The sequence below is a fragment of the Sander vitreus genome, chromosome 13 (assembly GCF_031162955.1).
Source record: "Sander vitreus isolate 19-12246 chromosome 13, sanVit1, whole genome shotgun sequence".
In the NCBI taxonomy this organism is placed as follows: domain Eukaryota; kingdom Metazoa; phylum Chordata; class Actinopteri; order Perciformes; family Percidae; genus Sander; species Sander vitreus.
Genome location: NC_135867.1, coordinates 2,806 through 74,607, shown reverse-complemented (window position 1 = coordinate 74,607; position 71,802 = coordinate 2,806). Strand labels below are relative to the sequence as shown.

The 71,802-nt window shown below is 41.7% G+C and overlaps 3 protein-coding genes, 10 non-coding genes and 1 pseudogene across 13 annotated transcripts; 4 read left to right on the top strand and 10 right to left on the bottom strand.

Annotated features, from left to right (window-relative positions):
• The first annotated feature begins 23,708 nt into the window (after positions 1-23,708).
• LOC144528162 (odorant receptor 131-2-like) lies at positions 23,709-24,674 on the top strand. The gene has a single exon (XM_078266637.1). The coding sequence runs from the start codon at positions 23,709-23,711 to the stop codon at positions 24,672-24,674; it is 966 nt and encodes a 321-aa protein (XP_078122763.1).
• An 8,288-nt stretch (positions 24,675-32,962) lies between these two features.
• On the top strand, positions 32,963-33,937 carry LOC144528161 (odorant receptor 131-2-like). Its single transcript, XM_078266636.1, has one exon. It carries the CDS (start codon positions 32,963-32,965, stop codon positions 33,935-33,937), a length of 975 nt encoding a protein of 324 aa, XP_078122762.1.
• Positions 33,938-44,164: 10,227 nt separating this feature from the next.
• On the top strand, positions 44,165-45,151 carry LOC144528160 (odorant receptor 131-2-like). The gene has a single exon (XM_078266635.1). It carries the CDS (start codon positions 44,165-44,167, stop codon positions 45,149-45,151), a length of 987 nt encoding a protein of 328 aa, XP_078122761.1.
• Positions 45,152-49,745: 4,594 nt separating this feature from the next.
• On the bottom strand, positions 49,746-49,818 carry trnav-cac (transfer RNA valine (anticodon CAC)). The gene has a single exon. It is a non-coding gene; the product is annotated as a tRNA-Val (tRNA).
• Positions 49,819-50,344: 526 nt separating this feature from the next.
• Positions 50,345-50,417, bottom strand: trnav-aac (transfer RNA valine (anticodon AAC)). Its single transcript has one exon. It is a non-coding gene; the product is annotated as a tRNA-Val (tRNA).
• Positions 50,418-51,108: 691 nt separating this feature from the next.
• trnav-cac (transfer RNA valine (anticodon CAC)) lies at positions 51,109-51,181 on the bottom strand. The gene has a single exon. It is a non-coding gene; the product is annotated as a tRNA-Val (tRNA).
• Positions 51,182-52,174: 993 nt separating this feature from the next.
• On the top strand, positions 52,175-54,621 carry LOC144528159 (odorant receptor 131-2-like; annotated as a pseudogene).
• trnay-gua (transfer RNA tyrosine (anticodon GUA)) lies at positions 54,166-54,254 on the bottom strand. The gene is given in 2 exon segments: positions 54,166-54,201; positions 54,218-54,254. It is a non-coding gene; the product is annotated as a tRNA-Tyr (tRNA).
• A 2,663-nt stretch (positions 54,622-57,284) lies between the features above and the next one.
• Positions 57,285-57,370, bottom strand: trnay-gua (transfer RNA tyrosine (anticodon GUA)). The gene is given in 2 exon segments: positions 57,285-57,320; positions 57,334-57,370. It is a non-coding gene; the product is annotated as a tRNA-Tyr (tRNA).
• Positions 57,371-57,777: 407 nt separating this feature from the next.
• trnay-gua (transfer RNA tyrosine (anticodon GUA)) lies at positions 57,778-57,863 on the bottom strand. The gene is given in 2 exon segments: positions 57,778-57,813; positions 57,827-57,863. It is a non-coding gene; the product is annotated as a tRNA-Tyr (tRNA).
• A 3,575-nt stretch (positions 57,864-61,438) lies between these two features.
• Positions 61,439-61,524, bottom strand: trnay-gua (transfer RNA tyrosine (anticodon GUA)). The gene is given in 2 exon segments: positions 61,439-61,474; positions 61,488-61,524. It is a non-coding gene; the product is annotated as a tRNA-Tyr (tRNA).
• A 408-nt stretch (positions 61,525-61,932) lies between these two features.
• trnay-gua (transfer RNA tyrosine (anticodon GUA)) lies at positions 61,933-62,018 on the bottom strand. Its single transcript is given in 2 exon segments — positions 61,933-61,968; positions 61,982-62,018. It is a non-coding gene; the product is annotated as a tRNA-Tyr (tRNA).
• A 1,209-nt stretch (positions 62,019-63,227) lies between these two features.
• On the bottom strand, positions 63,228-63,313 carry trnay-gua (transfer RNA tyrosine (anticodon GUA)). Its single transcript is given in 2 exon segments — positions 63,228-63,263; positions 63,277-63,313. It is a non-coding gene; the product is annotated as a tRNA-Tyr (tRNA).
• A 406-nt stretch (positions 63,314-63,719) lies between these two features.
• On the bottom strand, positions 63,720-63,805 carry trnay-gua (transfer RNA tyrosine (anticodon GUA)). The gene is given in 2 exon segments: positions 63,720-63,755; positions 63,769-63,805. It is a non-coding gene; the product is annotated as a tRNA-Tyr (tRNA).
• Between the last annotated feature and the right edge of the window lie 7,997 nt (positions 63,806-71,802).

Below are 71,802 nucleotides of genomic sequence, written 5' to 3'. Positions count from 1 at the left end.
AATATAGGAAAAAGATCGTTGTTTGGATTAAACCACTCCAGAGGAATGAGCAAATTTCCTGGGCTAAAGTATTTTGTTTCGCCACGTGTTTTATGTTGACACCATGTTGTGCTATATGAGCTCATTTTCCATTGAATATTGAAGTCATGAATATGTGTTTCGGCATGGCTGGCTGAGTGGCACTACCCATGGTATTGAAAGGGAAAAACGTCCCCACCTCTGCTTTTTTCAGAAATCGCACCCTGGCTGTGAGCCTGGCCAGCAGTCTGATTATTCCAGAAACAGAAATAATGAGTCATGACATGGTGTATTAATGTTAACGTTAATGTGATTGTGTTGTACTAATAGCCTAAGTTGAACATGCCACAAATAAGTGTAATCTGGTATCATTAGTCATGTTAGCTTAGGCTATAACGTTAGCTCTAATAGATAATAAGCATGGTGAACATCGGCAAGGATTACGGACATTTTAAAAGCATCTCCCATATCCCAGCATCAGAACGGTGAGAGACACATAGCCTATATTCCTTTGTTTACGGTGTTATCTTGCGCTACATTGTTATAAAAACTGTAAAAACTGTTGTTCGGCCAGGACAACAACTCTGTGCTTCCTGAATGAAAGCTGTCAATCAATGTAAACTAAGGATGTTCCATTATTTTCCAATAGACCGAATCACTATGATGTCACGAATCAATTGTAAGGAATCTAAGAAACTTTAAAGGTGCCGTAGGTCGGATTGTGAAGGTCCAGGACTTAGCCAAAGAATTTGAACATCGACAACTTCTCAGTCCCTCCCCCCTTTCTGCTGAAGCCCAAACGGTCTCCTAAGCCCCTCCCCCCACAAGGGAGAATGAATGCGTGTGCATGAGCAGTGATTGACACTGACCCCCCCGGCCTTGAATGGAGCGGTGGATTTTTGCCAATCCCACTCCGGCTGTAGGTGGTGCCAGAGGAGCCGGATTATTTTTTCTAAATGACCTGCGTCATGTAGTTCTACTGGAACATGGGGTCAGTTTCAGCAGATATGACAGAAAGGGAGTTTTATAAGTCTTACCTACTGCACCTTTAAGTTAACTTTTGCATTTGTGTATAAAATATTTGGCGAGTATTATCAAATGATTAAACAAAAATTTTAAAATATAAATGTGTCCTCCACATTTTCAGTGTTACTATAAATTAGGGCTGGCATATCCAGATTATTAACCAAATTGTGGAAATCCTTCCAGAATGAATAAGACATTGTAATTGTTTCTATTCCTGAATTTCAGAATGTATATTCATTAAGGTCAACGTTAAACTTCCATTGCAAAAACTCCTTGCATGAATAAATATCATTCTTCTTTGAAACACTCTACTTCTTTAGTTTTAGTTTCATCATTTTTTTTAATAGTTTCTACAAACCAAGGTTTAAGGTGTATGCCGCCATGCCACCATTGTGATGTTAAAAAAAAAACAATAAAAATAAATAAAAACCTTAAAAACCAAATTACTGTGACGTCACCCTAACTCAAAAATCACTTCCAGGGAGACAGATGGCACTGGATTTGAATATTTTTTGTATATTATATTATATATAACTTGTATATTTCTTTTGTCATTTGTTACACTTTGTATATATAATTGTTAACAACTAGTTATATATATTTTATATTACTCTGTAAAGTATACCATCTGTGCTTTTGCACCTTGTTGGAAAAGAAAGAATGAAAAGGAGGTGGAGAAGAGATGTTCCTCTTTGTTGCAGCTTTACTTTGTATCTTATCAAGTGCAGCTTGAAATGGTTAAGCACAATTTTTGACAAAGAAGTTTTAGTTTCAGACACTGGAGATCAAAGTTTGTACTTTGGACTTTACTTCTTTTTGCTTGTTAAACTTTTACTTTGTCTCCACAGAGGTACACGTCATCCCCTCTCCATGATTCCTGATAAACTCCCACAGGAATCATTCATTATGTCAATATTTACTGAAAACATTAATGAGTAAGGGTTTGAATATTTAATGTGTCTAAATGAGCTACCAGGAGAGTTTCAGCAGCTGAAAAACAACGCTGCCACAACAATATTTACATTCTAGATTTAGCAAAAGGCACATGAGATTTAAGGAAACACGTCCCAAGACATAACGACCGGCGTCTCTACATTAAAAAGTTGTTGGCAGAAGTCAAATGAACTATGCACACATACATAGTTATTTTGTATTTTTAAATATAATTCAAAGGATTTTACGATTGATTAAAGTACAGTTTTCTTTGAGCCAGTATCTATTGACCATTACAGGAAATGCAGTATGAGACATTATAGAGGTCATTTCAACACTCATCTGTTAGTTGTAGATATTCTGTAAGCACATTACAGTTAATAGGTCAGGGGTCAGTGACTACTGTTACATGCACATAATATTCAGTTTTTTGCCCTTATTCCGAAAAAGACGATTTTCCGACTAAGCTGTTTACATGGCTAATGAAAGTGAATATTCTAATATTCCCGTTTACATGTAGCCGTGCAAAATAAGATTTTGTCAAAGTGTTCCAGCGGTGGAGGGCTTGTTGGAGCGTGTGAATACAGCGTCCCTCTTTCATTCCTTCAACCAGATTCTTAAAGATCGGCTCATATTCAAAAACCTGTTGATAAGGTTAAGTCTTTGATAATGTTTAAAAGTTCTTATCGGGTCTGCAGCCTTGCAAACTGTCGGCTGGTTGGTTTGTATACAGCAGCCATAGCAACGCACAGAGCTGACCAAAACCCCGTAAACAGGCAAGAGGCTGTAAACTGGACGTAAACTGCAGTAAAACCCCACATATTCCAAATGGGCTGTATACACGTCCAAAGAATGCCTCTAAAATCCGAATAATACCGGAATATCCCAAATGTCTTAATTGGAAAATGCTATATGTGGTGAAAAGGCCTTATTCTAAATATCCAACCAAGAATATGTTGTTTACATGACCTATATCAATAATAGTGGAATATTGATGTGCATGTAAACATACTCAATGTTAAGGTAGGAATCTTTTTACATTTTTTTATGAAAGTGTGCATTTATCAATGTTCATTATGACCTTGAAAAGAGTCAATCCACTATAAAGAAATTATACAAAAAGTCTCATCAATCTTGTCTTAATCTAGAGGATCACAGGTGCAAATTCAGAGTTCATTGAAGAAACAAAACCTTTTAAAATCCAACCCTTTGTGTAAGTTATGAGAGGTGGAAACAGCTTAAGTACGGGATTGCCAGGCACGGCGAAGTACGTTGGGTGGTTTAATGACTCCTGCCACTACGGTTACCATAAAGGCCAGCCTGGATGCACCCGCAAACATGCTGGCTAAGGGGGCTCTGGTAAAGCAAGGTGGACCAATCATCCGCTTAGTGGAACAAAAACAATTACAGAAACATTCATGAAAAACATACAGCAAGGTCTGGAAGTGAAAGGTATTTGCCCCAGACAAGCACCACCCTCCAACACGACCTGGGACCCACAAGGGAAAGAAAGTCTGAAGGCCCAAGAACAGCTGGAGAATGTCTGTGGAGCATAACGAAAAAAACATCATCCTGGAAAGATGCAGAGAAGACCGCCCAACACCGAACCAGCTGGAGAAAGTTCCTATGAATGACCTTTGCTCGCCAGAAGGTCAAAGAACTCTGAAAGTGATGTCAAACTTCTATGCACCACTATTGCTTTGGGGTTCTGAAATTAAGATCACACTTTTATAATTCATTAATCTCTTTCCAATGCACTTTCCTGAAAGTACGATATCAAGTCAAAACTTGTATCTCTATGTTCAGCAGAAATGAGGAGGGTCCATTGAACACATCATTTTCATTACATCAACCTTTAGCTTCTGTATGTGACGCACTGGTCATAGCAGCAGCTCTACTGTGGCGCTGTAACATTATGTAGTATTAAGAGAGACAAGAGTAGAGAGTAGTATTAAAGCTTGCACAGAGGTTCCTCAAACCTCCTCAAATTATAGTTAGATAACATATATGCTTTAGATTAACTTGGAAATAGTCAACAGAAGTACATTTCCAGGATTATTGCCCGACATCTGGCGCGTGAGTCCCTCACCTTCTGCTCTCTGTGTGTTGCCGTTTTCAAAAAAGTGCCTCGGAACACACCGAAGCGACGCACACTTGAGCGTGTAATACGTCTCCATAACAGCAAGCGGTGCTACTCTGTATTGTCGGTATTAAAACCGACAGCTGATTGGACGAACGCATCACGTGGGTCTGGCTGCTCCCGGATTTTTCAACCGGGCATAATGGCGGCTCGTTCGGAATACAATCTCATATTTTACGAAAATAGTTCACCAAAACGTGTTTCTGAAAACATTTGAAGAGAGAAATAGGCCGTGCAGTTGCTGAATCTGTCTTCATTTCAGATCAACAAAGGTCAGTTTAAAAGACTTTCATCAGATTTTGAGAGGCTTAGTCACGCTCATCCCGCTTGTCATTTCCGGGTTAGCTCTCCACCAATCAGATTGGTCATGGAGTCCGACTGCCCGCCCTCTGACGCAACAAGTCAGGTCGGCCAAAATGAAGGCCGACAGCTCCTCGGACGGACGACAGCACGGAACACACGGAACGGACTCGAGTCACTGACCTCGCCAGACTGTCCGACGGCCGATAATCGGGTTGGTGTGTCAGGGCCTTTACCCCTGAATGCATCTGTGGTGTAGCCAGACCTTACTTCACAGTGCTGTGGAGACTACTTTGGAAACTATACCTAACTATGCACTTCTGTATGTTGGCAAACAATGATGTTGGTGTCGGTTCCAGCCCCACTTTAGGCTTGGAGAACAGGTTTAACATAAAACTCCTGTCAAGAGAAGCTCAAAATGTGAAACATTATTTACACAATTTATGTTTATTTACAGCTGCATGTAACTTCAAACTTGAGTACAGACATTGAAGATTAAAGTTTGCTCCATTTACTTTGGACCTGTTAAACTTTGCCATACTTTGTCTCCACAAAAGGTACACATCATTAAGATTACTGATAAACACCCACTGGAGGTATTAATTATATCAATATTTAATGACGAGATGGGTTTGAATATTAAATGTGTATAAATGAGTTATCAGGGGATCGGGTCAGCTGTGGGGATTTCTCTCGGTGATACCTCAGAGTATTTCCCCAGACACCTAATTTGTTGGAAAGTTTAGCAGGAGTCTAATTTTTACTGCCTTGCATCTACTGCTGTTTTCTGTTTTCTTTAGGGCATTAAATGATAAAGCAGAATAATACGTTTTTACATTGATAAAACTAATGTAAACATCTTATGGGCGAGCTACAATTATATATTATATTTTTTAATACTACACATATATACAACACATGGCCATCAGATGTGGGAAGGAACAGTGATTCCACAGCCCTGTTCAATGCATTCTCATGAATGGATTCGTACGAAAACGTATGCACACCAATTCCTATGATATCCTAAAAAACAAGTCAACTGCTGGGTGGTCACGTGACAGTTACGTTTAGCGGTCTTTACAGTTCAATTTAGCCGAAAAAAAGGTTAATGGGAGCTGGCTACAGAGCACCCTGAGGTCATTTCAGAGGCCATTTTTGGGGGGGTTTTAAAAAAAGGACAGCTACCCTTGTTATTGTAAGTGCAATGATAAGTTAAAGTCCAATAAGTACTTTATCAAAGGTCAGGCCAGGTTAGGAATTTAACTAACAATGTAAAGCTCAGCAAGCCACTGACATATATGTTATGATTAACTCAATAAATAATTTTCTTAAATCCACCAGCCATTTTCATATTATACCAACATTTCAAGGTCAAGGTCAAGGTCAAGTTTATTATCCCACAAGGGGAAGTTCATGTGGTCATTCATTACACGCCCTTGTCACAACATATTCTCTAAACATATGGACACCACAGACAAGCCAATAAACATGTATAGAGAAAAGAATAACAATACTAGAGAAATGGCAATGACAATCCGACATCTGACGTTTACAAAACATTAATAATTGAGATCTACCATCCAGTTAAAGTATTAAAGGGATTAAAGTGCCTGCGATGTGCTCGGTCATTATACAGTCTGATCGCTGTAGGCACAAATGATGTATTGTACCTTTCTGTTCTAATTCTCTGTTGTAAAATTCTACCAGATGACCTGTTGCTTCTCATAAATGATGATGAGTATGATGAAGAGGGTGAGTGGGGTCATTGAGGATTTGGTCAATCTTATTTAAGATAAGCTCGTTATACAGCTGGACTGCTGACACCTGGTCAAGTCCGATGATCTTATTGGCCATCTTGATCATGCGCTGCAGTCTCCTTTGGTCCTTAACATGCATGTTACCAAACACACAGATAAGGCCAAAGGACAGAAGACTCTGGAGGTACTTTTATAAAACATTACAAGAATATGTCTGTCTAATCTAAAAGTGATTAGTTTCCTAAGGAAAAACATCCGCTGGTGCATTTTCATAGTTTTGTTCAGTGCACATTCATTAAAAGTTAGTTTAGAGTCAATTTCAACTCCCTAATATGTGTAGGTTGGGACACTCTCTACTAGTTCACCATTGATCTTAGAAGGGGGGGCTATTATTGTATTTTTACTAAAATCTATGACCATCTCTTTTGTTTTCTTCACATTGATTTCAAGAAAATGATCAGAACACCATTGAGTGAAACCCTCTGGAATCCATTCACAGAAGAAATGTCAGACTTTAAAAAGCCAACCAGTGCTGTGTCGTCAGCATATTTCAAATAAGTGTGGGCTGAAGAGGAGGCTTGACAATTATTGGTGTACAATGTGGATAGAATAGGCGACAGAACGCACTCTTGTGGTGCCCCTGTGTTTATAGTTTTTAAGGATGATATACATGAGTTAAATCTGACTTGCTGACTGCGGCCCGTCAAGACGTTATAGATCCATAAGATCAATTGGGGATTTACTCCCAAATGCACCACTTTTCTCACCAGCAGGTGGGGTTGGATTGTGTTAAAAGCATTTGCAGCATCCTGAGCCTTTTTGGTAAGGTTACTAGGAAATCTCAGCCCAGAGTAGTTTTATTCTCCCAAAAACAAGTTTCCTTTTTATTTTTAAACATTTTTTTTTTCCATTTTTACTGACTCTCACAACTTTGTAAATTCTGTCTCCAAATAAAACCTATCTTTAAATGGGATAATAAGTTATAATGACTTCCTTTTTTATGTAAATCAAAGCTACTTGAGTTTAGGTACATTAATTGAAAGCCAAAAATAGAACAGGCAGTGGATGTATTGAAAGCAGTGGAAAAAATGTCACACAGCGGTAGAGGGATTACATCATTCATTTCTAATCTAATGACCATGCTGATGTAATGATGTCCTGTAAGGGGCTTTGAGGACAAAGCATATATACCGTACACTGCAGGAAAAAACAGCACCAGATCAGCTTCGCTCTTTTGAAAATGAACATGGCCTCTAACCTCCTGACTTGACTGCTCAACATCGATGGATAATTTGGGATTCTGCACTGAAGAGGTATTTGTGGTGATGGAGAAGTTTAACTTTTTTTACATGATAGATTTTACTTTGTATGTTATGTAGCTTGCTAGTACAACTACAGCAAGCCAAAGGAGCCTTTTGTTTCTTCAGATATTCCATAATGGTGTATTTGCTGCAGGCTAAGGCCAATGTCACTGCTAGTCTGGATCCAGATCCAGGAGAATATGAGTTTGCTTCTCCACACTTTGACCCTATGATCCAACTGCCATTGGCAGAATCTGGACTCATCACTGAACATAACGTTCCTCCACATGTTCAGGTTCCACTGCACGTGTTGCATATGTTTGGCAATGGCAGAGAAGATTTGGCAAATTTTTCATGGCCGCAACCCACATACTCAGAGCTGCTGCTCATCCCACAAATGCATGTTCCTTACAAATGGGGCACCATTTGAAAGGGAACTAAACAGGATTTCCAACGGTATACAATTTATTGCCAAAAAGCATTGTTACCACAGAGAAATAATCTAACAAACACAAATTTGGTAGACAAATTAGTGTTACACAAATTTCCTTACTTTTTGTGCTAAGTTTATTTATATATTTCTCTACATTTACGCCTCCCGTCCACAGTACTCCCTCTTTTCCAAGCCTCTAAAAGGGGAGACATTTGGAAACACTGCTCCCCCCGTTTTGGTTTGAAAACTCCGGGGTTGCTTTGTAGTCTGGACAGACACAAACGGAGACCTTTAGAAACGATGACACACTTCAGTTAATCTTATCGGTTAGGTACGCCTTCATATCTTTCAGTAACATTTCCACCTTGTTGTCGGTCGAAGCAAATAATTCCTTGGTTCTACTTTTCACAGTTGTTGTTCTTTCTCCAAAGTATTTTCTGTATTTTCAACTCATAAATCTATGATTTTCAACCACAGAGTAACATCAGACAATCTGCTTCCTGTTTACACTGGCACGCACATGCCAGTGTATGTAATTTTCTCTTACCAGCGTATCGCCGTGTGTACTTCGTCCACAGCAATCTCACCAATCAGTCCCAAAACATCCCAGTAACATAGTAAATGCCGTAAACATATTCTTCCTAAATCTTCACAATTATTCCCTGAAAGAAACCAGCATGCCTGCCATGTTGCTTGATCTAAATTTTCTTCAAAACCTGCCATTTTTAGTGTGCAGCTCGCAGGCTTGAAGGTTGTTTCCCATAGCAAAGGGATTTTGAGAATGCCAACATACAGAGAGCAGAAGCTAAGGAACAAAACCTTAAATCCAGCCACACGCCGGATTACAATAGGCTAGGCTAACTCTATAGCCATGTTAGCTAAGTATAACTCTAGTATTAACATTGGGTACATCTGCAAGAATATATGAGATAACTTTACTGTTTGTCCCTGACAGTGGCCTAGCGAACCGTATGTGCCAATGGAACACAAGCGGACCGATGTAGCGAGCAGCATAAGACGCCAGGGGATCGGTTTATGCCACTGTATCACTAATGGTTTCAGGGATTACTCTGAACAAAGTAAATAAGTGGGTGGGAAGGGGCCGGGAAGGTGGTGGAAGATGAATTGTGTCGACTTTGGTTTGTAAGGATGATAGCTTGCTAGTAGTCATTCCATAAAGTTGTATTTGCTGCAGCTTAAGGCCAATGTCACAGCCTTTCTGGATCCAGGTCAAGAAGCATATGAGATTGTTATATATAATATTATATGTATATATAATTGTTATATGACTATAGAGTCAGTCAAGACATTACTATCCAAGATGGAACCCAGCTAACTTGATTACATCGGTTCTTGTACAAAAAGATGACTGAATACAGTAAATAGCCTCTCAAACATGGATGTATCACTCTGGAATTATTGTGCAAGGTCTCCGAAATGTCCCTATCTTCCCGGCCAGATTACTAAGCTTCTGGAAGGGATACAAAAACACCGAAGGACTCTATAGAAAGGGCTAGCTGTCAGCTAACGAGCTACAGCTACATCAAGACGAACATATGCAAGTTGAATTTTTGAATAATAATTATTTATTGATGCTACAATTGATCTGGAGATATTAAATAAGACTTATAAAGAACGTGTTCCTCCTGTTACAGGCTACAGCGTTGACTTAGTAGGGTTAATACGTACAATATTATATACAGTTAATACAGAATATGAATCTGTGAATAACAAAATTTTGACAATATTGACGACAAAGTCAGATAGAACCTTTCAATTTAAAGGTGACGAGATTTTTGTCTTTTAAAATATGCCAGTTGTTCTGGGAGCAAAAAATACAACATTTGATCCTTTGACAGTCAAGCTATTCATCTTTAGGGTTGGGTACTGTTTACATTGTTATCAGTATCGATACCTGTACCTGATATTTGGTTTCGGTACCCAATGGTACCTTTTTTCGGGACTTTTCAAATGTAATAACAAAAGAAATTTCAGTTGTAAAAATAATACCAGACCTATTTATCCTATTTATTTAGAAAATTTTATAAGTTACTTAGAAAATGTTATAATTTATTTAGAACCTTTTATTAGTTTCAATAAAAGAAGTGAACTCGTAGTTTAGGCCTATAATTGAATAAAACACATAATAATAATTTTCTCAATCTCATGGAGGCTCGCTGGCTCTCTATGGAGCAGGCCTTCCTGTCTCCAAGCCTGGCAGCCTTCCGGAACTTCAGCAGCCAACCAACCTTCCTGTCTCCAAGCCTGTGTGTCTTTCCGAGCCTCAGACGTGCAGCTTTCCAGAGTTCGAGCTGACGTGCAGCTTTCCAGAGTCCGAGGTGACGTGCAGCTTTCCAGAACCCCAGCTGACGTGCAGCCTTACAGAACCCCAGCTGACGTGTAGCATTCCAGAAACCCTGCTAACATGCAACTTTCCAGAAATCCCGCTGAGGTGCAGCTTTCCAGAACCCCAGCTGAAGTGCAGCGGTCCAGAACTCCAGTTGATGTGCAGCTTCCCAGAGCCTCAGTGGACCAGCCCTTCAGAGTCTCAGCGGACCCGCCTTCGAGAGCTTCAGCTGATGAACAGTCCTCCAGAGCCCTCGGTGTTGTGCAGCGGACCGGAGCTCGGTGTTGTGCAGCGAGCCACAGCCCATGCTGTCCAGCGGCCCCAAGCCCATGTTGTCCAGTGGCCCCGAGTCCATGCTGTCCAGTGGACCAGTGCCCATGCTGTCCAGTGGACCAGTGCCCGTGCTGTCCAGCAAGCCAGAGCCCGTGCTGTCCAGTGCTCCAGAGTTGACCAGTGCTCCAGAGCTGACCAGCGTTCCAGAGCAGACCAGCAGTTTAGAGTCTCAGCTGACGTCAAGTCGTCCAGAGTCTCAGCTGACAGCTCTCCCAGAGTCTTTGATGACCGATCTCCCAGAGCCTTCATTGACCGTTGTCTCAGAGACTGCACCGGAGCTCGACGCCTCAGAGACTGCCATTGTTCGGCGCCCCAGAGATTTTGCCGGCCTCCAGCTTCCCAGGGACTTTGACGGTCTCCGGCATCCCAGAGACTTTGTCAGTCTCTGGCGTTCCAGAGACTGTGCCATCCCCCAGCACCCCAATGACTTTGCCGGTCTCTGGTGCCCCAGAGGCTTTGCCGGTCTCCGGCGCCCCAGAGACTATGCCAGTCTCCGGTACCCCAGAGACTATGCCGGTGCCTGGCTTCCCAGAGACTCCAGACCCCAGTGTTTTGTTGGTGGTCCGGCCAACTCCTGCCCCCCGTGTTTTGTCGGTGGTCCAGCCGACTTCTACCCCCGTGTTTTGTCGGTGGTCCAGCCGACTTCTACCCCCCGTGTTTTGTCGGTGGTCCGGCCAACTCCTGATCCTGTTGCTTTGTTTCCTGTGACTGTTCCAGTTACCCTGTCAGCGGACTGGCCGACTCCTGATCCTGTTGCCTTGTTGGCGGACTTCAGCCCAGCTGACCCGTCGCCTGTCTTCAGCCCTGCTGACCCGTCGCCTGGCTCCAGCCCAGCTGACCCGTCGCCTGTCTTCAGCCCAGCTGACCCGTCACCTGGCTCCAGCCTGCACGGCTCTCAGAGGAGTTCAGCCTTCGCTGGCCTGCCAGGTCTCCCAAGGGATTCCGCCTTCGCCGCCAGCCTCCAGAGGGGTTTCGCCTTTGCCGCCGGCCTTCAGAGGGATTCCACCTTCGCTGTCCTGCTCGGCCTCCAGCGGATCTCCGCCTTCGCTGTCCTGCTCGGCCACCAGAGGGTTTTTGTCTTCGCCACCGACCTTCAGAGAGTCTTCGATGTCCTGCTCGGCCGCCAAAGGGGTTTCACCTTCGTCGCCGGCCTCCAGAGGGGTTTTGCCTCCGGTGCCGGCCTTCAGAGGGGTCTCGCCCTCACCGCTGGCATCCAGAGAGTCTTCGCCGACCTGCTCGGCCTCCAGAGGGGCTCTGCCTTCGCCGACCTGTGTCAAGTTTCTTTGTTTAATTGGTTTCATGTTTTCTGTTGGTTTTCCCATTTCCTGTTTTATTTTGAAGTCTCTCTATTCCTTTATGTGTTGTCTCGTTTTACTTCCTGTCTTTTGGTTTTCCAGCCCTTGTGATTGTCTGATGTGTTCCCCAGCCCTAGTGTCACCTGTCCCTTGTTATCCCTTGTGTACTTGTGTATTAAGTCCTTGTGTTTTCTGTGTCTGTTGTTGGTGGATTGTCATTTGTCTTTTTTCTTTTTTTGTCGTCGGTCCTTGTGGTTCTATTCCTGTGTGTAAGCTGTATTTCCGTGTTCCTGGATTTCTCTGTGTTTTTGTTCTCCTGGATTTTTACCCGTTTCCTTCTGAGTTCCTGTTTCTTTTGGATTTGTCTCTTGCTTACACGTTTGTAAGTTTCTTTGTGTTCAGATTAAATTATTATTATTTCTACTGCTGCCTCTCCTCGCATCTCTGCATTTGGGTCCTAGCCTACAACCCTGACACCGACAAGGTGAGAGAATTGTTACGTGAGCTTTAGCTAACATTAGTTAGATTTAGCTTTGTCTGAGGCCTTCTGTATTTACAGACTTTTCCATGCACTTAGTTTCAATAAAAGAAGTGAACTCCCAGTCTAGGCCTATAATTGAATAAAACACAGTATAATTATACTGTTGTCATATTTGTGAACAGTAGCACCGACCAAACACATCTACACTTATTAGCATGCACACTAGCTCCCATCTTTGCCATCCTAATCACAATGTGTTTCTTTTAAGTAGCTGGGAATATCATTAAAGCGTGTAGAAATGCAGTAAATTGATCCATTATGAATTAAACTGCAGGGCAGAACAATCAGACAGGCGGGAAAACACAGGAAGTAAAACTAGACAAGACAAGACAGAAAACTAGATGACCACAATAAAACAGGAAACAGAAACATGCACTACTCAGAATAATACACAATCAAAACAGGATAAACAGAAACATAAACAATCCTCAGAATGATACCAAATCGATATTCAAAACAGGAAACAGAAATACACAAACAGCCAACAGAAACATCCACAACCACAACAACATCAAATTTATATAGCACATTCCTACGTACTCAAAGTTGCTTTACAGAGCAAAATGAAAGATCACAAAAACGCTAGTTAGAAGCCTGGGTTAGTTGGCTAGGCTGTGAAAAGCAAGTTCAAATAGGTGCCAGGAGCTTTCAGTTGCTCATGGCCTCACATAAGTCAGCTTGTGAGGCCATGAGCAACTAAAAGTTGGTTTCAATAATGTCAAAGTGTTTCTGAATGCTGCGCAGAAATACTCAAACATCTTGCATAATTCGTTGCACATAGCATAAGTTTTGTCTGGTTTCTCCGACACGGTGAGAGAATTGTTACGTGAGCTTTTGCTAACATTAGCATTACCTTTGGTGGCTTGACAATCTGCAGATTTAGCTTTGTCTGAGGCCTTCTGAATTTACAGACTTTTCCATGCACTTAGTTTCAATAAAAGAAGTGAATTCGCAGTCTAAGTCTATAATTGAATAAAACAGTATAATAATAATTTTGTCACATTTGTGAAGAGCAGCACTGACCAAACACATCTACACTTATTAGCATGCACACTACCTCCCATCTTTGCCATCCTAATCACAATGTGTTGCTTTTAAGTAGCTGGGAATATCATTAAACCATGTAGAAATGCAGAAAATGTATCCATTATGAATCAAACTGCATTGGCTGTAGAGTAAAAGGACTGTTTTTAAGTTGCCTAATAAGTTCTGGTGCTACACAATTTACTGCTATCTTTGTCAAAAATTAAAGACTTATAAGTACTTCCTTTAATGTCAAACAATTGTGTGGCATGATCTAGTTATTATATCATGAATGGTCTGTAAATGTTGTCTCCACATAAATTAAAGTATTGAAAGCAGTGGAAATGTGACAGTGTTATAGAGATTACATCATTCATTTCTAATCTAATGACCATGCTGATGTAATGATGTCCTGTAAGGGGTGGCTTGAGGACAAAGCATATATACCGTACACTGTGGAAAAAACAGCACCAGATCAGCTTCGCTCTTTTGAAAATGAACATGGCCTCTAACCTCCTGACTTCACTGCTCAACAACGATGGATAATTTGGGATTCTGCACTGAAGAGGTATTTGTGGTGATGGAGAAGTTTGTCCTTTTTTGGTATGATGACCTTTACTTTGTAGTGTACTAGTACAATTACAGCAAGCCAAAAGAGCTTTTCTTCAGATATCATCTCATAATGGTGTATTTGCTGCAGCCTAAGACCAATGTCACTGAAAATCTGGATCCAGGTCAAGACATATACGAGGTAACGTTGTTGGGCTTGTTCATCGTAAGCTCAATCTGCTCATTTTTCTACATTAACTGTGTTTTGCTGTTCACCCTGAGGAGTAAGCCAGTGTTTTATGAGACATCCCGATTTATTCTGCTGTTTAATTTGCTCTTTGCAGACACTTTTCAGCAGGTACCAAACCTTCTGCTTTACATACTGGCTTGGATTAATTTGAAAATTCCATATTATGCATGTGGTTTCCTTGTTCTGATCAGTATTGTTGCAGAGTCAATCTCTCCTCTCACCCTGGCTGTGATGTCAGTTGAGAGATATGTGGCTGTATGCCTGCCTCTGAGGCATGCTACCATCTTCACTGTGAGAAGCACAGGCATGGCCATTGCTATGGTGTGGGCCCTTAGTTTTATCAATATCCTCATTCGAGTTTTTATGCTGGTACACGTGTTCACAATAATCCCCTTTAATCTGCATATGAATGAGTTTTGCTCTAAAGAAGCCTTGTTTTTTGCACCAATCTTTAATGATTTTGAAAAAGTGTATGCCAGCACTCTCTTTGTGTCAGTGGGTTTAGCAATCATCGGCTCCTATATTGGTGTAGCACTTGTAGCCACGTCTGCCTCAACAGACAAAGCATCAGCCAGAAAGGTTCTTCAAACGCTTCTGCTTCACCTGATTCAGCTATGCCTGGTTCTAACTTCTTCCATGTTCTCCACCATTATTATAGCCATTGCTAGAACAGCGGGGAGATTAACCATTTTACGTATTTACAATGTTTGTTTTGTGTTCTTGAGTATCCTTCCGAGGTGTCTGAGTGCTCTCATCTATGGACTCAGGGATCAAACCATTAGACCCGTCCTCATGCAAAATCTGTGCTGTGGGTGGAAAAGCTCAGTTTTCCCCAACAAGAGCCGGTGACAATTTGAGAAGAATGTTTTTCAATACAAACTCTACTTTTCTATCTGAAATATACAAAGAAATGTGTTATTATTTCTAAAAATATGTTTTCTGAATGAAATGAAATGTTTATTTTGAACGATTAAAAGAATATATATTAAATGTATAAATGAATAACAAAAAAGAAAATGTATGACAAAAACTAATTTTCAACATAACACATGTCCCGTTTGTAAAGCGATAGGCAGAAGCTATCGGCTTATCAGGTCCTACTCAAAACAACAGTCAAATAAGATAAATCAAACAGACCATTTTAAACAATGCAAAAATGAGGAACAAAAAAAAACAAGCAGCATTAACATCTGCGTGACTTTCACTATCCTTCCTCACCGCTCTACTTTTCAAAAATAAGTCTTTAGTACCTTTTTTAAATTGCAACATATTTACACTTTGATTGATCGTTTAGTTCAGACTATTCCACAAACCTCCCCACGAATCAAAATGCACATACTTTTGAGCGTTGTCCGACCATACTGCTGTTTTAAATTTAAATCCCCTCTTAAGACATAGCCTCTCTCTCTATATGTGAACAGTTCTATGTTTCCAGGCAGCTGTTTATGTTTTGCTTCATGGATTATTTGTGCAGTCTTAAATTTGACCAGATCTTTAAACTTTAAGGTGTGTCATTTTAAATACAGTATATTGGTGTGCTCGTGATATCCAACAGTGTTTACTATCTGAATGGCTCTTTTTCCTCATTTGGTAAAAATATGTCAATCAATCAAATATTTTCAGATTTTGAGTCGATTCATTTCTGAAATCGGCATCCATTGCACTTGTCCTATCTGAGGGTCGTCATACTTAAGACATTGAATGAGGCTTCACTGCTCAGAACAGTTTTTAAAATGAATAAATTAAAACTTTGATTTGATTTAAATAAGTTATCTTTAAACTTGAACAAAACTAAACTCATGATATTTGGAAATCGTACTATAAATACAGATGTTAAAATAGTAATTGATAACGAAACAATTGAAAGAGTCTATGAAAGTAAATTTCTGGGTGTTGAACTTAACCACAAACTGTGCTGGAAGCCCCACATTAAATATCTGTGCATGAAGATGGCCAGGAGTATTGGTATATTGAGCAAAACTAGATACATATTGAACCAAAATACATTGCATACTCTGTACTGCACACTTACTTAACATATATGTTATATTGTGTGGAAGTACGGGGAAATACCTACAAAAGCAACGTACAAAATATTTGCACATTGCAAAAAAGAGCAATCAGGATAACAAATCACACCGGGTATTATGAGCACACTAATCTTCTGTTTTTTTAATTCACATTTGCTGAAATTTATGGACATTGTTACATTGAAAACTGCACAATTTATGTTTATAGTTAAAGAAAATAATTTACCTAGTAACATACGTGCAATTTTTAATGAAAGAGATGGGGGATATCATCTAAGAGGACATTGTATGTTCAAACAACCTCTTGTGCGAACTGCTGTTAAAAGCATGTGTGCTTCAGGTTGTGGGGTGACCGTATGGAATGGACTGAACAATGACATCAAACAGCCATAATATCATTCAGTTCAAAAATAGATTAAAGAAATCATTACTTGACCAATACAGAAAATAATAGACCGAAACACAGGAATGGAATTGTAATGTAAAAGTATTGTTGTATATTGTTGTATTGTTGTAAGTTATTGTAAGACATGAACAATTGTATGCTGTATTTGCATATCTATGTACTTTGTAATAATATGATTTTGTGAAATATAGGCAGGACCAAATAAGCTATTTGCTTCCGCTTGCTCCGTCTCGAACTATTCCTTTTATATATATATATTTTTGTTTTTTTTTTGTTAAATTCTGATTGTTTGTTTTATTTTGTGTTTTTAATTTTTTTGTTTTGTTTTGCAACATTGTTGATTGTTCGAGATAAATATAATAAATTAAATTAAATCAATGAAAATGAAAGCATATGAACAAATAACAGATTTGTTCTCTTCATATATTATTAGCGACAACAAAGTGTTTAAACAGCAGTTTCTGATAATAAAGTTTGCAAAACGGTTCCATTGTGGGTTTTATTGCCCCCCTTTAATAGTGCAGTGACCCCATTCGAAAACATTCCTCACCTCAGGCTACATCTATGCTATATTTTGGTTGAAAATCAAATTTTCAAATCAATCAAAAGTTTATATATATATTTCTCTACATTTACGCCTTCCTGTCCACAGTACTCCCGTGTTTCGAAGCCTCTAAAACGGAGACATTTGGAAACACTGCTCCCCCCGTTTTGGTTTGAAAACTCCAGGGTTGCTTTGTAGTGTGGATGGACACAAACGGATTCCTTTAGAAATTATGACACACTTCAGTTAATCTTTTATCATTCATCGGTTAGGTATGCCTTCATACCTTTCAATAACAGTTCCACCTTGTAATTCCCTGGTCCTACTTTTCACAGTTGTTGTTCTTTCTCCAAAGTATGTTCTGTATTTTCAACTCATAAAGCTATGATTTTTAACCGCAGAGTAACATCAGACAATCTGCTTCCTGTTTACACTGGCACGCACATGCCAGTGTATGAAAATGGTCATGTGATACGCATTGTCAGACGTGTTAATATGGATGGAGATGAGTTCTGCTACTGGAGCTAAAACTATTGTGTGGATGGAGATCATTTTTTTTCACATTCACATCGCTTACAGGGGGGATCACGTGACCAGCCACCGCTATGGTTCCAAGAGACTAAGGCTCCCGCACTCACCTCCGTATTTCATTAAATAATAATAAGATCTGTTACTTTTTCTTCAACACGAAAGCGTTTTGTCTGTTATCACGGTGACTCAGTGAAACGCCTGCAGGCACAAAAAAGCAGGTCTTGCTGTCGCCTAAACTATCTACTTGTGCAGAGAAATTTGTTAGCATGGCGGCAGCTAATGGAACGTTAGCTAATGGAGCAACTGATGTGAACGTGTTCTCTAACATGGAGGACTTAATCGCTCGGGTCTTGGAGAAGCAGCTAAGTGTGCTTGAATCAGTGATCTACAACGCAGTGAAGGGAGTGTTGGCGTAAATGAATGTCTCGCAGCAACACATCAGGGCAGAACCTGAGATGCAGGAAATTATGGTATGTGAGCCGGAGCAATCTGACTGCATCACATTCACGATCCAGCGGCTTCGGGTGCCTGAAGGGATTCAACGCGAGCTACATGCTGAATGCAATTCGGAATTGTTTAGCCGCCTGCCTGAGCGATCCACAGAGGGAGAGAGTTCGCCTTCACTGCAGGCTGGCTGGAATTAGAAGTGGAGGACGTGCCACATGCACAGGTCACCCCGCAGTCTGTTACCGAGAGAGGAACGGGAGGGTGACGGTGGGATTTTGAGTTTGGTGTCAGCACCGGTGGACTAACGGTATTTGGACTACTGTACCGAGTTTGACTGGAGGACGCTGTGTGTAGGTTTTGGAACCAACCTTTGAAGGGACATTTCACCAGACTGTAAGAAATCATTAACGCTGGCTACTCAGTCTACAGTCTATGTTTTTGTGGACATTTAATCGGACTGAAAAAAGAAAAAAACAACAACAATAAATCCTGAGGACACGGTATGTAAGTTTCGGAGCCAAGCTTTAACCCTTGTGTTGTCCATCGTGTATCATGGCCCTTTCGTGTATCATGTCACGTCAACCGTCGTAGCAAGGCGCGCGGCAGCTCAAGCTTGTGTTTGCACATCGTGCCCACCGCTGTGAGGCGCCTCTCGTAGGAGGTGAAAAAGTTGTCGTCGAGCACCACCCGCGCCCAGATTCCTCTCAGGCGCGCCGCTCGCAGACTTGCCCATTCCACGCGTAGCTGGACGCGGCGTCGCAGGCCACCCACGACACACGTCACAGAGACCCGAAGGCCAGAGCTGCGGTAGTAGAGTAATACCATGGAATAACGTATGGGTCACAGAGACCCGAAGGCCAGAGCTGCGGTAGTAGAGTAATACTATTGAATGGGTCACAGAGACCCGAAGGCCAGAGCTGCGGTAGTAGAGTAATACCATGGAATAACATACGGGTCACAGAGACCCGAAGGCCTGGGCCGCGGTAGTAGAGAAATACCATGGAATAACGTACGGGTCACTGTGACCCGAAGACCAGTAGTAGAGAAATACCATTGAATGGGTCACAGAGACCTGAAGGCCTGGGCTGCGGTAGTAGAGAAATACCATGGCATAACATACGGGTCACAGAGACCCGAAGGCCAGAGCTGCGGTAGTAGAGTAATACCATTGAATGGGTCACAGAGACCCAAAGGCCTGGGCCGCGGTAGTACAGAAATACCATTGAATGGGTCACAGAGACCCGAAGGCCTGGGCCGCGGTAGTAGAGAAATACCATTGAATTATTATGGGCAGCTCTCTCTTCGCCCTGTTTTGGGTGTTTTTGTTCTGTTTGTCTGTGTGTCTCTGTGTGTATCTGTGCTTTTCCACCTGGAGTGCTGGAGGTGTGTTCAGAGGTCAAGGGGCATGGCCAAATCAACACTGCACAGCCATTCCTCACAGCTGCAGCTCATCTCCAAGATTCATTCCAGCAATACTTAAACCCGGGCTGATCACCTCTTCGGCGCCAGTTCGTTATCTACACCCATGTGGTAACTTGGCTCTGAGTTTTCCGTGTATTCAAAGTTGTGTCCGTGTTGTCTTGTGCACCCTAGCTTTTGTCGTTGTTCTCCTGAGCTCATACTTTCCCTGTGTTTCTGTCCAGTGTCCGCTCAGACCTGCTGCCTCCTACGCTGTGCCTACAAGCTTCCAGCCTCACCATCCAGCCTTATCCTCCACCAGTGGAAACTACTGTGAACTCTTACCTGCCTGTCCGCCTCGAGTCTCGTACAACCTGGATCCTTCCTCCTCGGCTCGCCTCAGTACTCGGACCAGTCAGGAGATTCCCCGCTCAGACAAAACCCACACTGTGTCTCTGAGTACTCTTTTGTTCATTAAAAGCTTTACAAACTGTGTTCATTGTGTGTGAAATCTCTGCGTTCTGGGTCAGAACAAGCCCCTAACATGAATGGGTCACAGAGACCCGAAGGCCAGAGCTGCGGTAGTAGAGTAATACCATGGAATAACATACGGGTCACAGTGACCCGAAGGCCTGGGCTGCGGTAGTGGAGAAATACCATGGAATAACGTACGGGTCACTGTGACCCGAAGGCAAGTAGTAGAGAAATACCATTGAATGGGTCACTGTGACCCGAAGGCCAGAGCCACGGTAGTAGAGTAATACCATTGAATAACGTATGGGTCACAGAGACCCGAAGGCCAGAGCCGCGGTAGTGGAGAAATACCATTGAATACTGGCCAGGGTCCCCGGGACCCAAAGCGCAATGCCAGGCCAACACAAACAGTCAAATAAACTGAACGGGTCCCTGTGACCCGAAGGACAATACAAGGGTTAAAGCAGTGGTGGAATCCCACCATCTTACAGATATATGGAGGATGCACAACCCTATTAGCAAGGATTACACCTTCTTTTCCACACGCCACCTCACGCACTCCCGCATTGATTATATGTTGTGCTCCAGTGAGCTTAAGACAATGTTCCACATGATAGCAATAGAGCCAGCAATTCTGTCTGATCAAAATGCGCTGATAACCATATTCCGCTGTGATATGTTAGGAGAAATATCTAGGAGATGGCAATTTAATAATTCCCTTCTCCAGAACACAGCTTTTGATACAGAATTTAGAACCAAACTGGCTGAATTTATATCAATTAATACCGACTCAGTCTCTGAACCTGCATATACATGGCAGGAAACTAAAGGATTTATTAGAGATTTTAAATCCTCCTTCGCGGTCAATTTGAAGAGGAAAAGAGAGGCAAGGATAGCGGAGTTGGAAGAACGCTGTAAATCATTAGAGCAATCTCTTAAGACTTGTTTTTCTAAATCTACACATACTCTTCTAGTCACAAGTCGAACAGAGCTGAATGATCTGCTAAAAAGGAGAGCTGAGTTCATAATGCACAGAGTGAGGCAAAATTACTATTTTAACGGCTGTAAACCAAGAAAATGGCTTGCTCTGAAATTAAAACAAAGCGAATCCAGAGCTACTATCAACAGCATTCGCACAGACCGAGGTATCTCAACAAATCGTAAAGATATCAGTGTCACTTTTCAATCCTTCTACTCAAAGTTGTAAGAGTCCTCACATATTATAAGCTTGCAAGCTCGAAGGTTGTTTCCCATAGCAAAGGGATTTTGAGAATGCCAACATACAGAGAGCGAAAGCTAAGGAGCAAAGCCTCAAATCCAGCCCCACGTCAGATTACAATAGGCTAGGCTAACTATAGCCATGTTAGCTAAGTATAACTCTAGTATTAACATTGGGTACATCTGCAAGAATATATGAAATTAATTTACTGTTTGTCCCTGACAGTGGCCTAGCGAACCGTATGTGCCAATGGAACACAAGCGGACCGATGTAGCGAGCAGCATAAGATGCCAGGGGATCGGTTTATACCACTGTATCACTAGCGGTATCAGGAATTACACTGAACAAAGTAAATAAGTGGATGGGAAGGGGGAAGGGTGGCGGAAGATGAGGCGGCTGGCTGATTGTGAATTGTGTCGATTTTGGTTTGAAAGTATGATAGGTTGCTAGTAAAACATTCCATAAAGTTGTATTTGCTGCAGCCTAAGGCCAATGTCACTGCTTATCTGGGTCCGAGGCAAGCAGCATATGAGATTGTTATATATAATATTATATGTGTATATATAACTGTTTGTCTATATAGACAAAACAAAAGACTAAACTGAAATGAATAATAATTATTTATTGATGTTGACAAAGTTACAAAGAGTCCTTACCCCAAGTGAAGGAGTTCAAGTACCTTGGGGTCTTGTTCGCGAGTGAGGGGACAATGGAGCGGGAGATTGGTCGGAGAATCAGTGCAGCGGGTGCGGTATTACATTCAATTTATCGCACCGTTGTGACGAAAAGAGAGCTGAGCCAGAAGGCAAAGCTCTCAATCTACCGGTCAGTTTTTGTTCCTACCCTCACCTATGGTCATGAAGGCTGGGTCATGACTGAAAGAACGAGATCCAGGGGTACAAGCGGCCGAGATGGGTTTCCTCAGGAGGGTAGCTGGCATCTCCCTTAGAGATAGGGTGAGAAGCTCAGTTATCCGTGAGGAGCTCGGAGTAGAGCCGCTGCTCCTTCGCGTCGAAAGGAGCCAGTTGAGGTGGTTCGGACATCTGGTAAGGATGCCCCCTGGGCGCCTCCCTAGGGAGGTGTTCCAGGCACGTCCAGCTGGGAGGAGGCCTCGGGAAGACCCAGGACTAGGTGGAGGGATTGTATCTCCAACTGGCCTGGGAACGCCTCGGGATCCCCCAGTCGGAGCTGGTTAATGTGGCTCGGGAAAGGGAAGTTTAGGGTCCCCGTGACCCGATACCGGATAAGCGGACGAAGATGGATGATGTTACAAAGTCACTGTAATTCCATGATGGATTAAAAAAGCCTCTACACTGTATTGATCTGGAGATATTAAATAAGACATATAAAGAACGTGTTTCTCCTGTTGTAGGCTACAACGTTGACTTAGTAGGGTTAATACGTACAATATTATATACAGTTAATACAGAATATGAATCTGTGAATAACTAAATTTTGACATTAGCATTAGCTTTGGTGGCTTGACAATCTGCAGATTTAGCTTTGTCGGAGGTGTAAAGCCTTCTTTATTTACTGACTTTTCCATGCACTTAGTTTCAATAAAAGAAGTGAACTCGTAGTCTAGGCCTATAATTGAATAAAACACATTATAATAATCATTTTGTCAATTTTGTGAAGAGGAGCACTGACCAAACACATCTACACTTATTAGCATGCACACTACCTCCCATCTTTCCCATCCTAATCACAATGTGTTGCTTTTAAGTAGCTGGGAATATCATTAAACCATGTAGAAATGCAGAAAATGTATCCATTATGAATCAAACTGCATTGGCTGTAGAGTAAAAGGACTGTTTTTAAGTTGCCTAGTAAGTTCTGGTGCTACACAATTTACTGCTATCTTTGTCAAAAATTAAAGACTTATAAGTACTTCCTTTAATGTCAAACAATTGTGTGGCATGATCTAGTTATTATATCATAAATGGTCTGTAAATATTGTCTCCACATAAAACGAAAATGACTTACTATTTTTAACAAAGCTACTTGAGTTAAGTTAAATTAATTAAAAAAAAAGCCAAAAGAGAGGCAATTAAAGTATGTAACAAATGTAAGAAATGTGACAGTGTTATAGAGATTACATCATTCATTTCTAATCTAATGACCATGCTGATGTAATGATGTCCTGTAAGGGGTGGCTTGAGGACAAAGCATATATACCGTACACTGCGGAAAAAACAGCACCAGATCAGCTTCGCTCTTTTGAAAATGAACATGGCCTCTAACCTCCTGACTTCACTGCTCAACAACGATGGATCATTTGGGATTCTGCACTGAAGAGGTATTTGTGGTGATGGAGAAGTTTGTCCTTTTTTGGCATGATGAACTTTACTTTGTAGTGTACTAGTACAATTACAGCAAGCCAAAAGAGCTTTTCTTCAGATATCATCCCATAATGGTGTATTTACTGCAGGCTAAGACCAATGTCACTGCTAGTCTGGATCCAGGTCAAGATGCACAAGAAATAATGTTGTTGGGCTTGTTCATCGTAAGCTCAATCTGCTCATTTTTCTACATTAACTGTGTTTTGCTGTTCACCCTGAGGAGTAAGCCAGTGTTTTGTGAGACATCCCGATTTATTCTGCTGTTTAATTTGCTCTTTGCAGACACTTTTCAGCAGGTACCAAACCTTCTGCTTTACATACTAGCTTGTTTTGAAATGAAAATTCCCTTTGATGCATGTGGTTTCCTTGTTCTGCTCTGTGTTGTCACAGAGTCAATCTCTCCTTTCACCCTGGCTGTGATGTCAGTTGAGAGATATGTGGCTGTATGCCTGCCTCTGAAGCATGCTACCATCTTCACTGTGAGAAGCACAGGCATGGCCATTGCTATGGTGTGGGCCCTTAGTTTTATCAATATCCTCATTCGAGTTTTTATGCTGGTACACGTGTTCACAATAATCCCCTTTAATCTGCATATGAATGAGTTTTGCTCTAAAGAAGCCTTGTTTTTTGCACCAATCTTTAATGATTTTGAAAAAGTGTATGCCAGCACTCTCTTTGTGTCAGTGGGTTTAGCAATCATCGGCTCCTATATTGGTGTAGCACTTGTAGCCACGTCTGCCTCAACAGACAAAGCATCAGCCAGAAAGGTTCTTCAAACGCTTCTGCTTCACCTGATTCAGCTATGCCTGGTTCTAACTTCTTCCATGTTCTCCACCATTATTATAGCCATTGCTAGAACAGCGGGGAGATTAACCATTTTACGTATTTACAATGTTTGTTTTGTGTTCTTGAGTATCCTTCCGAGGTGTCTGAGTGCTCTCATCTATGGACTCAGGGATCAAACCATTAGACCCGTCCTCATGCAAAATCTGTGCTGTGGGTGGAAAAGCTCAGTTTTCCCCAACAAGAGCCGGTGACAGTTTGAGAAGAATGTTTTTCAATACAAACTCTACTTTTCTATCTGAAATATACAAAGAAATGTGTTATTATCTCTAAAAATATGTTTTCTGAATGAAATGAAATGTTTATTTTGAACGATTAAAAGAATATATATTAAATGTATGAATGAATAACAAAAAAGAAAAGAAATAGTACAACAATAAAACAATAAATACATTTTCAACATAACACATGTCCCGTTTGTAAAGCGATAGGCAGAAGCTATCGGCTTATCAGGTCCTACTCAAAACAACAGTCAAATAAGATAAATCAAACAGACCATTTTAAACAATGCAAAAATATTACTCCAATTCACGTCTTACTTATTAAGATAGGGAACAAACAACAACAAAACTAGCAGCATTAACATCAAAGTGATTTTTACTATCCTTCCTCACCTCCTCACCTACTTTTAAAAAATAAATCTTTTGAATTTATTCCAGAAACCCCCCCCACAAATCGACTTCACTGCTCAGAACACTTTTAAGACGTTACTGTAAAATGTCTTGAAAGCCAAGAGGCTTTAAAATCTCCTTTTAATTAAAAACCAGGGGCCACACTGGAGTACCTTTAACTACTGTATGAGAGGGCTTTGGGATTTAAAAATGTGTCAGTATGAGTTGACAAGGAAGTAAGTGTATTTATTAATTTACAGCAATTTGGAGAACAGTTCATTTAATCATTGCTTTCTGATGAATTGTTTCAAGTAAATCTGGAAATATAATAATAGTAGTGAATGTTTAAACATTTAGCCTCTTCAGCATTTTTAATTTTTAATTAAGTGAAGTCAAAAATCAAATGAACTGATTACAGCTGCATGTAAACAAGTTCTGCTCAGAAATTAGTTATTATATTTACATGTTTTACAGTTTTGAATATGTCCAACATTTGTGTTTAGTATATACTTGCATATAGTTATTTGTGTTTTATGGAAAGCGTATGAACAAATTACAGATTTGGATTTCTGTTCTTTTCATATATTATTAGCGACAACAAAGAAGTGTTGATGCTGAAAACAGCAGTTTCTGATAATAAAGTTTGAACCAAGAATAAAAATGTTTCCATTCTGGGTTTTATTGCCCCCCTTTTATAGTGCAGTGCCCCGTAGGAAAGTACTGAGGGGTCTATTTGACCCCTTCTAAAACATTTTTCACCTGAGGCTACATCTACACTATGTTTTGGTTGAAAAACTAATATTTTTTTTCTACATTTACTTGCCCAGTGTTTGTGAATGGTCATGCGATATGTGTTGTCAGACGTGTTAACCCTCATGTTGTCCTCAGGTCAAATTTGACATTTTTCAAAACTCCTACATATATAAATATGGGTTTCAACCAAATTGCCCAAAAATAACATGGATGGTTCCATACTACATTCTTAAATAAATTAATTTTGGGTGTTTTATTTAATTTAATAAAAATAATGAAATGGTTTCAAAACGAACGTTTCTCTGATTTTAATTAGTCAAAATAATTTATAACTTAGTGCTTTTTTAACTCAAACATTAGGTAGAATTTCACATAAATGAGGTTCATTGACCATGAATTCCAAACATAAGTGTAAAACTAGTGGGAATAAGTTGGAATGAAGTTGGCTAGAAGGTGTAACACAGAATTGGGTGATAAGTTATGTTTTAAGCTTTACAGCGTGCATGATCGACGGGAAGACAACACAAGGGTTAATATGGACAGAGATTGGTTCTGCCACTGGAGCTAACATTCTTGTGTGGATGGCGATCATTTTTGTCTTCATTTTAGCCTCACACACACCTCTTTCAAAAATGTATGTCTTATAGAACTTAGATATTATTTTCCAGTAGAGGTAAAGGGCTGTTCCCCAATTTAATATCAATTTAGAAAATGATGATATCAAAAGTTGTAACCACGTTGTTTTACAAGTGTAGAATACGAGACTAATCCTTAGGTAAAACAATGACAACTGAAGAATCTCATCCGCTGATGACGGTGAGATGCTATTGAAAGCTTCAGAGAAGCTGGTAGCTCAACTTATTAAGCATGCACCCCATGTACCAAGGGTCAATTCTTATCCTTGGCCATTTGCTGCATGTTGCCCCCCTTCTCGACCCCCTTTCCTGTCTTCATCTCTCCTATCAAAATAAAGACCCCAAAAAATGGTGGATTTTACTCTGTCAAAACAAAAATTAACTTTCAGGGGCCAATGCAGCTTGTGAGAGTGCTGTATGACTCACAAATGTATCTATATATTGCTAGTCTCGCACTGCCAGTTTTTTTTCTCCCAATTTTCAGAACGCCAACACACAGAGAGCGAAAGAAGAGGGGCAAAGCCTGAAATCCAGCATATTAGCACATGAGAACAATTGGCTAGGTTAATTATAGCCATGTTAGCTAAGGCTAGCTCTAATATTAACGTTGGGTACATCCTCAAGGATATATGAAATTACTTTTCTATTTGTCACTGAAAGTGGCTTACCAGTTCCACCTGCTGTTAGGAACCGTATGTGGCGGTGGAACACAAGCAGTATACCACTCTGACGACCGCTGTAGTGAGAGGCATAAGCCAATAGGTGATCGGTTTATGCCACTGTGGCATACCATCAGTCACTTTTTGATCTCAGTGTCACTCTAGCTGTCGGTGATCGGAGCACAAAAGAGTTAAGGTATTAAATGTGTAGGTTTGTCTCTGAATAAATGCTGCAGCTCCTAATGACCTTAGTAAAGTTCCTGTGCCTAGCTTCTCAACAATGCTGCAAGGTTGTAAGCAGGGATAAACGGGCCCTTGCCCCTCCCAGCACGTCGGGGGTACTGATGGGATGATCGGGTGATGCTTGCCACATAAGGGTGACTTCCTGTTGCCAACAGGTGGGGCTATGACCATGACTGAAGATGGGAATGTGAATGTCTCCAGGTCTGGACTCTTAACCAGCATGTGAAGTTTCAGGCAGATTGGACAATGTAAAGTAAAGTTACAACAGCTTCTTTTTTAATGGTGAAACATGAAAATTCAACGCCATGCCACGCCCACACAGTTCGACATAACCGCAAAAGCTTTGCAACTTAGCTTTGGCAAGGTCTTTAGATTATACTGACCAATTCTGAAGTTTCATGCTCAGGCCCTAATTAAAGCTGCAAGGAGCGATGAACAGGCCCACGCACTTTGCACACGATGGGGGTACCAATGGGTCGCTGGTCGACGCAGCCATGCATTTCCATGACAGTCAGACACTGCACGCAAGAGTTAGACTTGATTCCTTCCATTGAGAGCACAGCGTTGGAAAATACATATTTCACATTTTGTACCATTATCTGTGTCCACTATGGGGCGCTAGAGAACACACATTATATGTAACGTTGCTGTATATCATGTTTACACTACACTATGTAAATGTCAGGGAACTCAGATGACCTTCATCACACAAGGCTGACTTCCCGTTTCCAGTAGGTGGCGCTATGACTATAACTCAATATTGGCTCAAAGATGTCCTTAGGACTGGTCTCTTTTGGGGCAGATTGAACAATGTACACTATTGAACAATGTACACTAGAGTTACATGGTAATTTGATACCTAGCCACACCCGCACCATTGGATAAAAGCACAAAAGCTTCGCAATTTAGCTTTGGCAAGGTCTTTATATTGTACTGACCAATGTTGAAATCGATTGGGTTACATCTGTAGGAGGAGTATGTTAAAGTAGTCTGCAAATAGTCAAAATAATCTATAATTTGCACATTCATTTTAATATAGCTGACGCCCTGTTGGGTTCAGGTTATGGCTCCAAGAGGCTTTTTTGTATGTCTGGATGTGATACATATACCTAACAAATGTCATGCATCTGTGTGAAAGTTAAAGGATGGGGCTTTAACTTTGAAAACTGTTAATAAACCCTGGGGAAAATAATTTATGTTACCACTCCAGGTATACAAACAATATATATTATCCAGACTTTTAACATATATAATAAAAACAAATATACAGTAATAATATATAAAATATGAAATGTACAATGTTAATGTGCAAATAGTGCAATAAAAAAGAGAAATGATTGTCTATGTTGAGATGATTATAGTGCAAGTTGAAGAAGAAGAAGAAGAAGAAGAAGAAGAAGAAGAAGAAGAAGAAGACGCCAACCACGACCACAGCGACTCCGACTCTGACGACGAATGCGAATCCGGCGGGTGTGCGTCAGAAGAGGACCGAGACAAACACGACGACGGAGAAAAAGATTGCTGCGACGACAACGATGATGACGACGGCCCAGACGAGGAAGTTGAACAAGGAGTAAACGCAGAACAAGAGGGTGGACAAGAAATAGGAGAAGAAGACGAAGAGGGTGAAGACGAAGAGGATGAGGAGAGGGAAACGTTCTTGTCAAGAAACGGCAAAATTGAATGGTCCTCGGAAACGAATCATCCCCGTGGCCGGCAAACTCATCGCTGCACGACGTAGTCTCCACGTTCGACCTGTTTGTCACACGGCAAATAGAAGACATCGTACTGGCCGCGACGAACCTCGAGGGCCTAAGGAAATGCGGCAACGAGTGGAAAACGCCACGGACCTGCGCGGCTACCTGGGGCTGCTGCTCCTCGCCGGCGTGTTCAGGTCCCGAAACGAGGCCGTGGAGAGCCTGTGGCACGAGGAGAACGGCAGGGCGATTTTCCGCGTCACAATGCCGCTCAAACGGTTCCACGCGTACTCGAGACTGCTGCGATTCGACGACCGCGAGACGAGAGCCGCAAGACGAGCCTCGGACAAACTGGCGGCCATACGAGACGTGTGGGACGCGTGGGAGCGGCGGCTGCCTCTCCTCTACAACCCGGGCCCCGACGTGACCGTGGACGAGCAGCTGGTTCCCTTTCGAGGGGTATTTGTCACCGCAGCTATTATCATTATCGTCGTCGTGGTAGTCGTGGTTATTATTACTATTACTATTTGTTTGTAGCCTGACAAGCTCCCCATTGGCAGGGCTCAATCCGAGGGGTCGGGATACACGGTTGTTATTCAAATTCCCTCTGCACGCAATAAATAGATAGGATAGCGCTGCAAGCAACCAGAGCAACGCTTCTTTGGTTTCAAGTAGTAGCAAGGGAGTTCACACGGAACCATGGCAACTCTACCATAATTGTGTCAAGCCTGCGCAGACGTGTGTGGGGAGTCGCGCCCGTTCTCGGTGTCCCGTCCGCTCTGAGAACTTTGGAATTGCCTGCGGCCTGACACCAAACGACAATGAGAACGACGACGAGAACGTTGCGTTTGATATGAAGTGAAATGAAGTGAAATGAACCTTGAATCTATTCTGAATAAAAAACCTTTTGGGATACTTGTGCTGTGTGAGATGTGAGATACTGTTACGCACCTCGCCCACACACACCCAGGCACGCACGCAAATACCCCCACCCAGGCAGCGTCTCGGGGACCCGTAGGACCAGGCCGCGAGGGTAGTAACCTGCATATACATGGCAGGCAACTAAAGGATTTATTAGAGATTTTAAATCCTCCTTCGCGGTCAATTTGAAGAGGAAAAGAGAGGCAAGGATAGCGGAGTTGAAAGAACGCTGTAAATCGTTAGAGCAATCTCTTAAGACTTGTTTTTCTAAATCTACACATACTCTTCTAGTCACAAGTCGAACAGAGCTGAATGATCTGCTAAGAAGGAGAGCTGAGTTCATAATGCACAGAGTGAGGCAAAATTACTATTTTAATGGCTGTAAACCAAGAAAATGGCTTGCTCTGAAATTAAAACAAAGCGAATCCAGAGCTACTATCAACAGCATTCGCACAGACCGAGGTATCTCAACAAATCGTAAAGATATCAGTGTCACTTTTCAATCCTTCTACTCAAAGTTGTAAGAGTCCTCACATATTATAAGCTTGCAAGCTCGAAGGTTGTTTCCCATAGCAAAGGGATTTTGAGAATGCCAACATACAGAGAGCGAAAGCTAAGGAGCAAAGCCTCAAATCCAGCCCCACGTCAGATTACAATAGGCTAGGCTAACTATAGCCATGTTAGCTAAGTATAACTCTAGTATTAACATTGGGTACATCTGCAAGAATATATGAAATTAATTTACTGTTTGTCCCTGACAGTGGCCTAGCGAACCGTATGTGCCAATGGAACACAAGCGGACCGATGTATCGAGCAGCATAAGATGCCAGGGGATCGGTTTATACCACTGTATCACTAGCGGTATCAGGAATTACACTGAACAAAGTAAATAAGTGGATGGGAAGGGGGAAGGGTGGCGGAAGATGAGGCGGCTGGCTGATTGTGAATTGTGTCGATTTTGGTTTGAAAGTATGATAGGTTGCTAGTAAAACATTCCATAAAGTTGTATTTGCTGCAGCCTAAGGCCAATGTCACTGCTTATCTGGGTCCGAGGCAAGCAGCATATGAGATTGTTAAATGTAATATTATATGTGTATATAACTGTTATATGACTATATAGACAAAAGAAAAGACTAAACTGAAATGAATAATTATTTATTGATGTTACAAAGAGTCCTTACCCCAAGTGAAGGAGTTCAAGTACCTTGGGGTCTTGTTCGCGAGTGAGGGGACAATGGAGCGGGAGATTGGTCGGAGAATCGGTGCAGCGGGTGCGGTATTACATTCAATTTATCGCACCGTTGTGACGAAAAGAGAGCTGAGCCAGAAGGCAAAGCTCTCAATCTACCGGTCAGTTTTTGTTCCTACCCTCACCTATGGTCATGAAGGCTGGGTCATGACTGAAAGAACGAGATCCAGGGGTACAAGCGGCCGAGATGGGTTTCCTCAGGAGGGTAGCTGGCATCTCCCTTAGAGATAGGGTGAGAAGCTCAGTTATCCGTGAGGAGCTCGGAGTAGAGCCGCTGCTCCTTTGCGTCGAAAGGAGCCAGTTGAGGTGGTTCGGACATCTGGTAAGGATGCCCCCTGGGCGCCTCCCTAGGGAGGTGTTCCAGGCACGTCCAGCTGGGAGGAGGCCTCGGGGAAGACCCAGGACTAGGTGGAGGGATTGTATCTCCAACTGGCCTGGGAACGCCTCGGGATCCCCCAGTCGGAGCTGGTTAATGTGGCTCGGGAAAGGGAAGTTTAGGGTCCCCTGCTGGAGCTGCTACCCCCGTGACCCGATACCGGATAAGCGGACGAAGATGGATGATGTTACAAAGTCACTGTAATTCCATGATGGATTAAAAAAGCCTCTACACTGTATTGATCTGGAGATATTAAATAAGACATATAAAGAACGTGTTTCTCCTGTTGTAGGCTACAACGTTGACTTAGTAGGGTTAATACGCACAATATTATATACAGTTAATACAGAATATGAATCTGTGAATACCTAAATTTTGACATTAGCATTAGCTTTGGTGGCTTGACAATCTGCAGATTTAGCTTTGTCGGAGGTGTAAAGCCTTCTTTATTTACTGACTTTTCCATGCACTTAGTTTCAATAAAAGAAGTGAACTCGTAGTCTAGGCCTATAATTGAATAAAAAACATTATAATAATAATTTTGTCAATTTTGTGAAGAGGAGCACTGACCAAACACATCTACACTACACTTATTAGCATGCACACTACCTCCCATCTTTCCCATCCTAATCACAATGTGTTGCTTTTAAGTAGCTGGGAATATCATTAAACCATGTAGAAATGCAGAAAATGTATCCATTATGAATCAAACTGCATTGGCTGTAGAGTAAAAGGACTGTTTTTAAGTTGCCTAATAAGTTCTGGTGCTACACAATTTACTGCTATCTTTGTCAAAAATTAAAGACTTATAAGTACTTCCTTTAATGTCAAACAATTGTGTGGCATGATCTAGTTATTATATCATAAATGGTCTGTAAATATTGTCTCCACATAAAACGAAAATGACTTACTATTTTTAACAAAGCTACTTGAGTTAAGTTAAATTAATGAAAAAAAAAGCCAAAAGAGAGGCAATTAAAGTATGTAACAAATGTAAGAAATGTGACAGTGTTATAGAGATTACATCATTCATTTCTAATCTAATGACCATGCTGATGTAATGATGTCCTGTAAGGGGTGGCTTGAGGACAAAGCATATATACCGTACACTGCGGAAAAAACAGCACCAGATCAGCTTCGCTCTTTTGAAAATGAACATGGCCTCTAACCTCCTGACTTCACTGCTCAACAACGATGGATCATTTGGGATTCTGCACTGAAGAGGTATTTGTGGTGATGGAGAAGTTTGTCCTTTTTTGGCATGATGAACTTTACTTTGTAGTGTACTAGTACAATTACAGCAAGCCAAAAGAGCTTTTCTTCAGATATCATCCCATAATGGTGTATTTACTGCAGGCTAAGACCAATGTCACTGCTAGTCTGGATCCAGGTCAAGATGCACAAGAAATAATGTTGTTGGGCTTGTTCATCGTAAGCTCAATCTGCTCATTTTTCTACATTAACTGTGTTTTGCTGTTCACCCTGAGGAGTAAGCCAGTGTTTTGTGAGACATCCCGATTTATTCTGCTGTTTAATTTGCTCTTTGCAGACACTTTTCAGCAGGTACCAAACCTTCTGCTTTACATACTGGCTTGTTTTGATATGAAAATTCCCTTTGATGCATGTGGTTTCCTTGTTCTGCTCTGTGTTGTCACAGAGTCAATCTCTCCTCTCACCCTGGCTGTGATGTCAGTTGAGAGATATGTGGCTGTATGCCTGCCTCTGAGGCATGCTACCATCTTCACTGTGAGAAGCACAGGCATGGCCATTGCTATGGTGTGGGCCCTTAGTTTTATCAATATCCTCATTCGAGTTTTTATGCTGGTACACGTGTTCACAATAATCCCCTTTAATCCGCATATGAATGAGTTTTGCTCTAAAGAAGCCTTGTTTTTTGCACCAATCTTTAATGATTTTGAAAAAGTGTATGCCAGCACTCTCTTTGTGTCAGTGGGTTTAGCAATCATCGGCTCCTATATTGGTGTAGCACTTGTAGCCACGTCTGCCTCAACAGACAAAGCATCAGCCAGAAAGGTTCTTCAAACGCTTCTGCTTCACCTGATTCAGCTATGCCTGGTTCTAACTTCTTCCATGTTCTCCACCATTATTATAGCCATTGCTAGAACAGCGGGGAGATTAACCATTTTACGTATTTACAATGTTTGTTTTGTGTTCTTGAGTATCCTTCCGAGGTGTCTGAGTGCTCTCATCTATGGACTCAGGGATCAAACCATTAGACCCGTCCTCATGCAAAATCTGTGCTGTGGGTGGAAAAGCTCAGTTTTCCCCCAACAAGAGCCGGTGACAGTTTGAGAAGAATGTTTTTCAATACAAACTCTACTTTTCTATCTGAAATATACAAAGAAATGTGTTATTATTTCTAAAAATATGTTTTCTGAATGAAATGAAATGTTTATTTTGAACGATTAAAAGAATATATATTAAATGTATAATGAATAACAAAAAAGAAAAGAAATAGTACAACAATAAAACAATAATACATTTTCAACATAACACATGTCCCGTTTGTAAAGCGATAGGCAGAAGCTATCGGCTTATCAGGTCCTACTCAAAACAACAGTCAAATAAGATAAATCAAACAGACCATTTTAAACAATGCAAAAATATTACTCCAATTCACGTCTTACTTATTAAGATAGGGAACAAACAACAACAAAACTAGCAGCATTAACATCAAAGTGATTTTTACTATCCTTCCTCACCTCCTCACCTACTTTTAAAAAATAAATCTTTTGAATTTATTCCAGAACCCCCCCCCCCACAAATCGACTTCACTGCTCAGAACACTTTTAAGACGTTACTGTAAAATGTCTTGAAAGCCAAGAGGCTTTAAAATCTCCTTTTAATTAAAAACCAGGGGCCACACTGGAGTACCTTTAACTACTGTATGAGAGGGCTTTGGGGTTTAAAAATGTGTCAGTATGAGTTGACAAGGAAGTAAGTGTATTTATTAATTTACAGCAATTTGGAGAACAGTTCATTTAATCATTGCTTTCTGATGAATTGTTTCAAGTAAATCTGGAAATATAATAATAGTAGTGAATGTTTAAACATTTAGCCTCTTCAGCATTTTTAATTGAAGTGAAGTCAAAAATCAAATGAACTGATTACAGCTGCATGTAAACAAGTTCTGCACAGAAATTAGTTATTATATTTACATGTTTTACAGTTTTGAATATGTCCAACATTTGTGTTTAGTATATACTTGCATATAGTTATTTGTGTTTTATGGAAAGCGTATGAACAAATTACAGATTTGGATTTCTGTTCTTTTCATATATTATTAGCGACAACAAAGAAGTGTTGATGCTGAAAACAGCAGTTTCTGATAATAAAGTTTGAACCAAGAATAAAAATGTTTCCATTCTGGGTTTTATTGCCCCCCTTTATAGTGCAGTGCCCCGTAGGAAAGTACTGAGGGGTCTATTTGACCCCTTCTAAAACATTTTTCACCTGAGGCTACATCTACACTATGTTTTGGTTGAAAAACTAATATTTTTTTTCTACATTTACTTGCCCAGTGTTTGTGAATGGTCATGCGATATGTGTTGTCAGACGTGTTAACCCTCATGTTGTCCTCAGGTCAAATTTGACATTTTTCAAAACTTCTACATATATAAATATGGGTTTCAACCAAATTGCCCAAAAATAACATGGATGGTTCCATACTACATTCTTAAATAAATTAATTTTGGGTGTTTTATTTAATTTAATAGAATCCATTTTCTTCCCAGACCACAGAGGTGATTATTTGCTGCCATTAAAAATAATGAAATGGTTTCAAAACGAACGTTTCTCTGATTTTAATTAGTCAAAATAATTTATAACTTAGTGCTTTTTTAACTCAAACATTAGGTAGAATTTCACATAAATGAGGTTCATTGACCATGAATTCCAAACATAAGTGTAAAACTAGTGGGAATAAGTTGGAATGAAGTTGGCTAGAAGGTGTAACACAGAATTGGGTGATAAGTTATGTTTTAAGCTTTACAGCGTGCATGATCGACGGGAAGACAACACAAGGGTTAATATGGACAGAGATTGGTTCTGCCACTGGAGCTAACATTCTTGTGTGGATGGCGATCATTTTTGTCTTCATTTTAGCCTCACACACACCTCTTTCAAAAAATGTATGTCTTATAGAACTTAGATATTATTTTCCAGTAGAGGTAAAGGGCTGTTCCCCAATTTAATATCAATTTAGAAAATGATGATATCAAAAGTTGTAACCACGTTGTTGTACAAGTGTAGAATACGAGACTAATCCTTAGGTAAAACAATGACAACTGAAGAATCTCATCCGCTGATGACGGTGAGATGCTATTGAAAGCTTCAGAGAAGCTGGTAGCTCAACTTATTAAGCATGCACCCCATGTACCAAGGGTCAATTCTTATCCTTGGCCATTTGCTGCATGTTGCCCCCCTTCTCGACCCCCTTTCCTGTCTTCATCTCTCCTATCAAAATAAAGACCCCAAAAAATGGTGGATTTTACTCTGTCAAAACAAAAATTAACTTTCAGGGGCCAATGCAGCTTGTGAGAGTGCTGTATGACTCACAAATGTATCTATATATTGCTAGTCTCGCACTGCCAGTCCTATATCGACAGCGCTGTGGAGTAAGGTCTGGCTACACAAAAGATGCATTCTGGGATAGAAGAAAAAATGCTCTAGATTGTTTAGCATTTCTTTAAACCAATCACAATTGCCTTTGGCGGCGCTAAGCTTCAGAAGCTGCGCCGGTGGCAGGAACTTGTTTTGGTCCCTTCAAAAAAAAGGCCAGATAAAATATGAAATTAACTTTTCACACAATACAGTAGCGTGAGCGATTTAAAATAGCTGGATACGTGTTTAAATGTAATTTGCTCTTACTAGTGTATTGCTGTGTGTACTTTGTCCACAGCAAACCCATCATTCTCAAAACGTTCCAGTTAGAGAGTAAATCCCGTAAACATATTCTTGGTAAAATGTTTAGAATTATTTCCCGGAGGAACCAAGCAGGCCTGCCTTATTGCACAATCCAAATTTTCTTTAAAACTTGCCATTTTTTAGCTTGCAGCTAGCAAGCTGCAAAGTTTTTTTTTCTCCCAATTTTCAGAACGCCAACACACAGTGAGCAAAAGAAGAGGGGCAAAGCCTGAAATCCAGCATATTAGCACATGAGAACAATTGGCTAGGTTAATTATAGCCATGTTAGCTAAGGCTAGCTCTAATATTAACGTTGGGTACATCCTCAAGGATATATGAAATTACTTTTCTATTTGTCACTGAAAGTGGCTTACCAGTTCCACCTGCTGTTAGGAACCGTATGTGGCGGTGGAACACAAGCAGTATACCACTCTGACGACCGCTGTAGTGAGAGGCATAAGCCAATAGGTGATCGGTTTATGCCACTGTGGCATACCATCAGTCACTTTTTGATCTCAGTGTCACTCTAGCTGTCGGTGATCGGAGCACAAAAGAGTTAAGGTATTAAATGTGTAGGTTTGTCTCTGAATAAATGCTGCAGCTCCTAATGACCTTAGTAAAGTTCCTGTGCCTAGCTTCTCAACAATGCTGCAAGGTTGTAAGCAGGGATAAACGGGCCCTTGCCCCTCCCAGCACGTCGGGGGTACTGATGGGATGATCGGGTGATGCTTGCCACATAAGGGTGACTTCCTGTTGCCAACAGGTGGGGCTATGACCATGACTGAAGATGGGAATGTGAATGTCTCCAGGTCTGGACTCTTAACCAGCATGTGAAGTTTCAGGCAGATTGGACAATGTAAAGTAAAGTTACAACAGCTTCTTGTTTAATGGTGAAACATGAAAATTCAACGCCATGCCACGCCCACACAGTTAGACATAACCGCAAAAGCTTTGCAACTTAGCTTTGGCAAGGTCTTTAGATTATACTGACCAATTCTGAAGTTTCATGCTCAGGCCCTAATTAAAGCTGCAAGGAGCGATGAACAGGCCCACGCACTTTGCACACGATGGGGGGTACCAATGGGTCGCCGGTCGACGCAGCCATGAGAGCACAGCGTTGGAAAATACATATTTCACATTTTGTACCATTATCTGTGTCCACTATGGGGCGCTAGAGAACACACATTATATGTAACGTTGCTGTATATCATGTTTACACTACACTATGTAAATGTCAGGGAACTCAGATGACCTTCATCACACAAGGCTGACTTCCCGTTTCCAGTAGGTGGCGCTATGACTATAACTCAATATTGGCTCAAAGATGTCCTTAGGACTGGTCTCTTTTGGGGCAGATTGAACAATGTACACTATTGAACAATGTACACTAGAGTTACATGGTAATTTGATACCTAGCCACACCCACACCATTGGATAAAACATATAACATATATAATAAAAACAAATATACAGTAATAATATATAAAATATGAAATGTACAATGTTAATGTGCAAATAGTGCAATAAAAAAGAGAAATGATTGTCTATGTTGAGATGATTATAGTGCAAGTTCAAGAAGAAGAAGAAGAAGAAGAAGAAGAAGAAGAAGAAGAATAAGACGCCAACCACGACCACAGCGACTCCGACTCTGACGACGAATGCGAATCCGGCGGGTGTGCGTCAGAAGAGGACCGAGACAAACACGACGACGGAGAAAAAGATTGCTGCGACGACAACGACGATGACGACGGCCCAGACGAGGAAGTTGAACAAGGAGTAAACGCAGAACAAGAGGGTGGACAAGAAATGGGAGAAGAAGACGAAGAGGATGAGAAGAGGGAAACGTTCTTGTCAAGAAACGGCAAAATTGAATGGTCCTCGGAAACGAATCATCCCCGTGGCCGGCAAACTCATCGCTGCACGACGTAGTCTCCACGTTCGACCTGTTTGTCACACTGCAAATAGAAGACATCGTACTAGCCGCGACGAACCTCGAGGGCCTAAGGAAATGCGGCAACGAGTGGAAAACGCCACGGACCTGCGCGGCTACCTGGGGCTGCTGCTCCTCGCCGGCGTGTTCAGGTCCCGAAACGAGGCGTCACAATGCCGCTCAAACGGTTCCACGCGTACTCGAGACTGCTGCGATTCGACGACCGCGAGACGAGAGCCGCAAGACGAGCCTCGGACAAACTGGCGGCCATACGAGACGTGTGGGACGTGTGGGACGCGTGGGAGCGGCGGCTGCCTCTCCTCTACAACCCGGGCCCCGACGTGACCGTGGACGAGCAGCTGGTTCCCTTTCGAGGGGTATTTGTCACCGCAGCTATTATCATTATCGTCGTCGTGGTAGTCGTGGTTATTATTACTATTACTATTTGTTTGTAGCCTGACAAGCTCCCCATTGGCAAGGCTCAATCCGAGGGGTCGGGATAAACGGTTGTTATTCAAATTCCCTCTGCACGCAATAAATAGATAGGATGGAGCTGCAAGCAACCAGAGCAACGCTTCTTTGGTTTCAAGTAGTAGCAAGGGAATTCACACGGAACCATGGCAACTCTACCATAATTGTGTCAAGCCTGCGCAGACGTGTGTGGGGAGTCGCGCCCGTTCTCGGTGTCCCGTCCGCTCATGGGAACTTTGGAATTGCCTGCGGCCTGACACCAAACGACAATGAGAACGACGACGAGAACGTTGCGTTTGAAATGAAGTGAAATGAAGTGAAATGAAGTGAAATGAACCTTGAATCTATTCTGAATAAAAAACCCTTTGGGATACTTGTGCTGTGTGAGATGTGAGATACTGTTACGCACCCCGCCCACACACACCCTGGCACGCACGCACATACCCCCACCCAGGCAGCATCTCGGGGACCCGTAGGACCAGGTCGCGAGGGTAGTAGCGAGAAAATGAAAGCAAACAAACGGGGGTCTCCGAGACCCAAAGGCTGCGGCCGCAGCAGTTGAAGCTGAATGAATTCACAAAGTAAGCCAGGGTCTCCGGCACCCGAAGGACGAGGCGGGAGTAGTAGAAAATATATAAGCGAGCGAAAAAATAAACCAGGGTCCCGAAGGACGAGGCCGGCGGCAGTTGACGTGAAATGATACACACGAGGGTCCCGGGAGCACAACGCGAGCGTAGTAGAAAAGTAAATAAACTAAACACAAGGGTTAAGATCACGATGTTAAGCCCGCTGCCTCTAGATAGCTACTCTGTTCTCTTCCCCTCTCTCTCTGTCTGTCCTAATTGCAGGAATGGAGTCTGGTGTGCCGGAGTCAGGTGTCCAGCTGCCTCTCATCTGCCACAATCAACCTCTGCTTCATATACCTGGTACTTCCTCCAGTCTGCGTCAGATCATAGACGTTACTGCCACAGTTAGTCTCGCTCCAGACAAAACCTTACCTGCTAGTATACATGTATGTTTGCCAATTCTGATCCTGTTTCTTGTGCCTCAAGCTGCCATTGGAACCTGACTCCTGCTACCGCTCCAATCCTGCCAGACACCGAACCGGAACCAACACCACCGGAAACCGCCACAAGCCACTTGAGTACTTTTCAATAAACCCTGTTTCATTCCCGCTCCTGGCTCTGCGTCTGCCTGCATTTGGGTTGAGATTATCATTCACAAGTAACACACAAGCGATTCCAATACTGCCTTCGCCAGGCGACATCAGTGCTCTTTCCCTAAAAAATCTGAAATTGGAGAAATTAGCAACCACGGACAATCAAGACAATACTTGAAACAACTGAAACACAGCCACAAGTCTTTAATCTGTGTTGTTCATAACTGGACTAAATAGAAGTGCTACAGTACAAGCACAAATATCTAGAAAAAATGACAAAGACAACGAAATCTGCATGTCGGGCAGGCAAAACCGAGCGCTCCCAGTGTGGTATGATGCGTGCAGGACGACGGAACAAAACCACTGCACAGCCGGAATGCAGCGCATCTGCGCCTGGTGGAATTTCAGAGTAAGTGATGAAGACAAGAAGTAAGTATGTCATGTATAGTTCTTTAGTGCACTCGAATCATTGCAATGTGAAACACAAACTAGCTGGATCAAATGTACACAATGTTACAAAAATGTGAACCTTAGTGCAGACTTTTGCAGGAGTGAAAAGGCTTTCAGTTTGTCCTGTTTTTTTTTTAAATGTTCATATTCTTTGCAAATTTTGCACTTAACCCATTCAGCCTTTTTCTTATGCAACGGTTACTTTATGTATATATTTGTTTTTCTGTATTTATTGTTACTTTGATATTAATGTTTGTTTGTTTATGTATGCACCACATACATGTACTTATTGTGGCAATAAAAACTTTTCTTATTCTGATATAAACTATAATCTATAAATGACGTCATGGCCATAGTGTAAAACATGACACCAACTAGGGAATTGGGAAATAATGGCAAAGGAGTTGCATAATTCAAAAATCCTATGAAAAATCGAGGAAGGGATGAAGTGACCCTGCCCGGAGGAAGCCCGGGGCCCCCGTCTGGAGCCAGGCCCAGATGGAGGGCTCGTCAGCGAGCGTCTGGTGGCCGGGTTTGTCACGGAGCCCGGCCGGGCACAGCCCGAAAAAGCTACGTGGCGGACATCCCTCCATCCCATGGGCCCACCACCTGTGGGAGGAACCGCTGGGGTCGGGTGCGCTGCCACATGGGTGGCAGTGAAGGTCAGGGGCCTCGACGGACCAGACCCGGGCAGCAGAGGCTGGCTCTGGGGACGTGGAATGTCACCTCTCTGTGGGGGAAGGAGCCGGAACTTGTGCGGGAGGTGGAGCGCTACCGGTTAGATCTGGTGGGGCTTACCTCTACGCACAGTCTTGGTTCTGGAACCATACTCCTGGATAGGGGTTGGACTCTTTTCTTCTCCGGAGTTGCCCAGGGTGTGAGGCACCGGGCGGGTGTGGGGATACTCACAAGCCCCCGGCTGAGCGCCGCTACGTTGGAGTTTAACCCGGTGGACGAGAGGGTCGCCTCCCTACGCCTGCGGGTTGTAGGGGGGAAAACTCTGACTGTTGTTTGTGCATATGCACCAAACAAGAGTTCAGAGTATTCGGCCTTCTTGGAGACCTTGAGTGGAGTCCTGCATGGGGCTCCAGTCGGGGACTCCATAGTTCTGCTGGGGGACTTCAACGCGCACGTGGGTAATGATGGAGACACATGGAGAGGCGTGATCTAAACCAGAGTGGTTGTTTGTTGTTGGACTTCTGTGCTAGTCATGGATTGTCTATAACGAACACCATGTTCGAACATAGGGATGCTCATAAGTGTACTTGGTACCAGAGCACCCTAAGCCAAAGGTCAATGATCGATTTTATAATCGTTTCATCTGATCTGAGGCCATATGTTTTGGACACTCAGGTGAAGAGAGGGGCGGAGCTGTCAACCGATCACCATCTGGTGGTGAGTTGGGTCAGGGGGTGGGGGAAGACTCTGGACAGACCTGGTAAGCCCAAACGGGTAGTGCGGGTAAATTGGGAACGTGTAGAGGAGGCCCCTGTCCGACAGACTTTCAACTCACACCTCTGGCGGAGCTTTTCGTGCATCCCTGTGGAGGCTGGGGGCATTGAACCCGAGTGGACAATTTTCAAAGCTTCCATTGCTGAAGCTGCGGTGAGGAGCTGTGGTCTTAGGGTCTTAGGTGCCTCAAGGGGCGGTAACCCACGAACACCGTGGTGGACACCGGTGGTCAGGGAAGCCGTCCGACTGAAAAAGGAGTCTTTCCGGGATATGTTATCCCAGACGACTCCGGAGGCAGTTGCAAGGTACCGAAGGGCCCGAAGGGCTGCAGCCTCTGCCGTGAAAGAGGCAAAGCAGCATGTGTGGAAGAAGTTCGGAGAAGACATGGAGAAGGACTTTCGGTCGGCACCAAGGTACTTCTGGAAAACCGTTCGCCACCTCAGGAGGGGGAAGCGAGGGTGTGTGCCAATTACAGGGGTATCACACTTCTCAGCCTCCCCGGTAAAGTCTACTCCAAGGTGCTGGAAAGGAGGGTTCGGTCGATAGCCGAATCTCAGGTTGAAGAGGAACAATGCGGATTCCGTCCTGGTCGTGGAACAACGGACCAGATCTTTACTCTCGCAAGGATCCTGGAGGGAGCCTGGGAGTATGCCCAACCAGTCTACATGTGTTTTGTGGATCTGGAGAAGGCATATGACCGGGTGCCCCGGGAGATACTGTGGGAGGTGCTGCGGGAGTACGGGGTGAGGGGGTCCCTTCTCAGGGCCATCCAATCTCTGTACGACCAAGCGAGAGCTGTGTCCGGGTTCTCGGCAGTAAGTCGGACTCGTTTCAGGTGAGAGTTGGCCTCCGCCAGGGCTACGCTTTGTCACCAATCCTGTTTGTAGTATTTATGGACAGGATATCGAGGCGTAGTCGGGGTGGAGAGGGGTTGCAGTTCGGTTGGCTGGGGATCTCATCGCTGCTTTTTGCAGATGATGTGGTCCTGATGGCATCATCGGCCTGTGACCTTCAGCACTCACTGGATCGGTTCGCAGCCGAGTGTGAAGCGGCTGGGATGAGGATCAGCACCTCTAAATCGGAGGCCATGGTTCTCAGCAGGAAACCGATGGAGTGCCTTCTCCAGGTAGGGAATGAGTCCTTACCCCAAGTGAAGGAGTTCAAGTACCTTGGGGTCTTGTTCGCGAGTGAGGGGACAATGGAGCGGGAGATTGGTCGGAGAATCGGCACAGCAGGTGCGGTATTACATTCAATTTATCGCACCGTTGTGACGAAAAGGGAGCTGAGCCAGAAGGCAAAGCTCTCAATCTACCGGTCAGTTTTTGTTCCTACCCTCACCTATGGTCATGAAGGCTGGGTCATGACCGAAAGAACAAGATCCAGGGTACAAGCGGCCGAAATGGGTTTCCTCAGGAGGGTAGCTGGCGTCTCCCTTAGAGATAGGGTGAGAAGCTCAGTTATCCGTGAGGAGCTCGGAGTAGAGCCGCTGCTCCTTTGCGTCGAAAGGAGCCAGTTGAGGTGGTTCGGGCATCTGGTAAGGATGCCCCCTGGGCGCCTCCCTAGGGAGGTGTTCCAGGCACGTCCAGCTGGGAGGAGGCCTCGGGAAAAACCCAGGACTAGGTGGAGGGATTATATCTCTAACCTGGCCTGGGAACGCCTCGGGATCCCCCAGTCAGAGCTGGTTAATGTGGCCCGGGAAAGGGAAGTTTGGGGTCCCCTGCTGGAGCTGCTACCCCCGCGACCCGACCCCGGATAAGCGGATGAAGATGGATGGATGGATGGAGTTGCATCACCAATTACTCATATGTTACCCATGCCTAAATGTGATGGTGTTACATGGAGAGGGTGTGAGGATGGAGATCATATACACACACTGCAGACCCATTGAAACAGACACCGCCTCTAACTCACTAACTGTCTGCACAAAATAAATGTGACCAAACCTGGCATCTCTCCTATTCCAAGGGATGGATGGATGGATCGAAGGAAAGAAACTGAACAAGAGTAAATGTGCTTTTGTGCTACAATGACATCAACAAGTTCATATTTCTGCACTGTTGTAGGAATACAAACTGAACAAGCATCCATTTGATTTTGCTGTCTGACTACATCGAGTGGTTAAAAATGTATGTCTCTTCAATGCTTCTCAAAGATGTCAAATGCAAATCTGTCTCAGACCAACAACACTGTTGGACTGGAGTATGTGGGGATACTGGGATCAATATTGTTTTCCATTGTAACTACAGTGCCGTGCTGTGTGTTTCTCTTCATTAATGGGACCATGTTATTCACCTTGAAGAGTAAAACTGTGTTTCGTGAGACATCCCGTTACATTCTTCTGTTTAACCTCCTTTTTGCAGACACTGTACAGATGGCACTGAGTCAGTTACTTTTCATGTTGGCTGTATGTAGAATAAGCCTGACATATCCTTTATGTGGTGTTCCCACCATGCTCATCAGTCTCACAAGTCAAATCTCTCCTCTCACACTGGTGGTGATGTCTCTGGAGAGATGTGTAGCTGAGTGCTACCCACTGAGGCACTCTACCATCATCACCATCAGAAACACAGAAATGGCTATCATTGTGGTTTGGGTTTTCAATTCACTAAATGTCCTCATACAAGTTATTTTACTGTTAGATTTTCCATTTGAAAACCTGGAGCGCCTGCAGATGAAAGATTTTTGTGCCATAGAAAACATGCTACTTGGCCGGATGTCTGATGATTATGACAAAGCGTTCACTTCATTTTTGTTTGTATCAGCTAGTGTGGTAAACACTTCCTCCTATATTGGTGTGATAATAGCAGCCAGGTCAGCCTCCACAGACAAAGCTTCAGCTCTAAAAGCTCGTAACACACTGCTGCTGCATCTGGTGCAGCTGGGCTTCAGTCTCTCCTCAACTATACACAACCCATTGCTTAAAGCTATCTCAAAGTTCCTAGACAAGATACTATTAGTGCACATTCAAGTGGTTCTTTATGTGTGTTTTATTATCTCCCCAAGATGTCTGAGTTCTCTGATCTATGGAATCAGAGACCAGACCATCAGACCCATACTACTAAACAATCTTGGCTGTCAAAGGAGACGCTCACGTTCCTTCTCAACGAAGGCAAAAATCAGCATGCATGTCACTTCATAGATTAATATTATTTTCAACAAAACTGTGAATGTAAATTGTGGCACTTCAAATACAGTGGCATTTTCATGGACATAAAAACGTTTATTTAATAGATGTGACTGTAGGTGGGTGAGTTACCTTTTTTTATGGAAAAACTACAGGCCTAATGTCATGAGACTTGATTGCAGGGTGTAGCTTGGGCCCATTAAATGTGGATAAAGTAAAGTAGATCCGAATCACAGAGCGGATACAAACATTTTGTTTGTCTTTTTATTATTCGTCCCCCTTCATGTTTGTAAACGGGGTGGCCAAAACATAAGAAACACCTCAATATAATGCAATCCACTTCAACACCACTGCAAACTACAACCTCATAACAGTCAGTATAATAATTAGAGATGCACCGATTACAGCTTTCTAGGCCGATTCCGATGTCATTTTTTCTAACCACTTTACAGCACACACAAATATTTATTGTCTATCTTTTCTTTAATAGAACATGTTTTGAACAGATAATGGATCACTATAAAACAGACCTATATAAATGACTCCTGGTGGGACATTCACACACATCTAAAGAGCAACGTTAGAACCATTTCCTTCTTTTCAGGTCCGATATCCAACTAAAGAAATGTGATTCTAGTTTTTGGGGTCGTCCCTCCACTTCCTACTTCCTCCTCGCAGGTGTTGCATATTGCAAACGTGTTATGTTCTGCACACACGCTGAAGAATGTCCAAACAGCTGACACGTTGCAGGTTAATTCACGAGGTTCCTACAAGAGAAAAATCAAGGAGAAAGAGACGGTGCTGTGGCGTCCGTGTGTGTGCGTGCGTCCTTGAGAACTGTAACTGGTATAACTTATGTTGTCAGTTAATTGTAGCGTTGACCAGCATGAAATCAGCATACGTCAGACTGACCTGCCGCTCGACCATGGCCGAGCACGTGAAAACCGGCCGGTCTATCGGTGCATCTCTAATAATAATACATTTCTTAGCGACTGAAAATGTTTAAATAAAATTCCCACATTTATTCTTATTCTAAGATGTGGTTGTAATTTATACAAACTTGCAATGCCAATGTTGAAATGAACAACATTGCAGACTATAAGGTTAAAGTGCAAATGTGTGCATGTTACATATTTAAACATGTTTATCTTGAATCCATTCTGTTTGCAAAGTTCTAGAAAATATATAAAAGTGCAATGTTAAAGGACAAATGTGGTTCAATAAATCTGTAAAAAGTCTGTAAATACTAAAAATCTTTTTTAGGAAGTCTGTATACTGTGATGGATATTTACAAGAGTTTTCTTTACATTTCACGTTAGTTGTCACTGACAAATATGTTTGTCTAATCTCTGGGTTTGTGTGATTGTTTAACTGCTAATGTTTTTTACCACATCAAACTTCATTTTAGTGTTGTTGCCATTAGCTTGAGTATAATTTAATTTTTGGATTGTTGTCTAGGTCACAGGTTGTCATTTGACATTTTGATTGTTTGCCAAATGCCAGAGAGACAGAGTAGGGGAAAATGAGAGGAGAGTGGCGTACTGCTAATAGTGAGGAACCTACGATTGGACCATTTGAAGGAATACGCCACTGTTTGTTGAAATATGGTTATTCACCGTCTCCTCTATATTTATATAGGTGGGCAAACACATTTTTGTCTCAGTGCATGCATTGTCTTAGTCTGGTAGCGCCGCCGCTAGCTTAACTTAGCGTAATGAATGGAATCCTATGTTGCCGGTTAGCATGTCGTGAGAAAAAAGTGACCCAACAACAACAAAAACAAAACCTAATTATTTCTTGTGGCCTGCGTATTCACAACAAGTACAAATAGCAATGCAGATTAAGACTAGACGATTTCCTAGGCAGATATTGATTTGGGACTATATTGGGTGGAAGTAGGCTACAGCCGAAGCACTGCTACTCGGGCACAGAGATATCACGCAGCACCTGAAAACCCCCAACTTCTGTCAACATACGGCGTGAATATTAGCTGGCTATTTTTCCTACAGTAGACAGTGAATGGCGATGAACATGGTGGATTTTGTGAGAGACGAAGAGGATGACTTCTCAGACAGATCCAGAAGCATACCTCTACGAACTAGAGTTTTCAGAAGAGGAGCTGCGTGCTTTGGAAATAGAACGTCAGGAGGAGGAGGTTGCGATCGCTCAACAGCCTGAGGACGTGAGGATGAGAGCCAACCACGATCTTGTGGTGTGAGTGTGGGGGAATATGCCAACATATGCCGACTGAAATGAGCATGCCTGCAGTTGTGTCACGGATTTCTCGGCATTGATCCATCCTGCAGTCCTCGACTTTTTTTTCTCTGTGTGATAAAGTCAACTGGAAAAAACGCCGAATGGACCCAATAAACAGCTGTCCACAGAGTAAGTGAGTCTGTTTTTGACAATTTGGGAGTGGTTGACATAGAACATCTACACACAGTTATTCACATGCACACATACAGTAGATGCAGGAGAAACAAGAGATGAGACTGTAATAAAATGATGATTTGAGAAACACGTTTTATTTTTAAAGAACTATACCAAAACAATCTAAAAAAATTGCAATTTTCAGTCTCCCGCAATTTCGTCACAAGAAAAATATAGAAGACATTGTAACTGTAAGCTGATCTGATGTTTTATCAAGTGTAAACAATGAAAAACTAACAACGTTCCCGACCCAACAGACTAAAAGGTTCGGGGACGCCTCGGAAATTCAGCTTTTACAGGTCACGTCTATTCTAACATTTATCACGTTCCCTGTCCAAGAAAGCATCAGGAAGCTACCTGTAAATATGAAGTTATAGCATAAATCATAGCAAAAAGCAAATAATGTTTCCACCCAGTCTTGAGCCGGGGACCTTTTGGGGCCTGTCAGGCGAACGTGATAACCACTACACAACAGAATCTCCATAAAGCACTTTTCATGTTCAAGTCCTGTATTGTTTCCATCAATATTGAGGTTTTTTAACGTTTAAATCACGGTGCTCCACGATGTTTAGACTTTTATTCAGGCATTCTTGAATTACTTTTAATCAACTTACTTTTTTTATTAATGTATGCACATGGCCCTGCAGTCTCATGCTGATAATGGGGACTGGCGGTGCGTTTTCCTGCTAATTAGGATAAAATGGCACGCATTTTGAATTTCTGAGGACAATGGGATTCATCATTATAAGAACACAGATGCGACCAATTCTGCCCCCACTTTGGACACTCAGACCACATCTTTTTGTTCCTGTATGTGGTCTACAGACAAAGACTAAAACAAACTAACCCTGACAACAAATTAAACTCTGGACCCCAGACACTAAGCGCACCCTGCAGTTTTGCTCGGAAAGACTGGGATGTGTTTCAGCCATGCTTCAGCCACTCTGGAGGACTCTTCTGTCAGCATACAGGACTATGCTGAGTCTGTGACTGGGTACATTGAGCACTTGTGTCGACAACATCGTGCCCACCATATAAGTCAGGAAGTTTCCCAACCAGAAGCGCTGGATAAACAGTCAGGTACGCCAAGTGCTGTGTGCTTGCTCTCTTGCATTTAGATCAGGCAATGAGATTGCGTACAAAGCTGTGAAATATGGACTGAAAAAGCCATCACAGTGACCAAAAGGCAGTACCGACAGAAGCTGGATAGCTTCTACTCTACTGCTGACTCTGGGTGGATGTGGCAAGGCCTGCAGCATATCACAAACTACAGGACACCCACCAGCACCATCAGCTCCACAGACAGCCGGCCGGATGACCTCAATACCTTTTACACCCGCTTTGAGACTTCCAGCCACAGCACAGAGAGGAGGCACACACACACTGGGACCACCCCTCCCCCCTCACCAACTATCTCATCAGGCCAGCTACACAAAGCCCTGAGGAAGATAACAGACAACATCCCCGGGCGGGCTCTCAGAGCATGTGCTAATGAGCTGGCTGATGGTCTCACCCACATCTTCAACCTTTCCCCCAGCTACAGCACCATTCCCTCCTGCTTCAAGGCCACAACCGTCATCCCCCTTCCCAAGAGGAGCCCACCCACCTGCCTGAATGATTACAGGCCAGTAGGCTCCCTCCCCTCCAGCAGGCTGAAACGGGCTTCCTCCCTCCCCCACCCTGGCCACATTGATACCTGGATGTGTGAAAGGGGACATGCCGAAGCTCTTATAGTAAGATAAAGTTGTGGGGAAAAAATACTGGGAACCAAGCAATTGGCCCGTTCCGAACTGGCAAGCGTTTCAAACAGGCACTGCACTAGTAACCATATAAAACCATGTAAAAAAAAAAGCTCAGACTTGCAGCTTGTAGACATAAAAGCGAAACATGCTGAGTAAAATATCTTGCTTTTTCAGTTAGGGTATTAATGGACACAAAAAACGAAAGAGAAAATGTCAATATTTTATTATGATTATGATCCCTGATCAAATAAATTAAGAGAGAAACTTTAAGTTAGATCAGATTTGATCTTTACTTAAAAATAAGTAAATAACAATAATGCTTTTACATGTCATGTCTCTTTCTAACGGACAGTTATTACTTTCTCTATCGAAGAAAAAATCAGGAAGCTACATTTAAATATGAAGTAATAACATGAATCACAGCAGACAGAAAACAATGTTTCCGCCCGGTTTCGAACCGGGGACCTTTCGCGTGTGAGGCGAACGTGATAACCACTACACTACGGAAACTGCCATTTTAAAAATTATAGACGTATTTTGATAAATATATGATTGAATTGAACATTTAGCCTCTCAGCTAACGTTAGGTTGTTAGGTTTTAGCACAGCGAGGTACAGAAGCATTTTTAGCACACAGAGGCTAAATATGGGCACTGGTCACACTGGGGGTTTAAGAGGTGGGTAAAGTATGTGGTCATGAAGTATTTGAGCCTACAAAGACTCACGAGGTGCTGCAGCGATACTACAAGCCGCCAAACAAGGAGGCCCTGTTCGTTGATGCATTTACAGTGCTATGTCTCATTTACAGTGCTACGTCTCATTTCTTTCGGATATGTATTTCCTATTTCTTTCAGACTACTAAAAACTAACGATGTTCCAGACCCTACAGTTATCTTTGCCTATAAGCCTATAAGTTTGGGGATGCATCGAAAATTCAGCTTGAAAATGACAGTTATTACTTTCTCTGTCCAAGAAAGAATCAGGAAGCTACATTTAAATATGAAGTTATAACATGAATCACAGCAAAAGGAAAATAATGTTTCCGCCCGGTCTCGAACCGGGGACCTTTCGCGTGTTAGGCGAACGTGATAACCACTACACTACGGAAACTGCCATGTAGAAAACAGATGACGTATTTCAATAAATATATGAGTAAACTGTATATATGATTAAACTGCAAAATGGTTTTAAAACAGTGCCACTTAATGCCTGATTGACTTCATATTTGGCACAGAGCCTCAGTGGAGCATGGGGGACAAGCGTGTCAAGTTTCATGTTAATCGGAATAACTGCTGCTAAGACATACCTTTCGCATGTTAGGGGAACGTGATAACCACTACACTGTGGAACCTCCATGAAGCCTAATGTGTTCAGGAACATACAGGAAGCTCCACTTTCATGGTCACGTACTGTATTGTATCCATCATAGATAGCGGATTAAGCCGGGATTTTTACAGATATCCTGGTTGAATTTAGCCTTAACTCGATTTCATGAAAGCCGTGGCACATAATTTGCAATGGAGATTTATTCTGTGGCATTCCAGGCTTGGTTAATCCTGGAGCCTTTTTTGTTCACTCAGCAGTGTTAATAGCCTGCATTCAATAGAACAGGTACAGATGGCTTTTCAGTTAAGAATTGCTATTATTTTAACATTGTGACCAATATTTGTATGACAGTCATTGTTACTCTTATATTGCCTTAATGAAGACTGCTGTTCATATTGTTATTAGATTTTTGATGAATATATTGTGGCAGCTGTTGAGATGATTGCAAGTGTTAATAAAGTAAAGTGGAAAACAATGTTTCCGCCCGGTTTCGAACCGGGGACCTTTCGCGTGTGAGGCGAACGTGATAACCACTACACTACGGAAACTGACATGTTGAAAGAAGATGACGTATTTCAATAAATATATGATTAAACTGTATATTAACATCTATATAACACAGTAGTTTTCTAGACATAATGTACCCACTTCCTCTGCGAAATGGTTTTAAAACAGTGCCACCTAGTGCCTGATTGACATCATATTTGGCAGCGCCTCAGTGGAGCAGTTGGGAACCTTGGGAACAAGTGTGTCAAGTTTTTAACAAGTGTTAATCGGTATAACTGTTACTAAGATACGCAACACTTTCTGTTTTGACTGCCACCTACAGGAGGTTGTTCCTTCATAACTTGCAAAATGCTCCTAACACACTACTGCTGTGTCTGGTGCAGCACTGTGCAATCAAATTTTCCTTCATGTGTGTATTATGATCTTCCCATGATGTCTGAGTTATCTCATCTATGGAATTAGAGACCAGACCATCAGACCCAAAATAACAAACAATCTTTGCTGTCAGACGAGACGCTCACTTTCCCTCTCAGCTGTCCCAGCGAAGGAAAAAATCTGCAAGGTTGATATAAAACAATAAATGGTAACTAAGTGGCGATCATTAGTGTTGACCTGTAATATTATCATGGCCATGTTCCTCGTGATTACTCCAAGTGTATTCCAAGTATTTGCATCTGCTTTGTAGTAGATCAGAAAATTGAGGAAGTGAAGATACAGAAATTACCCAATCACCCATTAATAATTTAACAATGCTGACGTGATTGTGTCAAGACACGTCAGGTAGGGACAGAGCTTATAAACAAGGGGAAGAGGAAAGGTAAACTCTGCAGACCAGCTCTGCTCACACAGAAACAAGCTGGGCCTCTACCCTGCTGAAAGTATGTGGATGATTTGGGGTTTTGCATGTGAACTCAGTGGCATTTTCTGCTGTAAAGATGACATCTCTGCACTGTTGTAGGAATACAAATTGAACAGCGTCCATTTAATTTTGATTTTGGGTTCAACATTTTATGTCTCTTCAATGCTTTTTAAAGATGGCAAATGCAATTCAATCTCAGACCAACATCACTGTTGGACAAGGGGTTACTGGAAAGAGCGTTATATTGTACTCTTACTACTGTGCCATGCTGTGTTTTTCTCTTCATTAATGGGACCATGTTATTCACCTTGAGGAGTAAAACTGTGTTCTGTGAGACCTCACGTTACATTCTTCTGTTTAACCTCCTTTTTGCAGACACTGTACAGCTGGCACTGAGTCAGTTACTATACATACTGGCTGCTTGTGGAATTAGGCTGATGTATCCTTTATGTGGTGTTCTCACCATGCTTTCTGATCTCACAAATGAAATCTCTCCTCTCACACTGGTGGTGATGTCTCTGGAGAGATATGTAGCTGTGTGCTACCCACTGAGGCACTCTACCATCATCACCATCAGAAACACTGAAGTGGCTATCATTGTGGTTTGGGTTTTCAATTCACTAAATGTCCTCACAAAAGTTATTTTACTGTTAGATTTTCCGTTTGAAAACCTGGAGAGCCTGCAGATGAAAGTTTTTTGTGCCAGAGAAAACATGCTACTTGGCCAGATGTCTGATATTTATGACAAAGTGTTCACCTATTTTCTGTTTGTATCAGCAGGTGTGGCAGTCACTTCCTCCTATATTGGTGTGATAATAGCAGCCAGGTCAGCCTCCACAGACAAAGCTTCAGCACAAAAGGCTCGTAATACACTGCTGCTGCATCTGGGGCAGCTGGGCCTAAGTCTCTCTTCAACTATATACACCCCATTGCTTATAGCTATGTCAAAGGTCCTACAAAAGAAAGTAATGGTGCGCATTCAGATTGTTTTTTATGTGTGTATTGTCATATTTCCCAGGTGTCTAAGTGCTCTTATCTATGGCATAAGAGACCAGACCATCAGACCCATCCTCATATGCTATCTATGTTGTCGACTGAAACTCAGTCATTGTAGTCAAGGCTGAGGTCTCAACCTAGGATACATGAAATGCACATTTCTCAAGTGTGTCTTACATTGCATGTCCATATTTACATTGTAACAGTTTTTGGTCACCTAAACTGTTTCTCCCGTCCAAAGATATCTCTTCCTAAGGGTAGTCCAATGTTAGAGTTATGTTAAATCTATTGACTGTTCATCTCACCTGTCTTAAGACCCGTAGCCATCGATCTTGTGAGTATGCAGCACAGAGACTGTGGAATGCTCTGCCTCCACCCATAACGGTCTGCTGTTTCTGTGGACCCTTTTAAAAAATCAGTTAAAGCCTTTTTAAACAGGCTTTTGGTTGACCTGTCAGCACTTTATTTATTGTATATTACTTTTACATTGTGTACTGTTTTATTATGTATCATCTTCTATTTATTTTTTATATAAAGCACGTTGGGATTTTTATCTGTGAAAAGCGCTCTGCAAATACATTTTACTTACTTACATTCTTCCATAGAAATACAATCTTAAATTTTAGATTATTTCTTTCTTATTTATTATATGGAATAAGATGTAAAAGGAATTTATTTTAAAAACATTCATGTGGGATTTGCAGCACTTCACGATGAAGTTTATAGCCTACTGTATATATTAATGTTTCTGTTAAGTAGAATAAAATAATGTGAATTACTATTGCAAATGTGCTGTTTTTTATGCAAAAACTAGAATTACTGCCTCATGTTTGTTCCCCTCCACCAACCAGTCAAGTTGCAGTTTACATTCATATCTGTCTAAACTCATATAATATATGTAGAGAAGACTTTGAAGGAATTCATTAAATTGTATTAATTGTATTTTTTGATGAAATGCAGTAGTTCCCAAATCTTTACTGCAGGGCACCCTTTTTGTAGATACAAATATTTTACATGCTGCCAAATGCGTCCTTCTGTTTGCACTGATGGGCCATTAATGCATCATCACTCTCTATAGCATCTGTATCAGTCAAAACTGATATAAAAAACGAGTCCCTTGACATCTTTCCATTGTTAATGGAAACACATTGGGCAGCAACGAAAAAAACATCCTTCGAGCCAGAATTGAACCAGCGACCTAAGGATACCTGTTATTATCATCCTACAGTCCTCCGCTCTACCAACTGAGCTATCGAAGGTGAAAGAAACACTGAAAGGGTACGATAAGTGCCAAACCTGATGCCCAAGAGCGTCCGTATCATTTTTAACTGGATGTGTAATGCCGTGGTTCCCAAACCTTTTCTGCAGAGCCCCTTTTTTGTATTTAACAATATTTTCATTTTTCATTGCTACCAAATGTGTCCTTTGTTTGTGCTGATGGGAAATTAATGCATCATCACTCTCTATAGCATATGTATCAGTCAAAACTGGTGAACTCCTAGCTGTGTAAAATGTACTATTTTTCCATTCATTTTTAGAAAAAAATATTCCTTTGAGCAGGAATTCAACCAGCAACTTAAGGAAACCTGCTATTATCAACCTACAGGCCTCCGCTCTAGCAACTGAGCTATCAAAGGAATACACGCTAACAGGGTACGATATGTGCCAAACCTGACGTCCAAGAGCGTCTGTATCGTTTTTGGCGATGATGGGCCATTAACACGTCATCACTCTCCATCTCTATAGCATTGCGTTTCCATCTCTATGGCAGCAAGGTCACACATATGCAGAATCCACAAATGACACACAATCATGTAGCTTATCCAGCAGCTTGAGTCCACACAAAACTGGTGTACTTTTAAAATGTACTATTTTACAATCTACTTTTAGAAAAGAAATATTTTCACACTGCCATCCAAACCCTTGGAGGTTCATGTGAGCCACCTGTTTAAAGGTGCACTATGAGTTTTCATTTTTGTCTCAAATCTCCTTGTCTCCTTGTTCCGCTAGCTGCCTGCCCCCCCCAACCCGAATACTGTGAAAAAGTCCGGTCTCGGGAGACAACACAGGCGTCGTAAACGTCAAACAAACACTAGAGGCACAGGCTGTGCACCAAAATACAACAAACCACTCACACCAATCACCGACAAGATGGTTGGTGTTAGTTACAGTTAGTCAATTAGTCATGACAGTTACAGAAACATGGGGGGAGGGGCGAGCTTGCTCTGTTTTGTTTGAAATTCACTTGGAAAGTCAACAGAAGTGTCCATGCAGGAACTCATAGTGCACCTTTAACACTGGTACAACGTTATTAAAGCGTAACTCTCGCTAAAATGCAAATTAGGGTCTTTTTGTGAATGTACCCGAGTCAAACTTTTGTTTAAAAGCATATTTAGGACGGAATCGCCACTTTTAAGATTTACCGTATTTTCGTTTTTCGGTCAAATTGCCTTTTGAATGGGAGTGCTAGGGGCACTTTTATGCTAGCCTTAAAATAGCTATTTTTAAATCACTAAGAAGTCCCGACACAACATGAAACTTTGCTCGAAGTATCACCAGGGTCTCTACACCTTAACGAAAGCATTGACAACATTGTTTGTGTACCCAGAGTTTACTGAAAAGAAAGGTTTTTTAGGTATTTTGAGGCTAGCATAAAAGTGCCCCTAGCACTCCCATTCAAAAGGCCATTTGACCGAAAAACGACAATACGGTAAATACGGTCTTAAAAGTGGCAATTCCGTCCTAAATATGCTTTTAAATGAAAGTTTGACTCGGGTACATTCACAAAAAGACCCTAGGTTGCATTTAGGCGAGAGTTACGCTTTAAGTCAAGTGTTCTTTTGTCCGAATAAATGAAGCAATAAAGACAACAGATCTAAAAATGAGTCCCTTGACATCTTTCCATTCTGAATGGAAACACATTGGGCAGCAACCATAATTCCATCCTTCAAGTTGGAATTAAACCAGCAACCTAAGGATATCTGATTTTACCAACCTACATTCCACCACTCTACCAACTGAACTATCGAAAGGCATACACACAGTTAGAGGGTACGATAAGTGCCAAACAGGACATCCAAGAGCGTCTGTATCGTTTTTGGCGATGATGGGCCATTAACACGTCATCACTCTCCTTCTCTATAGCATTGTGTTTCCATCACTATAGAAGAAAGGACACACATACGCAGCCTACACACACCACACACAATCATGTAGCTAATCTAACAGCTTGAGTCCAAACAAAACCCAGATAGATAGACTTTCCGACTTTCCAGAATTTTCACAAAACCATTTTTTTCATATTCAGGCTGTGAAACAAGATGTTGTAAAAAGTGTAATCATTGTCTTGCTTGATTTACTTAATTCTATGATGGCTAAGGAACTTCTTGCTGACTTTTGTAGGGCTTTATGTCGTCCGAAATGTGGCAAACGGCAACAAAAGTTGAAAAGAAACACAAATTTTGCAAAAACCAACATCACTGTGTGGCTACAGGACCGGGGCATACCTTTAATTGTCTTGCTTTAGGCTCCGATTAGTTTCTTGCTCTGTGTTTCTCTTCATTAACAAGATCATGTTCTTCACCTTGAGGAGTAAAACAGGGTTTAATGAGACCTCGCGTTCTGTTTAATTGTCATAATTATTCAGCAACTGCATTCATTCATTTTTATGGTTTAAGCCAAAAAAGACATTAGGTCAATAGTGCAAAATATACAAGGCACCAAATTCTTTAAAGAAACTCATACAAGATATTACAGGGAGAGACAAATGGCAGAAAACAGGCCAGGAAAGGGTACTTTCTTGTTACTGTGATCATCCACATTCATGCTGCTAATCTTATCACCTGTCATTGATGCACTACCTAACAAATGATTTGTGCAATGGTATCTAGATAACTAGCTACCATTCACTGTAATAAGATGTACTAGTACATTCACAACAAAGTGCTGCTAACCTTAACAATAAAGCTAATAACAGAAGATATACTCTGTATGCCAACAAACGCCAATAACTGCAATCAATCTGAGGTAAATGTAGGTCAACTAACATCTGGTTATGGTAGCGTGTGAAGTGTTGCTTAAAGCGTAACTCTCACCAAAATGCAACCTAGGGTCTTTTTGTGAATATACCCGAGTCAAACTTTCGTTTAAAAGCATAATTAGGACGGAAACGCCACTTTTCTCGCTTTCGGTCAAATGGCCTTTTGAATGGCAAGTTAACAAATTTGAACAAGTCCCTTGACATCTTTCCATTGTTAATGGAAACACATTGGGAAGCAACGAAAAAAACATCCTTCGAGCCGGAATTGAACCAGCGACCTAAGGATCCCTGTTATTAACCTACAGTCCTCCGCTCTACCAACTGAGCTATCGAAGGGTTACACACAGTAACTGGGCACAATAAGTACCAAACCTGACGTCCAAGAGCGTCTGTATCGCTTTTGGTGATGATGGGCCATTAACGCATCATCACTCTCCAACTCTATAGCAGCAAGGTCACACATATGCAGCATCCACACACACCACAGACAATCATGTAGCTTATCCAGCAAACTAAGGTGTTTTCACCTTGAGGAGTAAAACAGGGTTTAATAAGACCTCGCATTCTGTTTAATGGTCATAATTGTTCAGCAACTGCATTCGTTCATTTTTACGGTTTAAGCCAAGAAAGACATTAGGTCAATAGCTAAAGGAGAAGCAACGGAGACAACAGATCTAAAAATGAGTCCCTTGACATCTTTCCATTCTAAATGGAAACACATTGGGCAGCAACGAAAAAATACATCCTTCGAGCCGGAATTGAACCAGCGACCTAAGGATACCTATTATCAACCTACAGTCCTCCGCTCTACCAACTGAGCTATCGAAGGGTTAACACCAGTTTAATGAGAGCTTCCGTTCTGCTTAATGGTCATAATTAGTCAGCAACTGCATTTGTTTATTTTTAGACAAATGGCAGAAAACAGGCCAGGAAAGGGTACTTTCTTGTTACTGTGATCATCCACATTTATGCTGCTGATCTTATCACCTGTCATTGATGCTATTATAATTCTAGACTGCTGGAGAATTTCTCTCTTTTCATTTGTTCCTTTTATGTGCATCCTTCTCCCAGAAATGCTTGTTACTAACCTAGCTCTGGGGAGTTTACTCCCCGGAGTCCTTATGTTTCTTCTTCACCCAGAATATCGCCTTGGATTAGGGGGGCACCAAGACCTGGGTCTTGGGTGCAGCTGTCGCTAGGGACCTGCTACACCCTACTACGCCTGCGATTCCCCTACAGTGTCCGGGCTGCGTCCTGCTGCGCCCTACCGCGCCCACCCAATGCTGTGCTGTGCCACATTACACCACGTAACGCCATGCTGTGCCCTACTATGACATGAACTACTATGACTACCATTGTAGTCACTGTTCCATTATCTTTATTGTGACTATTACTACCACTGTTCATCACACCCCCAACCGGCACCGTCAGACACCGCCTACCAAGAGTCTGGGTATGTCCAAGGCTTTCTTCCCCGAAAGGGAGTTTTTCCTGCCACTATCGCAATAGCTACCGCTAATGCTTGCTCTTGAGGGAATTATTGTAATTGTTGGGGGCTTTGTAAATTATAGAGTGTGGTCTAGTCCTACTCTATCTGTAAAGTGTCTCGAGATAACTCTTGTTATGATTTGATACTATAAATAAAACTGAATTGAATTGAATTGAATTAACACATCATCACTCTCCATCTCGTTAGCATTGCATTTCCAACTCTATGGCAGCAAGGACACACATACGCAGCCTCCACACACCACACACAATCATGTAGCTTATCCAACAGCTTGAGTCCATACAAAACTGGTGTACATTTAGCAGTGTAAAATGTACTATTTTACAATACATTTTTAGAAAAGAAATATGTTCACAATGACATCCAAACCCTTGGAGGTTCTTGTGATCAACCCGTTTAACACTGGTACAAAGTTATTAAGTTGTGTTCTTTTGTCTGAATAAATGAAGCAATGGAGACAACAGATCTAAAAACGAGTCCCTTGACATCTTTCCATTCTAAATGGAAACATATTGGGCAGCAACGAAAAATACATCCTTTGAGCCAGCAACCTAAGGATACCTGTTATCAACCTACAGTCCTCCCCTTTACCAACTGAGCTATCGAAGGGTTACACACAATATCCGGGCACAATAAGTACCAAACCTGACGTCCAAAAGCGTCTGTATCACTTTTGGTGATGATGGGCCATTAACGCATCATCACTCTCCAACTCTATGGCAGCAAGGACACACATACGCAGCCTCCACACACCACACACAATCATGTAGCTTATCCAGCAAACTAAGGTGTTTTCACCTTGAGGAGTAAAACAGGGTTTAATAAGACCTCGCGTTCTGTTTAATGGTCATAATTGTTCAGCAACTGCATTCGTTCATTTTTACGGTTTAAGCCAAGAAAGACATTAGGTCAATAGCTAAAGGAGAAGCAACGGAGACAACAGATCGAAAAATGAGTCCCTTGACATCTTTCCATTCTAAATGGAAACATATTGGGCAGCAACGAAAAATACATCCTTTGAGCCAGCAACCTAAGGATACCTGTTATCAACCTACAGTCCTCCGCTCTACCAACTGAGCTATCGAAGGGTTAACACTAGTTAAAAACAGTGTTTAATGAGAGCTTCCGTTCTGCTTAATGATCATAATTAGTCAGCAACTGCATTTGTTTATTTTTAGACAAATGGCAGAAAGCAGGCCAGGAAAGGGTACTTTCTTGTTACTGTGATCATCCACATTCATGCTGCTGATCTTATCACCTGTCATTGATGCACTACCTAACAAATTATTTGTGCAATGGTATCTAGTTAGCTAGCTACCATTCACTGTAATAAGATGTACTAGTACATTCACAACAACTGAGCTATCGAAGGGATACACAAACTCAGAGGATACGATAAGTGCCAAACAGGACGTCCAAGAGTGTCTGTATCGTTTTTGGCGATGATGGGCCATTAACACGTCATCACTCTCCATCTCTTTAGCATTGCGTTTCCATCTCTATGGCAGCAAGGACACACATACGCAGCCTCCACACACAATCATGTAGCTTATCTAACAGCTTGAATCAACACAAAACTGGTGTAGTCTTAAAAGTGTGAACTGAGAGCATCAGAAACACAGAACAATGGAAAAAACTAGGATATTTTCACACCATATTGGGTAAGGGATATTAGAAAAAAAATCTTGCCAAAACACTGCCATTCAAACCCTTGGTGGTTCTTGGGAGCAACTCGTTTAACACTGGTAGAAAGATATTAAGTCAAGAGTTCTTTTGTCAAGCAATGGAGACAACCGATCTGAAAATGAGTCCCTTGACATTGCCCAATGTGTTTCCATTCTGAATGGAAACACATTGGGCAGCAACTAAAACTCCATCCTTCGAGCCAAAATTGAACCAGCGACCTAAGGACACCTGGTATTACCAACCTACAGTCCTCCCCTTTACCAACTGAGAGATCGAAGGGTTACACACACTCAGAGGGTACGATAACTGCCAAATGGGACGTCCAAGAGCGTCTCTATCGTTTTTGGCGATGATGGGCCATTAAAACGTCATCACTCTCCATCTCTATAGCATAGCGTTTCCATCTCTATGGCAGCAAGGACACACATAAGCAGCCTACACACACCACACACAATCATGTAGCTTTTCTAACAGCTTGAATCCATAAAAGTGTGAACTGAGAGCCCCAGAAACACAGAACAATGGAAAAAACGAGGATATTTTCACGCCATAGCCCTTACCCAGATAGATAGATAAGGATGAGAAATTGGTGAATTGACCCTTTAAATCTCATGTGTCAAACCCCAATTACGCAACACTCAAAGCAGAAATTGGCACATTTACCGACTTTCCGACTCAGAATTTTCACAGAACCATTTTTTTCATATTCAGGCTGTGAAACAAGATGTTGTAAAAAGTGTAATCATTGTCTTGCTTGATTTACTTAATTCTATGATGGCTATGAAACTTTTTGCTGACTTTTGTAGGGCTTCATGTCGTCCGAAATGCGGCAAAAGGCAACAAAAGTTGAAAAGAGTGACAAAAAAATCAACACAAAAACCAACATCACTGTGTGGCTACAGGACCGGGGCATACCTTTAATTGTCTTGCTTTAGGCTCCGATTAGTTTCTTGCTCTGTGTTTCTCTTCATTAACAAGATCATGTTCTTTACCATGAGGAGTAAAACAGGGTTTAATGAGAGCTTCCGTTCTGCTTAATGGTCATAATTAGTCAGCAACTGCATTTGTTCATTTTTATGGTTTAAGCCAAAAAAGACATTAGGTCAATAGCTAAAGGAGAAGCAACGGAGACAACAGATCTAAAAATTAGTCCCTTGACATCTTTCCATTCTAAATGGAAACACATTGGGCAGCAACGAAAAAATACATCCTTCGAGCCGGAATTGAACCAGCAACCTAAGGATACCTGTTATTAACCTACAGTCCTCCGCTCTACCAACTGAGCTATCGAAGGGTTACACACAATATCCGGGCACAATAAGTACCAAACCTGACGTCCAAGAGCGTCTGTATCGCTTTTGGTGATGATGGGCCATTAACGCATCATCACTCTCCAACTCTATAGCAGCAAGGTCACACATATGCAGCATCCACACACACCACAGACAATCATGTAGCTTATCCAGCAAACTAAGGTGTTTTCACCTTGAGGAGTAAAACAGGGTTTAATAAGACCTCGCATTCTGTTTAATGGTCATAATTGTTCAGCAACTGCATTCGTTCATTTTTATGGTTTAAGCCAAGAAAGACATTAGGTCAATAGCTAAAGGAGAAGCAACGGAGACAACAGATCGAAAAATTAGTCCCTTGACATCTTTCCATTCTAAATGGAAACACATTGGGCAGCAACGAAAAAAATACATCCTTCGAGCCGGAATTGAACCAGCTACCTAAGGATACCTATTATCAACCTACAGTCCTCCGCTCTACCAACTGAGCTATCGAAGGGTTAACACCAGTTTAATGAGAGCTTCCGTTCTGCTTAATGGTCATTAGTCAGCAACTGCATTTGTTTATTTTTAGACAAATGGCAGAAAACAGGCCAGGAAAGGGTACTTTCTTGTTACTGTGATCATCCACATTTATGCTGCTGATCTTATCACCTGTCATTGATGCTATTATAATTCTAGACTGCTGGAGAATTTCTCTCTTTTCATTTGTTCCTTTTATGTGCATCCTTCTCCCAGAAATGCTTGTTACTAACCTAGCTCTAGGGGAGTTTACTCCCCGGAGTCCTTATGTTTCTTCTTCACCCAGAATATCGCCTTGGATTAGGGGGGCACCAAGACCTGGGTCTTGGGTGCAGCTGTCGCTAGGGACCTGCTACACCCTACTACGCTCTGCGATTCCCTACAGTGTCCGGCTGCATCCTGCTGCGTCCTACCGCGTCCACCCATGCTGTGCTGTGCCACATTACACCACGTAACGCCATGCTGTGCCCTACTATGACATGAACTACTATGACTACCATTGTAGTCACTGTTCCATTATCTTTATTGTGACTATTACTACCACTGTTCATCACACCCCCAACCGGCACCGTCAGACACCGCCTACCAAGAGTCTGGGTATGTCCAAGGTTTCTTCCCGAAAGGGAGTTTTTCCTTGCCACTATCGCAATAGCTACCGCTAATGCTTGCTCTTGAGGGAATTATTGTAATTGTTGGGGCTTTGTAAATTATAGAGTGTGGTCTAGTCCTACTCTATCTGTAAAGTGTCTCGAGATAACTCTTGTTATGATTTGATACTATAAATAAAACTGAATTGAATTGAATTGAATTAACACATCATCACTCTCCATCTCGTTAGCATTGCATTTCCAACTCTATGGCAGCAAGGACACACATACGCAGCCTCCACACACCACACACAATCATGTAGCTTATCCAACAGCTTGAGTCCATACAAAACTGGTGTACTTTTAGCAGTGTAAAATGTACTATTTTACAATACATTTTTAGAAAAGAAATATGTTCACAATGACATCCAAACCCTTGGAGGTTCTTGTGATCAACCCGTTTAACACTGGTACAAAGTTATTAAGTTGTGTTCTTTTGTCTGAATAAATGAAGCAATGGAGACAAAAGATCTAAAAACAAGTCCCTTGACATCTTTCCATTCTGAATGGAAACACATTGGGCAGCAACTAAAACTCCATCCTTCGAGCCGGAATTGAACCAGCGACCTAAGGATACCTATTATCAACCTACAGTCCTCCGCTCTACCAACTGAGCTATCGAAGGGTTACACACAATATCCGGGCACAATAAGTACCAAACCTGACGTCCAAAAGCGTCTGTATCACTTTTGGTGATGATGGGCCATTAACGCATCATCACTCTCCAACTCTATAGCAGCAAGGTCACACATATGCAGCATCCACACACACCACAGACAATCATGTAGCTTATCCAGCAAACTAAGGTGTTTTCACCTTGAGGAGTAAAACAGGGTTTAATAAGACCTCGCGTTCTGTTTAATGGTCATAATTGTTCAGCAACTGCATTCGTTCATTTTTACGGTTTAAGCCAAAAAAGACATTAGGTCAATAGCTAAAGGAGAAGCAACGGAGACAACAGATCTAAAAATGAGTCCCTTGACATCTTTCCATTCTAAATGGAAACACATTGGGCAGCAACGAAAAATACATCCTTTGAGCCAGAATTGAACCAGCAACCTAAGGATACCTGTTATCAACCTACAGTCCTCCGCTTTACCAACTGAGCTATCGAAGGGTTAACACTAGTTAAAAACAGTGTTTAATGAGAGCTTCCGTTCTGCTTAATGATCATAATTAGTCAGCAACTGCATTTGTTTATTTTTAGACAAATGGCAGAAAGCAGGCCAGGAAAGGGTACTTTCTTGTTACTGTGATCATCCACATTCATGCTGCTGATCTTATCACCTGTCATTGATGCACTACCTAACAAATTATTTGTGCAATGGTATCTAGTTAACTAGCTACCATTCACTGTAATAAGATGTACTAGTACATTCACAACAACTGAGCTATCGAAGGGATACACAAACTCAGAGGATACGATAAGTGCCAAACAGGACGTCCAAGAGCGTCTGTATCGTTTTTGGCGATGATGGGCCATTAACACGTCATCACTCTCCATCTCTTTAGCATTGCGTTTCCATCTCTATGGCAGCAAGGACACACATACGCAGCCTCCACACACAATCATGTAGCTTATCTAACAGCTTGAATCAACACAAAACTGGTGTAGTCTTAAAAGTGTGAACTGAGAGCATCAGAAACACAGAACAATGGAAAAAACTAGGATATTTTCACACCATATTGGGTAAGGGATATTAGAAAAAAAATCTTGCCAAAACACTGCCATCGAAACCCTTGGAGGTTCGTGGGAGCAACTTGTTTAACAGTTTTTAAGTCAAGTGTTCTTTTGTCCAATAAATAAAGCAATGAAGACAACAGATCTAAAAATGAGTCCCTTGACACATTTACAGACTTTTCCGATTATTTCCATCATCAAAGATTTCAGGATCATGTTACACACAGTAACCGGACACAATAAGTACCAAACCTGACGTCCAAGAGCGTCTGTATCACTTTTGGTGATGATGGGCCATTAACGCATCAGCACTCTCCATCTCTATAGCAGCGAGGTCACACATATGCAGCCTCCACACACCACAGACAATCATGTAGCTTATCCAGCAGCCTGAGTCCACACAAAACTGGTCTACTCTTAGTAGTGTAAAATGTACCAGTTTACAATCTATTTTTAGAAAAAAAAGTCGTGCCAAAACACTGCCATTCAAACCCTTGGTGGTTCTTGGGAGCAACTCGTTTAACACTGGTAGAAAGTTATTAAGTCAAGAGTTCTTTTGTCAAGCAATGGAGACAACCGATCTGAAAATGAGTCCCTTGACATTGCCCAATGTGTTTCCATTCTGAATGGAAACACATTGGGCAGCAACTAAAACTCCATCCTTCGAGCCAAAATTGAACCAGCGACCTAAGGACACCTGGTATTACCAACCTACAGTCATCCGCTCTACCAACTGAGATATCGAAGGGATACACACACTCAGAGGGTACGATAACTGCCAAATGGGACGTCCAAGAGCGTCTCTATCGTTTTTGGCGATGATGGGCCATTAAAACGTCATCACTCTCCATCTCTATAGCATAGCGTTTCCATCTCTATGGCAGCAAGGACACACATAAGCAGCCTACACACACCACACACAATCATGTAGCTTTTCTAACAGCTTGAATCCATAAAAGTGTGAACTGAGAGCCCCAGAAACACAGAACAATGGAAAAAACGAGGATATTTTCACGCCATAGCCCTTACCCAGATAGATAGATAAGGATGAGAAATTGGTGAATTGACCCTTTAAATCTCATGTGTCAAACCCCAATTACGCAACACTCAAAGCAGAAATTGGCACATTTACCGACTTTCCGACTCAGAATTTTCACAGAACCATTTTTTTCATATTCAGGCTGTGAAACAAGTTGTTGTAAAAAATGTAATCATTGTTTTGCTTGATTTACTTAATTCTATGATGGCTATGAAACTTTTTGCTGACTTTTGTAGGGCTTCATGTCGTCCGAAATGCGGCAAAAGGCAACAAAAGTTGAAAAGAGTGACAAAAAAATCAACACAAAAACCAACATCACTGTGTGGCTACAGGACCGGGGCATACCTTTAATTGTCTTGCTTTAGGCTCTGATTAGTTTCTTGCTCTGTGTTTCTCTTCATTAACAAGATCATGTTCTTTACCATGAGGAGTAAAACAGGGTTTAATGAGACCTCGCGTTCTGTTTAATTGTCATAATTATTCAGCAACTGCATTCATTCATTTTTATGGTTTAAGCCAAAAAAGACATTAGGTCAATAGTGCAAAATATACAAGGCACCAAAGTCTTTAAAGAAACTCATACAAGATATTACAGGGAGAGACAAATGGCAGAAAACAGGCCAGGAAAGGGTACTTTCTTGTTACTGTGATCATCCACATTCATGCTGCTGATCTTATCACCTGTCATTGATGCACTACCTAACAAATGATTTGTGCAATGGTATCTAGTTAACTAGCTACCATTCACTGTAATAAGATGTACTAGTACATTCACAACAAAGTGCTGCTAACCTTAACAATAAAGCTAATAACAGAAGATATACTCTGTATGCCAACAAACGCCAATAACTGCAATCAATCTGAGGTAAATGTAGGTCAACTAACATCTGGTTATGGTAGTGTGTGAAGTGTTGCTTAAGCTATCTGCATTTAGAATCCAACTAGCTATTATGTTTCGATGAACAATAACTTAAAGCTGGCTACATAGAATACCAATACTGACTATATTCATGAAAGGTCAGATAATGCGTAAAAATGTCAAAAATACAGTAATTTTATCAACTTACCTGTGACCATGCTTGGGAAACACTGAAAATAAAAGGGGTTAAATGCTGGAACTATTCAATGCTTGGAACTATTGCATTGCTTCCGCCTTCTCCAATAAAGACAGAAGTCTATGAAAGCGTTGCACCTCTCTCTTTCAACGGGTCTGGGTATCGCCATTAGATATAAAATACTTCCATAATATATATATATATGTCATCGCTTTTTCCTTCTATTTCAACTAAGACCAACCTCCAGAGCCAATCAATGTGCCAAGTCAATGTGAGTTTCCAATGTGTGCCTATGAGCATTCAGTAAATGCTGAGGGCAGGATTTGAAACATGATCACCCGCCAGAAAACATCCAAATACAGTCACGTTTGTATGCTAACAAACGCCAATAACTGCAATTAATTTGAGGTAAATGTAGGTCATCTAACATCTGGTTGTGGTAGCAAGCAAAGTGTTGCTTAACTTGGCTATCTGCATTTAGAATCCAACTAGCTATTATCTTTCGATTGACAATAACTTAAAGCTGGCTACATAGAATACCAATACTGACTAGATTCATTAAAAGGTCAGAGAATGTGTAAAAATGTCAAAAATGCAGTAATTTTATCAACTTACCTGTGACCATGCTTGGGAAACACAAGACATGAAAGGGGTTTAATGCTGGAACTATTGAATGTTTAAAACTATTGGTTGCATGAGTTGCTTCCTCCTTTTCCGATCAGAAGTCTTTGGCTGCTTTTAATGTTTGTATATTGATAAGTTTGATTATGTCCCTGTCTTTTTTATGCAGATGTTTTAATGTGTTTCTCTATTTCTACTGTTATTTTTATATGTGTGAAGATGTTAGACCGGCAATACGTCATCTCGAGGGACATCTCAACACCATGGCCCTTTTCTGGAGGAAAACAATCCTGCGCTCCCTTTAGACGACAACAGCGTAAACGACAGAGGAAATGTAAATCGCAAAACCAACCAAACTTTTACTTTAAACAAATCGTTTTCAGTTAATAACTATGCCAAAAAGTTGCTGAGTAGTTTGTTGCACCAACAATACATCCAAAAACCCTGGTCTTCGATTTGTCCTCTTGCCATGACCTAAAATAGATCCTGATAGATGGGCTTTGGCTCCAGGCCATAGACCAGACCGGCTTCCGGCTATAGACCAGACCGGCATCGCCAAGGCTCCCTATGAGAGGGAAGAATCGCGATGTCACATCAGGACAGAAACAGATGTTGTGTAGCGGGTTAATCGAGACTTTCGCACCGATATGTGAGGCTCATAAGGTACGTGAATATTCTCAGTCAGAGTTACTACTGATGGATAGCTAACGTTAGCTTAAGTGGGAGGCTGCTAACAGTTTAGCAGCATCAGATTGTCGTCTCCAACTAAATCTCAGCTTATAGACCAAACAGTTGGTTATTAATAACAGGTTGATTAATTACAGCCTAACTATAGTGATTTAATCAGATATGTATTTGCAGTATGCGCCACCGTGTTGGGTCATTGATCCACTGATGCAAGGGAAGACTGAAGGGACATGAGGGTGATTGACCTTCATTTATTAAGGTATCGTGAACGCTTGGGTTCAGGCGAGGTCACAAAATAAACATTAGACATGTTTATAAAACAAACATCTGTTTAACAAGAAATAAATCCACACGCATTTGTGAAAATTATGATCCAAACACACGTCAAATTGCATTGACTTCTATGGGATTGTATATTTTCTATGCCCAAAAAGTGGGCGCGGCCTTCAGTTTTAGCGAAGCACCCGTATGTGCCGGCCTAACATATGTCTTTGCTGTCAGTTTCATGTGTGATTGTATATTCATGCTGTTTCAGCTCCATTGAAAAGCACTACACATTACACATAAACAATAAACAAGGACATACGTTTTATCTAAATGTTTTATTCTGTGCCAAATATGCTTTTGTGTGTGCAAAAATGTAACTATATTGTGTGGTTCAAACATGAGCCTTAACTTAGCCTCAGTGCCTTGCTCATAATGCAGCTATCTGAGGTAGGCCTACTGTTCATCAGGACCTCCAAAGAATCATGAATGAAAATTATGTAATTTATTAAAGATGAAAAGAAATGATAAACAGCTGCAATTGCTTAATTTTTTGGAGTCATTTTCAAGCAAAACTGCAAAAATGTAATTGTGTATATTTACAGGTTTCTTTAGACTTCTGAGCTATTATAACTTTAGCTTTTGGTTTTGGGTTTTGGTTTCCTCTGGTAAATTGTGATGAGCATTTTTTTGAAGTGAATATTTTGTTTTATTTATTTACAGGTTTAATAAACAACACATTTTCTGACTTGTCTTGCACACATAAGAGACTGAAACTATTAATTCTGTGAGGTGTTGTCGTGCTTTGGCCTCAGTCTTAAAGGGCTGCTATAAGTTTCTGAAACCACCAGATGTCACTGTGTTTGCTGAGTTTAAAGCCCTCAAGCTACTGAGGCTTTTTTGGCACAAACAAAGGGAAATCCTTTCAAATACATTACAATGTATCTTTACAACCATAGTTGTGTGTTAGTGTTTGCTCTATTTTCTTCTGATGCTTATGATTAGTTACAGTGTGTTTGTGTAAAACTGTGTTTGTGGTTTGTGTCTGTGAGGGGGGGTGCAGAGTTTAGCAATACATTTTGAAAGGTTGGGTGTTTTTCATTCTTGTGTTTTCTTGTTTTTATACTTTTAAATTTTTCTCTTCTGTAGTCTTACATTTTTTGTATTATTCTGTGCATTTTGCATGTTGCCATGTGTATTTTAATGTATGCATATGAGTTGTAATGAAATGTGCTGCATAAAAGTGCCTTACCTTTCACTTACCTTTCCTTACCTTGCCTTTTAATGTGCTTCATGCTATCATTTACCCAAAAAAGGCACCTTTGATTTCACAGTGTACAGAGTCCTTGACAGTTTATATTATAGCAATAAAGTTAATTTAGTATTCATACTAGGGCTGCCAAAATTAACGCAATAATGAGTTAACGCATGCGTAATTCGGGCATAGGGCCGCACTGTAGATTTGGGAAATCAGAAGGTGATGCAGCAGTAATGTTGTGGATGGCTAGCAGAAACTGTGAAGTGCTCCATGATAACATCCAGGGGATCGCCGAAAGCCGTCCGCCGTCCACCGTCTGGCTCGCCGCGGCGAAGTGAAGTGTATCTCCGGTCTGATCTGATCAGACCCGCGGTGTCCTGAAGGTGTTTCTGGAGAACGTAATCTGTGACGCCGTCACCTACACCGAGCACGCCAAGAGGAAGATCGTGAGCGCCATGGATGGGGTATACGCTTTGAAGAGGAAGGGCCGCCGCACGCTGTACGGCTTCGGAGGTTAAACCTGATCCTGAGTCACAAATAAAAGGCTCTTTTAAGAGCCACACTCTTCATCTTTTTTTTTTTAAAGATTATTTTTAAGCCTTTATTTATAGATGACAGCTGAAGACATGAAAGGGGAGAGAGAGGGGGGAATGACATGCAGCAAAGGGCCGCAGGTCGGAGGCGAACTGGCGGCCGCTGCGTCGAGGAGCAAACCTCTACACATGGGCACCCGCTCTACCAGGTGAGCAACCCGGGCGCCCAAGCCACACTCTTCAGAGTGTTCCCGTTCTGAGGAACAGGCTTTATTAGTTACATTTTTAACTATATCAATGATCAATAATAAGCAGCTCAAGACCCAGGAAAGAGAAACAAAGCTCCTTGACCAGAAATGGATAAAGATAACGGTCTTTTGATTGGCAAGTTCAGAGGTTTCACTCCACAAGACTTACGTTATTTGCATGTCCTGTCGATGTGAACTGAGTTACCACCGGAGTACGCTGTATCTCAGATACCCCTTCAGCATTAAAACTTGAAAAATATGCCTTTTAAAATCCATTTAGAACAGATACATGTGTGATAAATTTGTGATTAATCGTGAAATATCCATGGACAATCATGCGATAGTCGAGATTAAATATTTGAATCGATTGATAGCCCTAATTTATCGCCTACATAAAACCGTAAATTAGATTTTCTACTAACAAGAGAACAGGCAGTAGACGGTGTGTTCTAACACAGTGATTCCCAACTAGAGGTACTTCTGTTGTTGCCTGGGAGTACTGTAATTGGAAAGATTGTGGAGCAGCTTAACTAATTGATGAATGAGTAAATGATTTGAATAAAAGAATATATCAGCTGTAACACCTGAACATGTAGCAGTTATGTAAAAGTGCTTAAAAAACTAGAAAGCAAGCAGCACAGAAGTTTAAACAGGTAGCTAAAACTAATAAATTACAGTTCAAATGATAAGCTAAAAGTAATGAATAAATGGTTGAAACTTTCAGCTTCACTTCCAAGTAGTAGTAGTATGATTGTTGTCCAAACCAACCTTAATATTGACAGTTCAGTTGTATGCAAAGCTTAACAAAATCCACTTTTATAATAGGAATAGTGTTATACATTTGTAACATATATTGGGAATAGATGAAGGGGTACGTGAGTTCATCGGACAGGACTGTTGGGGGACCTCAGAAAAAAAGGTTGGGAACCACTGCAGATGTAAATGCACACCTACCTCCTGTTAACCATCCTGAATGAGAGCTCACCTGAGAGCCTGTAGCTCCACCTGTGTCCAGTCACCTGTCACTGCAACTGCTGCTGGCGCCATCCCCGTCCCTGATGACATGATTCACAAACATATCAGATACATGTCCTGTGGATAATTCTACATAACTGATAAAATGCGTACAGATCACTCAAACAAGACAATAGCTCTTTTGAGACATGGAATATGTAACACTGCTGGCTTCATCTATCCACAATTAGCACCATCTACAAATGCTGGTAAAATATGCAAAGTGGCTGGGACATTTGCTTCACTCACCAGCCAAAACACAATGCTATGCTAATCCATGAACTGGCTGGTAAAATGTAAACATTCACTAGCTATTTGGCTGGTGGACCCTACAGATGCATGTGGATAATTCTGCATAGCCTAACTTATATAATGCTTACAGATCACTTAAACAAGACAATAATCCTTTTACAGTAAGACACGGAATATGTGACATGGCTTCATCTATCTGTTATAAAGCAAGACAGATGTGTCCATAAGGTAAATGTTCCTGACGGCTTTTTCAGAATCAGAATCAGAATACTATCTGACATGACAGGTGCATTACAGAAAGGCCTACAACAGGGGTCTTCAATGTTTCTTAAGCCAAGGACCCCTTATCTGAGAGAGAGACAGAGCAGGGGCCCCCTACTACATATTTTATCAAATGAAGTTGCATATTTAACTCTGCCTACAATAAAAGCCTTAGGCTTTTATACATACATGTTTAGTGCA

Excerpts from the sequence above, each read along its gene's own strand:
- LOC144528162 (XM_078266637.1), top strand. The coding sequence starts at position 23,709 with ATGGTGTATTTACTGCAGGCTAAGACCAATGTCACTGCTAGTCTGGAT.
- LOC144528161 (XM_078266636.1), top strand. The coding sequence starts at position 32,963 with ATGGTGTATTTACTGCAGGCTAAGACCAATGTCACTGCTAGTCTGGAT.
- LOC144528160 (XM_078266635.1), top strand. The coding sequence starts at position 44,165 with ATGTCAAATGCAAATCTGTCTCAGACCAACAACACTGTTGGACTGGAG.